We start from the raw sequence: 70,911 nt of genomic DNA on the forward strand, positions 1-70,911 counted from the left end.
AAGCAAATCAAAGTTACAATGAGGTATCACCTCACACCAGTCAGAATGGCCATCATCAAAAAATCTACAAACAATAAATGCTGGAGAGGGTGTGGAGAAAATGGAACCCTCTTGCACTGTTGGTGGGAATGTAAATTGATACAGCACTATGGAGAACAGTATGGACGTTCCTTAAAAAACTAAAAATAGAACTACCATATGACCCAGCAATCCCACTACCGGCCATATACCCTGAGAAAACCATAATTCAAAAGAACACATGTACTCCAATGTTCATTGCATCACTATTTACAATAGCCAGGACATGGAAACAACCTAAATGTCCAAAAATAGATGAATGGATAAAGAAGATGTGGTACATATATACAATGGAGTATTACTCAGCCATAAAAAGGAATGAAATTGGGCCATTTGTAGAGATGTAGATGTACCTAGCTGATTCACTTCATTGTACAGCACAAACTAACACACCATTGTAAAGCAATTTTACTCCAATAGAAGAAAAAAAGAGTTAAAGGGGAACTAAAGGGTAGTTTCTACTTCTCCGAGACATCCACAACTTATCCAGGGAAAGAATGAGAACATTTTCTACATCATTGCCTCTGACCTTACTCGCTCTTCTGGTTTTCCTTCTTTTGATCCTGGATTATATTGTTTTTCTGTGTGTGTGTGTGTGTGTGTGTGTGTGTGTGTGCATGCACGTGTGTGTGTCTACAAATACCCATGCACATCCATGTATATGATGACATGCTTGACTGTATTTACATATGTTATGTATATCTTTTGGTTGTTGATCTACCTACTACCTGTTGATCTATCCATGTTTCTAACTAAAAGGTTATTAGAACACTCAATTCTGCTAATCAGAATTATTATCATATTGGTTAAAAACCTGAGTTCTGTCAGCAGAGAGAACTGGGCTCCAGTCTGCTATGCCATTTACTAACTCTTTGGCATATTTTAACTTATTCAATCTCTCTGAGACTTACTTTCCTAATCTGTGAAATGGGGATAATAATACCTACTTCCCAGGGTCACAGAAATGATTAAATGACATAGGTGAAGTGCTTAGTATAGCACATGGCACATAGAAGTAGCTATCATATACTGAGAATTCATTTTCAATAATAATAATCATAATAATATAGCAGAAGATTCGAAGCCATGAAAAACCATTCATAATATTATAGATTAAAAAGTCAGATTGTCAAAATAGCATTTACAACATGATCTCATTCTTATTAAAATACACACACACACACACACACACACACACACACACACACACACACACAACTGGAAGTTTACACCAGAGTTTACCAATGATAGTGTGGGTAGAACTACAGGTGATTTTTAAAATTATATTTTACTTTGCACATATGCAGTTGATTGTATATTATTTTGCCAATCTGTAATTCCACTAGTTTGTACAATACATAGCAACTCTTATGGAATGATAAAAAGAAACAAGAAAAACATGTCACTATAAAAGAAAGAGAAACAGTGAGTGATTTTTCTGGAAGATCTAGCAAAGCTTCATGACCAGATGCCATGGGATGGATAAGGTACCAGCCTATCTTGGCAGGCTTCAGTTGTCCTATTTTTTTGTTTTGTTGTGTTTTGTTTTTTGTTTGTTTTTTCACTCTCGCAGTCTGTCTTTGACAAATACAAGCACCACTCTCAGGGAAATCCTACCACACAGACTCAAGGCATCAAAGAGCCTGGAGCAGTTTGTCGCTTATCTGGATGTGGGCACAGCTTGCCACTAAATTCTTCTCTTTGCAGCTACTCTTAAGGATCTGTGATAATAGAAAGGAGCAGTGATATAAAACATGAGGAGAGATACAAATAGATGGAGAGATATACCATGTTCCTGGATTGGAAGAATCAACATTGTGAAAATGACTCTACTACCCAAAGCAATCTACAGATTCAATGCAATCCCTATCAAACTACCACTGGCATTTTTCACAGAACTAGAACAAAAAATTTCACAATTTGTATGGAAACACAAAAGACCCCGAATAGCCAAAGCAATCTTGAGAACGAAAAATGGAGCTGGGGGAATCAGGCTCCCTGACTTCAGACTATATTACAAAGCTTCAGTAATCAAGACAGTTTGGTACTGGCACAAAAACAGAAATATAGATCAATGGAACAGGATAGAAAGCCCAGAGATAAACCCACACACATATGGTCACCTTATCTTTGATAAAGGAGGCAAGCATATACAGTGGAGAAAGGACAGCCTCTTCAATAAGTGGTGCTGGGAAAATTGGACAGATACATGTAAAAGTATGAAATTAGAACACTCCCTGACACCATGCACAAAAATAAACTCAAAATGGATTAAAGACCTAAGTGTAAGGCCAGACACTATCAAACTCTTAGAGGAAAACATAGGCAGAACACTCTATGACATACATCACAGCAAGATTCTTTTTGACCCAGCTCCCCGAGAAATGGAAATAAGAACACAAATAAACAAATGGGACCTAATGAAACTTAAAAGCTTGTGCACAGCAAAGGAAACCATAAACAAGACCAAAAGACAACCATCAGAATGGGAGAAAATATTTGCAAATGAAGCAACTGACAAAGGATTAATCTCCAAGATTTACAAGCAGCTCATGCAGCTCAATAACAAAAAAACGAACAACCCAATCCAAAAATGGGCAGAAGACCTAAATAGACATTTCTCCAAAGAAGATATACAGATTGCCAACAGACACATGAAAGAATGCTCAACATCATTAATCATTAGAGAAATGCAAATCAAAACTACAATGAGAGATCATCTCACACCGGTCAGAATGGCCATCATCAAAAAATCTAGAAACAATAAATGCTGGAGAGGATGTGGAGGAAAGGGAACCCTCTTGCACTGTTGGTGGGAATGTAAATTGATACAGCCACTATGGAGAACAGTATGGAGGTTCCTTAAAAAACTACAAATAGAACTACCATACGACCCAGCAATCCCACTACTGGGCATATACCCTGAGAAAACCATAGTTCAAAAAGAGTCATGTACCAAAATGTTCATTGCAGCTCTATTTACAATAGCCAGGACATGGAAGCAACCTAAATGTCCATCGACAGATGAATGGATAAAGAAGATGTGGCACATATATACAATGGAATATTACTCAGCCATAAAAAGAAATGAAATGGAGGTATTTGTAATGAGGTGGATGGAGTTAGAGTCTGTCATACAGAGTGAAGTAAGTCAGAAAGAGAAAAACAAATACAGTATGCTAACACATATATATGGAATATAAGGGAAAAAAAAAAAAAGGTCAAGAAGAACCTAGTGGTAAGACGGGAATAAAGACACAGACCTACTAGAGAATGGACTTGAGGATATGGGGAGGGGGAAGGGTAAACTGTGACAAAGTGAGAGAGTGGCATGGACATATACACACTACCAAACGTAAAATAGATAGCTAGTGGGAAGCAGCCGCGTAGCACAGGGAGATCAGCTCGGTGCTTTGTGACCACCTAGAGGGGTGGGATGGGGAGGGTGGGAGGGAGGGAGATGCAAGAGGGAAGAGATATGGGAACATATTGTATATGTATAACTGATTCACTTTGTTATAAAGCAGAAGCTAACACACCATTGTAAGGCAATTATACTTCAATAAAGCTGTTTAAAAAAAAAAAAAACATGAGGAGATCCTCCAAACCATTGGTGACTGAACCCAGGGTGTTCATCTACAGGTACTTAGTTTTTGTTTTTTGAACCAGCAAATGTACTGCTCTGACAATTTGAAAGAGCTTGTATCCCACAAGAGAGTGGCTGATGAGAGAGGAAACCAGGCTGGGGACTTTGGGCAAAGGTAAGGGTCTAATTCATACAGGAGATCAGTAATTTGAATAATTAATACCTAACTTCCCTGACTCTACACAGCCATTTGAGTTCACACAGATGAATGGCCATGATGTAATTAGGCTCTGGGTGAGGAAGATTAGTATAAACTTAAATCTCTCTTCACTTCCCATAGGTCTGGTACTCCAAACACTAGCTGTCTGGGAGTCTAGAGTGTGTGAGAAAGAAGTAGGATCATTTCATCAGCTGGTAAAAGTGTTCATCTGTGAGGCTGTTCCTCACACATGGTTGATTTAGTATGTTTTACACTTTGGAGACTTTTATGGTAGTTACATATGTGCCCTTGTGCCTGAGACCTGATGGTACATCAACAACTAGCTATGTGGGTTGTGGAAGAAGCTGGGAATTGGTGTGACCGGGACTTGGCAAACTGGTGTAGCTGCAAGTTGGGTTCCTAAAGGCTCTGAGTCTGCAGACCTGAGAAAGGTGGTGGGTGGCAACTGGGTCTACACCTAACATTTGCTGGGCCCAAGTAAGAATATTAAATAAATTCATGTACCATATGTCTAAATAATTAAGAGTTTAGAATCAAACTAATAAACAGTTAAATGAAATAAATTCTAACTCTCTAACACATACAGCTTCATCACAACAAAACAAATATACTTTCATGACAACAAAATTTTTAAAAAACCCATAAAGCTGTGGTTTTTAACATGACTTAAAGCCAGCAAAATAGCAAAGATAACTGAATGTAATTATTACTGCAGTGAATATCAATTTCAATTTCCTTGTTTTTTTTTTCCTTCTGGTGGTTCATCAACATATATAATATATATTACTTGTTTTCCATGACTTTTGAAATGGTACCTTTATAATAATAAAGAAAAAGAAATAATACTTTTGATTATATTCTGTAATATAATCTAAGTAAGTTGAGTACCTAAGTAAAATTTACTTCTGAGTATGTTGTATATGATTTCTCCTCTTACTTTAAAACACATTAAATTAATAATCTCATTTTGAGTCCTCCATTCTATATAGTGATCATCTGATGCATTTTTTAACCTATATTACATGCTGAACATTTTTTCCCTTTTTTGTAGTTGTTTTTTCTTTTTTATCTTTTGTTTTTCTGTTTTTAAATTTATTTTTTCTTTTTTTCTCTTTTTCCATGCTGAACATTTTTGCATTATGTTGTAAAATAATTTTTATGAAACTGAGAAAATTTCCATTGTTTTCTGTAAATATTGAGCTGCCGTTGCCACAAAAAGCATCATTATGCTTGATTAAATATTGGACACATACAATTTTATCCTCTAATTTTAAAAATTCTTTTCCATTATGGTTAATTACAGGATATTGAATATAGTTCCCTGTGCTATAGAGTAGGATCTGGTTGTTTATCCATTCTATACATAATAGTTTGCATCTGCTAATCCCAAACTCCCAATCCAACCCTCCTCCATCCCCCTTTCCCTTGGCAACCACAAGTCCATTCTCTATGTCTGTGAGCCTGTTTATTTTGTAGATAAGTTCATTTGTGTCATATTTTAGATTCCACATATAAGTGATATCCTACGGTATTTGTCTTTCTCTTTCTGATTTACGTTGCTTCATACGATAATCTCTAGGTCCATCCATGTAGCTGCAAATAGCATTCATTCTTTTTTACGGCTGAGTAGTATTTCATTGTATATATGTACCACATATTCTTTATCCATTCATCTGTTGATGGACATTTAGGTTGTTTCCATGTCTTGGCTATTGTAAATAGTGCTGCTATGAACATAGGGGTGCATGTATCTTTTTGAATTATAGTTTTGTCTGGATATATGCCCAGGAGTGGGATTGCTGGATCATATGACAACTCTATTTTTAGTTTTTAAAGGAAACTCCGTACTGTTCTCCTAGTGACTGCATCAATTTACATTCCCACCAACAGTTTAGGAGGGTTCCCTTTTCTCCACACCCTCCCCAGCATTTATTGTATGTATATTTTTGATGATGGCCATTCTGACTGGTGTGAGGTGATACCTCATTGTAGTTTTGATTTGCATTTTTCTAATAATTAGCGATGTTGAGCTTCTTTTCAGGTGCCTATTTGCCATCTGGACACATACTATTTTATAAGAGCATCATACATAATATAAGGACATCATTTGTCTCTGTTGAATACTATTTTTGTTTTGCTGTTTATTCAATCTTTTAAAAAATTAATCATAGTAGTTGCATATGTAATATTTTTTGTATGCAAGTGGTGTTTCATTTTAGTCAAGAACCTAAGTGATTCCAGACACAAACACCTTAATTGGCCAAAACTGATCATGAGGCTTGCTTTAAAATTTTGTCACAGCGGTAACAAAATACTGCTTTTGGACCTAGGATATAAAAACATATAACAGCTATTTCTACAATTTCTTTCTCCATCTAAGATAATTTTGCTGTAAAATTAAATACTAAATTTAATTCTGCCATATTCATGCAATGGAAAATTGTAATCATTAATTTGAATTGGATTGCATCTTGCTAGAAATATATTTACACTGTCGGAAGGACGTGACAGCCATTTTTCAGGCTCACTGTCCAATAAACACAGTAAAGCTCCAGAGGTTTTTCGTTTTCACATTCAATTTCAGCTTTTATAAATGCAGTTTTCTTCATATGCTATCAGACAGGCCAGAATTGCATTTGGCTCCCTGAGTCATAACTTTGTTATGAATAATTCTTTTTGTTGCTGTTATCATTTTAATCAATAATTAAGCCTTTATTTAATGGAGAATATGAAGTTGCAGGGATTTCATCTAATCTTTCCAAAATATGAGTTGGAAATTTTTTTGTTCACTGTTATTTGATTAGTAATGAAATCTTTATTAGGTAAAAAATTTGTAAAATCCTGTCTGTCTTTTTATGTGGGTCATGCTCAGCAGAAATCTGCTCACTTTCATTGTTTCTAGTTTTTAGAAATTTAAGCACTGATTTTTTTTCTTATTGAAGTATAGTCGACTTACAACGTTGTGTTAATTTCTGCTGTACAGCAAAGTGATTCAGTTATACATACATATATGTATGTGTATATATATATATATATATATATATATATATATATATATATATATATATATTCTTTTTTATATTCTATTCCATTATGGTTTATCACAGGATATTGAATATATTTCCCTGTGCTATACAGTAGGATGTGTTGTTCATCCATTCTATATATAATAGTTTGCATCTGCTAACCTCAAACTCCCAATTAGTTCCTCTCCCACCCTCTCTTCCCCTTGGCAACCACAAGTCTGTTCTCTATGTAAGCGGACTGCTTTCTATCAATACTTCCTTTTCCTTCATCATTTTTCTTCACTGAGCTTCACTTTTGTATTTTCTATCTCTATGATGATCTTGTACTCATTTTCAAAATTATTTAAATAAAGCTGAAATGTATATCTAAATTTTGGAAAAATTTACATCTTATTCAAATGTTAATGAAAATTCATCATTTTTGCATTCAATATGCATCTAGTTGCCACTGTATTTGTCCACCTAGTTGCCAATTCATATAATGTTTCCTGAATGTTGCATCTAAACATGCATATATACAAATTTAAGAGTAATATGAATTATTTAGTGTTACAAAGTATCCCTTAGCTTTTACTTGCAACTCTTGCAAATACCAGAACCTGCACCACCGGGAAATGATAACCTTGTTATGCAGGAATCTGTTGCATTCAAGCTAGCTGAGAGGAAGGATTTGACAAGTTAATTGATTTGTCTTTTTCTCTTAAGTGCTTCCTCCTCCTTGCGCTCAGAGGCAATGTCTAGCCCTATGTTAGCGGTAGCACCACTGACAAATCTTCATGGCATTTGGTCTCAGTCCCTTTGTATTTCAAGAACATAGGGTTAGAAATGTAAGGAAGCCATTTCTTGGGACCTGAGCAGTGTGAGTCATGAGAACAAATGTTTAGGGTTTATGGATTGTGCTGTGGTAGCACTGACCGCCAAACCCCAAATGATGGGCACTCTTACATTCCTTAATACACTTATCTGTTGTGTAAAGCTCAAGGCTTGGGCCCCTTTTGCCTGGATTAAGGGCTGTGGTGTCCACTTCAGATGTTGTCTTTGTAATAGCGAGAATCTATGGAGACTGGAAAACCTGGCAGATCAACAACTAGGAGAAAGGAGACCCGCTAGGTGAGATTTGGGAGAGGGGGCAGAGGCAGATCACCATGAGGCTAAATGAGGCTTAAGCTTCCAAGCCCTTTATTTGCACAGACTGCTCCAAGACCCATACCTAATTTTCTGTTCTTTTTCTTAAAGGTGGCCCCCAGTCCATAAAACTTTTAAAATGGAATACAAGGACTCAAGACAGGCAGGGAACTTCAGGACTGGTCCTCCTTCTGGCAGCATCCTGGAGTACTCAACAGGGACTAGAGACATCTGAGCTGGAAGCAAAGCCTGGTGCAACCCAGTCAGGTTTCACAGTAATAAAAGAAACTCCAGCAGCAAGATTCATCCAAATCCCTAAAACAGCGCTGATCAATAGACATATAATGCAAGTCACAAGTGTAACTTTAAATTTTCTAGTGGCTACATTTAAACAAGTAAAAATAATCAGGTGAAAGGAATTCTAATGGTATATTTTATTTAACCCAATGTATCCAAAATATTAATGAAGTTCCTAAGATCTGGTGTGTATTTTACACTGGCAGCACATCTTAATCCAGACCTCCCACATTTCAACTGCTCAGTAGCTGCATGTGGCTATGGCTACCATATTGGGCAGCACAGCTCTAGATAAGCCCTCTGTCTCTACCTTCTAGTCAATGTTGGCTGGGGCACTGTATTAGTTTCTTATTGCTGCTGTAACAAGTCACCCCAAATTGAGTGGCATAAGACAACAATTTATTCTCTTATAGTTCTGGAGATCAGAAGTCCAAAATGGGTCTTACTAGGCTAAGATATTGGTCAGGTTGCCTTCTTTCTGGAGACACTGTTACCTCGCCTTTTCTAGCTTCTAGAGGCTGTCCACGTTCCTTGGCTCATAGCCCCACGTCACTCCAACTTCTGCTTCCATAGTCACATCTCCTTCTCTGGCTCTAACCCTCCTGCATCCCTCTTATAAGGACCCTTGTGATTATGTTGTGCCCACACAGATAACCCAGAATAATCTTCCCATCTCAAGATCCTTCACTTAATGACATCTGCCAAGTCCCCTTTGCCCTGCAAGGTAGCATATTCACATGTTCTGGGGATTAACATGTGGACATCCCTGGGAGGTACTTAGGAGAGGCTGAGACTTCGGGGAAAAGATGCTAGGGCCTCTAGCCAAAGTAGGGTCAAGATAAAAAGGAATGGCTCCATTTTGTCCAGAGAAAGAACGAGAATGAGCTGAAATTCTAAGGGAGGAAAACTAGGGGAAGCTGAAAGTGTTGAATCTTTGGGGGAGCCTGGCTCAGGGTCATCCCAACCAGCAGGCTCTCTACTTTTTTTACCATTTGGGAAACCTGTCACACTTATCAGTCCTAGAATAGAGCTTCTTCTCCAAGGATCATGTCCATTCCACACCACCCCTTCCCTCACTATTGGCTATACACACACACACACACGCACACACACACACTCAGTGCACAAATCAGAGGCAGACTGCTCATAATGTCCTCAGTAGTAGAATGGATCATTTAAACATTAACATATTCATTGAATGAAAAAATAAAGATGTATTTCATTTCTTCATAGGAATACTATTAAAATGGGACAGTGGGCTCCTGACCAAGGACTCAGCATTAAATAAGTCAGAGACATGGTCAAAAATACATCCTAGGAGAAAAGATTATAAAATCTGTAATCACCTAGAACAATAAAATTGTGCTGCTCCAACTTCTATAAAACAGACTTAAATATAGCTGCAGTGATTACACAAGAGCCCAATGAGCTGTAAGTGCATAAAAGTGCCATTGGATCAGACACTTGAACTAGAGCCTAGTTTGATGGCTATAAAGGGTAAATGATAATCTTGCTCAACTTGTTAGAGTTTAGATGGCTCATAAGAGGTGATTTAATGATCTAAGATATCTTACAGATTCCTGTATTTTCTCTTGATATGTTTCCCTGGAACCAGCAGAGGTATTTAAAACTATTTCCATGAGTCAGTATATCCAGTGTTCAATGTGTTATTGGTAATGGCAGCCATCCTAGCCAATCTGGTCCAGAGCATTAAAGAAACAAGGTGCACTGGAAGGGGTGGGGACCTGGCACTTGACACACCCACCCAGGATATGCCCTGGGAATGCAGCCCACAGGTTTGGGTGCTAGGAGGCTCTCCAGTGTGGCAGGCAGAACATGGAATCTGGGGAACAGGGCAATCAATGATAAGCAGTTGTTTTGTAAAATAGGAGACATCAGGGTCATCTGATATGACAAGAGGCGGATACAGGGTAGCAACAGAGCAGCTAATAAATTAACACCCTTGGCCTGCTTGGATGTCACAGTCACCACTTAAAATACTTTTGAGTGACCCCAAAGATCCATGACATGCAGCCATTTGTCATTTTGCCAGGACAAGCATCTTAAATACCTGAGCACGTGTGAGCTAATTGAGTGAATGACTGGTCTTCCATCTCACCATGACGCTGTGGTTCTTTGCTCAGTGTTGGGCATACAGAAATTTTCCTTAGGTAATTAAAAAATAACAATAACCACAATGGTTTTTTCTTTGAAAGAGTAAGTTAGCTGCTGATGCTGGTATTAAACTGAAGAGAAATTTGGTCAGAAAAATGAAATATAACTGAATGTCAAACTCAGCTGTGCTGGGCTGGAAGGGATGAACAGGTCCACTTGTGTTCTATACAAAAAAAAGAAATTAAAGAAGCTGTTTGAGTATAGCACAGAAACTGGTCATCAAAAGAGAGTTAAATTTTAGCAAACGTTGAAAGGGAGGTGAGTAGGTGATGAGAGGCTACTCACGACAAGCAGGTGACCCTTTGATTCTGGAGAACAAGAGTCACTTGTACCACGTTGGGGCTCGAAATGGCTTGGAAGAGTATTGCTCAAGCATGTCATGTCAATTGCATTGCTGCAATTGGAAATCAAGCCTGTAGGCGCCGGTTTTGGGAAAGCATGTTTGCAGGTAGCAGCCATTTCTCCCAACTGAAGTTCAGAGACAGGACTTGGGTGGGGCTTGGGGAGAGCCAAAGCCAGGTAGGGACTTAGTCCTGGGAGGACTAGGATGATAATGAAAAGGGCCTTGTTGGCCCCAGCCAAAGGAACCTAGGACAGAGCAAGAAGTCAAAGATGATCTCAGAGCAAACTTACCTTTATGTTGTGTCCCCGATCATCAGACTAAACATTAATCTTCCTTTTCTAAAGTTAGAATTGGTCCTAGAAATTGTGACAGGGCTGAGTCTACAGATTTGGGAGGAGGATCAAGGGCTCTTAGGTATAAGAGAAGAGGGCTGCAGAGCTAAGAACCTGGAAGGGGGTGAGAAAAATTGCCCGATGAGAAGTATCTGGAGGGTCAGACTGTTGCAGAGCCCACGGTCAAGTCAAGTGCAGTAGCGTCTGGTTGTCCTTCTTTTACAGGAAGTTCTCAATGTGTGCCTCCTGGATAAAGTTAGGATAATTTGTACTGTGTCTGTTTGGGTAAGTTGGGATGTACATTTCCCAGGATCCCCTTCTCTGTATGGTTCCAGGTAGGATTTGGCCAAAAAAGGAACTGGCATGAGATTTGGAAGGTGCAGGGGAAGCAGCAGCCATCACCCTCTGCAGGTTGTTGTGGTCAGAAGCGGTTACAGATAGATGCAGAGGTGCCTGTGGGTTCCAGCTCGTCCCTGTTCTCCTCTGCTCCGGATCTGCCTCTTCTTACCAACTGCTAACCCTGATGACTAACAGTGGCCCCCCACACCAGATGCTTGACAGTGATCCACAAAGGCAGTCAGTCGCTCCCCAAAGGCACAGCTTCCCACTGACCTCCCATGAGACTTGGCTTTGCCATCTATCTCATTTTGGTACTGGATGTGCTTAGCTTCTCAGATTGACCAAACAGTGATCTCTTCTCTGATCCCCAACTTTCCTCCTGGTCCTTCTCTTCACCAGTTTCTCCCACCATTGTGTAAGTCTCCTTCCTATAATAAATTCCTACTCTATGACTTGGAGCATTTCTGCCTCCCTGAATAACCCTGACTGCATTGCTAGTAGCCTGTGGAGACTCCTGGGAAATCGATGCACGGAAGCTTCCACCTGCTTACTTATCGTGAAGAGTCTTTGGTTGCAAGAGATGGAAAGCCATACTGAACTAATTTAAGCAAAAGGGGGACCTTTTTTGGCTTATATCCTCAACCCATGAAAGAAGAGGGGTGACTGGAGCCAGGGGTTCAAAAACTATCAGTCTCTTATCTCTTCTGCTCTTTTCCTGTTAGCTTTATCCTTCCCTCTATGAGGAAAGGCTGATCAGCACAGCTCAGGTCATGTATCCACCACTGGTCCAATTACAGGCCTGAGGAATGAGGCATTATAACTAACCCAGGTGGGATTGCTTGCCCACCTCTGTGACTTGAGGTTGAGTTTATTATCAGGGGAACTGTAGCACAAATGTGGCCACTAGGAGTATTATTGTGAACCAGGAAGGTACCTTCATTTATCTCTATCGCACCCTGCTTAGTAAATTAAATTGGCAATTTCGAACACAAGAAAAGCCCTTTCTAGCTAAGCCATCCAAAGAGATATCCAATGGTTGGAAGACACAAATAAATTGCCTAGGCCCCTCACAGAATCTGATATTACACGAATATTACACTGGAAACCTTAAAAACAACTACCAGGGTACCATTGGGCATCTTTTTTTTTTTTTAATTTTACTTATTTATTTATTCATTCATTTATGGCTGTGTGGGGTCTTCGTTTCTGTGCGAGGGCTTTCTCTAGTTGCGGTGAGCGGGGGCCACTCTTCATCGCGGTGCGCGGGCCTCTCACCATCGTGGCCTCTCTTGTTGCGGAGCACAGGCTCCAGACGCGCGGGCTCAGTGATTGTGGCTCACGGGCCCAGCCGCTCCGCGGCATGTGGGATCCTCCCAGACCAGGGCTCGAACCTGCGTCCGCTGCATTGGCAGGCAGATTCTCAACCACTGCGCCACCAGGGAAGCCCCATTTGGGGATCTTTAGATGGAGATCTAAAATGTGTCTCACTAGAGGCTTATTAAGATAGGCAGAAGACATTCTGGCAATGAAAGAGCTACTACCTTCTTTGTTTTTGGACATTACAAGAAACAAGAAAATGAAAGGATGAGAGGTAAAGGTCTTCATTAGGAAGAAAAGGAAGTGAAAGATGGAGACTATTACATCTTTACTACATTGAGTCTCCCCAGCCACAAACATGGTATCATCTCTCCATTTGTTTAGGAATACTTTTAAGTCTTTCAGTAAAAGCTTTAAATTGTTTTTCATAGAAGTCTGACCATATTTTATAAGACTTATTCCTATATAGCTTATAGATTTTTGTCCTATTATGAATGGTATTTTTAAAATCAAATTTTCTAATTATTTGCTTTTTTTTTTTTGGCAACTTTCTTTTTACTGGAAATTGTAGTCAACTTTTTCATCAGTTCTGAGGATTTGTCTGGAGAGGCTCTTGAATTTTCTAGAAATTTTATCTCCTAATTTTTACACAAAAGTTAATTTTCCTTAGGTGAAATATGCAAATTTAGTAATGTAAACCTAGGATCATAATACCCTGTATTAATTTTCTTTGACTTAACAACTAACATTTATTTAGCTCTTACTGGAAATCATATGGTCTATGGAAGTGTTTTGCAAATCATGTCTCATCGACCAAGAGGAGGTTTTCATATTTCATACTACAATTCTTTCTCAGAGATTCACAAAGGCCCTGACAAGTCCTGCAAAGAAACCTCTCTACCTCAGTTAAATCCTACATTCCAAATTTATTTCATCACGGAACCCTTTTCAGGCAATACCTTTCAGCCTTCTGAGGAACTGCTTTTTACAAAGAGCTCACTTTGGGAAATGATGGTCTCAGGAAACAGTTACTGTGAAAATTGGTTAACTCCAGGATTTTCGCAAAGAATCTACTGTCTCTTTCACTATATTCTGTGGAAACTAAGTTGGGTAGAACAAGGCTCTATTTGGCTTTATCTGTTCATACTCTTCCATTTTTAACAATAACTGTCTATGTGTTAATGTTAGCAATATAAAAAGAAAGAAAAATATGCATATTAGTTTTCATGAGCCTACCCACTATCTCTATTCCTCAAGAAAGGGCCACAGCTGGTCACAGTGGGAGATGATCCTTGAAATTCTGTCAATATCTTTTGACTGATATGGAGATGAGATTTTTTTTCTGGTGCTATTACTCTTCCTGCTAAACCCCAGGTCATCAGCTCTTATGTCATGTTGTTTCCTTACATTGTACAGAACCACACATGTTTATCGAAAGCTGTCCTTTCTGTGTTCTGGATTATGTACAAAGGGCACAATTTATCAGAGTACAACTAAATAACTGGAAATGGAGAAGGCCCACAAGTAGGAACAAATTTTATTAGGCAAAAAGAGTTCTAGTTATGTAAGTTTTCCTTGTATTGCTATTTCTGATCAAACAGAGTGTTTATTAGATCATTTGAAAGGATAATGATGAGTTTCACCCTCGTGTACATCAAAATCATTTGTGGAGCTCTGAAAAAATATAAATAACTGGGCCCTATCTGGGACCTTCTGAATTAGAATCTCCAGGAGGAGCTTGGGCATTTGTATTTTTAAAAGCTCTGCAATTTATTCTCTGGCTTTTATGATGTGGCTTTTTTTTTTTTTTTTTTGTAAAAGGATAATGGAATTATTATTATTATTATTTTCTAAACATCTTTATTGGAGTATAATTGCTTTACAATGGTGTGTTAGTTTCTGCTTTATAACAAAGTGAATCAGTTATACATATACAATATGTTCCCATATCTCTTCCCTCTTGCATCTCCCTCCCTCCCACCCTCCCTATCCCACCCCTCTAGGTGGTCACAAAGCACCAAGCTGATCTCCCTGTGTGATGCAGCTGCTTCCCACTAGCTATCTATTTTACATTTGGTAGTGTATATATGTCCATGCCACTCTCTCACCCTGTCACATCTTACCCCTCCCCCACCCCCATATCCTCAAGTCCATTCTCTAGTAGGTCTGTGTCTTTATTCCCATCTTGCCACTAGGTTCTTCATGACCTTTGTTTTTTAATAAACCACTTTCCCACATGGCCTTGCCTAAATTTTTTTTCTGATTTTGATATAAAAAAATAAGGAATATTTTTAAAGAAAATAAATCAATTTCAAAACCACTTCCCAAACACTAACAAATTTTTTTTCCTTGTTTGTCTCTAGTTTTTGTTTATGTAGAGAAATTCTTTAATTCTAAATTTGTCACTTAGCATTTTGTTAAAAAATGTTTCCATGCTTTCATGTAGTGATAATAATTGTCACTTTAGGAATCATGTAATATTCCAATAAGTTTTTATTCATATCATAATTTAGCTAACCATTTCTTTATTACTAGACATTTAAGCTGTTTCTCTATTTTTAGCCATTCTACAGAAAATGGCAATGAAGAACTTGATGTATATGGATTTTGCTTTTCTTTTGAACCAGTTCCCTTGGAATAATTTTCTTGAAATCTGGTTATTGGGTCAAAGAATATGAACGTTTTTTACAACTCTTGTTAATGATTACTAAATTGCTTTCCAAAAAGTTGAACAAATTCACAAAGCCATGCCTCAACTCCACAGCATAATTGCTGAGGTTTTCAGGGAGGGGCAAGCAATACTAGAGGTCTGTTAGGTGTTCCCCTGACAGGTAGAAGAAACCACTCTATTACCAGTCCTATTACCTTACTTAAGAAGAAAGACAGGGCTTCCCTGGTAGCACAGTGGTTAAGAATCTGCCTGCCAGTGCAGGGGACACGGGTTCGTGCCCTGGTCCAGGAAGATCCCACATGCCGCGGAGCAACTAAGCCCGCGAGCCACAACTACTGAGCCTGCGCTCTAGAGCTTGTGAGCCACAATTACTGAGCCCGAGTGCCACAAGTACTGAAGCCCACGCACCTAGAGCCTGTGCTCCGCGACAAGAGAAGCCACCGCGATGAGAAGCCCGCGCACCACAACGAAGAGTAGCCCCCGCTCGCCGCAACTAGAGAAAGCCTGCACGCAGCAACGAAGACCCAAGGCAGCCAAAAATAAATAAATAAATAATAAATATTAAAAATAAAATGTTTCTCTTTGCCCAGGAAATGGTCAAAGACCGGAAGATAACTGAAAAAAATTAAATTAAATTAAATTAAAAAAAATAAAGAAGAAGAAAGGCAGTCTAATAACAACAGTATTACAGAACTGCTCAGCTATCTCATCTACCAGGCGCCAGCACTTTCCATGCATTCTCTCTAATACTCAAAATAACCCTGGCAAATTAGATCTTACTGCCCCTCATTTTACAGATGAGGAAAGGGTGGGAAGAGAGGTTTGATAACTTGCCCGAGGGTCATACAGCAAGTTAGTACTGAAATGAGGATTTGAACCCTGTGTTCTATCATTGCTATACCACACTGCATTTCACGCCACTGATTTCTGAAGCAGCCACGGAATCTCACCAATTATTGATAGATACCTCCTAAGTCATAAATCAGCTGTAATGGGACTTCCCTGGTGGCACAGTGGTTAAGAATCCGCCTGCCAATGCAGGGGACGTGGGTTCGAGCCCTGGTCCGGGAAGATCCCACATGCCGCAGAGCAACAAAGCCCCTGCACCACAACTACTGAGCCTGCGCTCTAGAGCCCGCGAGCCACAACTACTGAGCCTGTGTGCCACAACTACTGAAGCCCGCACACCGAGAGCCCATGCTTCACAACAAGAGAAGCCACTGCAATGAGAAGCCCGTGCACCGCAAAGAAGAGTAGCCCCTGCTCACCGCAACTAGAGAAAGCCTGTGCGCAGCAACGAAGACCAGTGCAGTCAAAAATAAATAAATAAATAAATTTATTAAATAAATAAATAGGCTGTAAAATGGAATATGATATAACAGGTGGTGGGTTAAACATGTCCCCAGTTCTCTGCCTCTTCTCCCACCCAGAGGTGGAGTCTATTGGTGCTTCCCTTGAACCTCTACTGGCCTGGTGACTTATTTTGACCAATAGAATTCAGCACAAGTGATGCTGCCTAGGTCTGGACCTAGGTCTTAAGACACCTGGCAGATTCAGCCTTCATCCTCTTGGAACCCCAAGCCACTATATAGACATGTTCCACTTCCTTGCTGGAGAGACCACGAGGAGGGAGAGGTAAATGCCTGGCCAGCCCAGCTGTTCCAGCCATCTCACCTCAGGCACCAGACATGTGAGTGACGCCATCTTGGATCCTCCAATCTCAGTTGAGTCACCCCGCCAACAACATCTGGAGTAGAAACAAACCCTCCTGATGAGCTGACAATCAATGGTTGTTGGTTTTTTTTAAGTTATTTATTTAATTTATTTATTTTTGGTTGTGTTGGGTCTTCGTTGCTGCGCGTGGGCTTTCTCTAGTTGTGGCGAGCGGGGGCTACTCTTCATTGCAGTGCGCGGGCTTCTCATTTTGGTGGCTTCTCTCATTGCGGAGCACGGGCTCTAGGCGCGCGGGCTTCAGTAGTTGTGGCACACTGGCTCAGTAGCTGTGGCTCACAGGCTCTAGAGCACAGGCTCAGTAGTTGTGGCGCACGGGCTTAGTTGCTCCGCGGCACGTGGGATCTTCCCGGACCAGGGATCGAACCTGTGTCCCCTGCATTGGCAGGCGGATTCTCAACTGTGCCACCAGGGAAGCCCTCAATGGTTGTTTTAAGCCATTTCAGTTTGGGGGTGAATTGATACGCAACAATAGAACTAAAGCAATACATTTTATTTTGGTGAATGTCAAATGCAGAAGGAGTACCAATGATATAGTCAAGCTTCTTTAACCCTAACACAAGCAGAATGAAACTCGTTGACATTTACCACCTCTCCTCCCACCTCTGTACTGACCTCTGTCACAGCCCTGATCCCGCTGTACACAGCCTTTGTGTACATTCACGTCTGCCTTCCCTACCACACTGGGGGTATTCACCTTGGTAACCACAACACCCTACACAATGCCTGGCACAAAATAGTTGTTAATACATATTTGTTGAATGAACCTTGACTTGCTCTTGATTGATTGATGAAAGAACTTGAAATGCAATAATTGTTTTTATCCTTGGGCTCAGCACTGTGCAAAGTATTTTATGCTGAATATCTCACTTAATTGTCACAACGATCCCATGAAGTAGGTCTTATTATTATCCTCATTTTACAGATGAGGAAACAGAGTCTAGGCAAAGTTCCTTGAGGTCACAAGTGTACCTGTGCTGAGCAAGGCAGTGCTTTAGGCTTTGGCAGCAATTAGATGAATGAAGCCACTTCAGTATGGTGCCCAAAACCCTCAGGCGTCTGGTTGGATGACTGTGTCATGGTAGACAGCACTCGCTCTGTGAAGGCTGCCTCCCAACTACAGGAATGTCATGGAGGGTTGTGCAGGTCAAGTTCTGCACAAGGGTATCCAGCCCAAGGGCAAGTAGGGACTGAAATCTAGGCTGTGCTATTGCACTGCGCTCACCATGGTGCCTGGCACAGAGCTGTCTGTCTGGGGGAAGGGACCCTTGTTACCTAATCTGCACAATGCCACTGGGTAGACTAGTGATAGTCCTGGGTAGAATGTGCTAGTCTATGGGAAACCTGAATGCCTGATCAAACAGAAGACAGAGATGACTAAGAAACTTGCCAGGTTTTAGAATGGATAGAGCAAGGAAATGGTTCCAGAGAAATAGCAGAGGGTATGCGGAGGCTGGGGGCAATTGAAAATTTGAGGGGGGGGTCTGAGCCCCCATAGTGCTATGTGCTCTGCCCCATCCCTTCTAGAGGTGGGTCACCTTGACGAAATGTCTCATCCCCAGGGAAGTTCCTGTCTCTCTGCAGTTACTTGAAACTTCCGGATCTTGCTGTTTCAGACCATCCCAGCTGCAGTGGTGCACAGCAAGGTATGCAAACTAACAAAAATATTTCATAAAGATTATTAACCTTACCAGAGAGGGCTCACTGCAGTTTTTCTTATAGAGTCCAAGCAATTCAAACATTCATACAGCACCCAGCATGTGCGGCCTTACGGATCCCAACGGTTGGCCCCAAAGAGATGCCTCTCGTGGAACAAAATGAGGTAGGTAACAATCTATCTATAGAAGGTTTAATTGCTTCTCTATATGCACGAGCTTGGCTATAGTTGAAGGACCTAAATTGGTTTGGGGTAGAATTTCACCCTGTCTGGAGTAGCTTGCAGAGTTTCTCAGGCTCCACTTCAAAACTGGAAGAAGCTGGGAAGAGTGGAGGGGGCTCTGGGAAACGGCCAACCTGCCAGACACCCACTGAAGAGAACCAGAATTAAGATCTTAAATATGTAGCTGGAAAATTCCCAAGAACTATGTAGTGGTGATGGTGTCAGAGCCTGGGTAGTGCCTATTTGAGGCCCTTTCATCATAGCCACTTGGATGAGGCCTCTGCCTTGTGAAGCCATGGCACCTTGGGTCCAGATGGGAGGAAGGGGACAGCCACCTTTTATCAACTGCTGAATGGCTTCACATTCTCTTGTACCACCTGGCATCCGTGGGTTCAAGAAAGAAGGGCACTGTATCAGTTTCTTAGGGCTGCTGTGACAAAGTACCACCAACTGGATGGCTTAAAACAATAGAAATGTATTGTCTCACAGTATAGGAGTGATTAAGTCCAAAATCAAGATGTTAGCAGGCTCTGTTGCCTCTGAAGCCTGCAGGGAATCCTTCCTTGGCTCTTACTTGCTTCTGGTGGTTTGTGGGCAATCTTTGGCATTCCTTGGCTTATAGATGCATAAATCCAATCTGCTGTCATCACATGATGTTCTCTCTGTTTCGCTGTCTTTGCATGGCCATCTTCTTATAAGGACACCAGTCATATTGCATTAGGGGTCCTATCTACTCCAGTTATGACCTCAGCTCAACTAATTACATCTGCAACAGCCGTATTTCCAAATAAAGTCACATTCAGAGGTACTGGGGGTTAGGACTTCATCATTATCTTTTTTTTGGCGGGGGGCCACAATTCAATCTATAGCAGACACGTTCCTGTATAAAACTGCTCTCTGGATCCCTAGATCCGCCTCTAGTATAGTGAACTGGTTAACCCATGGGTTCCGAGCCAAATTTCTTGGGTTAAAAACTTTGTCTCTGCTGCTGTGTGACTGAGGTTTGTGGAGGTTAGAATAAGGTGCTGTGAACGGTGCTGTGCGTTAAGTGCTCATTAAGTATTAGCCATTAGTGTTGTTACTTCCCAACTCTTTCCATTGACTTCCCTAGAAGGAGATCATTTATTCTTCCCTGCAGACACACATGTCCTGGGGCAGAACCAAATGCTTCTGCAGTTTAAGGGAACAGGGAGTGGGATGGAGAGTAAGAGAGGTTTGTTTCACTTTGTTCGGGGTGTTATATTAATCTAATAAGACAAAAACAATATATTAAAAAAAAAACTTATTTCCACAGAAAATACTATACTTATAAAACTATGTGAGCAATTTCGGGGAGCTCATGGACATCCAGAAGCTTGGGCAACCTAGCTTAAAATCCCTGCCTTAAGCAGGCTTTTGCCCATTATGAGCTCCTGTTGGAGTTTAAGTCTAATAATAGAATCCTATTTTCTTCATGGCCACGTTCTTAGACTCACATTCCATCCTCACCTCCCTTCTCATTCCTCTATCTTCTAATCTCATACTAGGATCACTCTTTGACCTCTGAACTGCCCTGACCTTGTGGCCACCTCCTCAGCCACAGCTGCTGGGCTGATTTCTAGTTGTGATTACAGTTAATCTGTGTTCTCACCTCTCCCCCTTGGACTTGAGTCTTGTACCTTCCCTAGTGTTCCCGTTCTCCCACTCCTCTTTTCTCCCCTCATTCCTTTTATCCTGGCAGGCTTTGCCCTCATCCCCAGGCATAGATATGACTGACATCTCCGCCTTCTTTGCCCCTGCTTTCTGTCCCTCCTTCTCATAACCATACTCACAGCCCCATCTACCTCTTTCTTCCTCTTCCTCCCCTCTGCCTCCGTCCCCCCATTTTTTCCTGCCACCTTTCCAGGTCTCACCCCCCTGGCATCATTTTTTCAGTTTCTTCCTTGTGGACATTTCCTACCTCCACCACCACCAGGGCATTGTCTTCCTTTAAAATATCCACTTTTTACATGGTTTTCAATACATAATTTTATTTCCCATCCACTCCTCTGAGCCCAAGTCCTCTGAGCTGCAGGCTTGCATATCCAGCTTAATTACTATTTGCACTTGGATGTTACGAACACATTACAAACTTAATGGGTCCAAAATGAAACGAATGATTCTCTGCCCCCATCTTCCCCCGTCTCAATAAACTGTACCCCATTTCACACAGTAACTCAGGCCAGAGGAAGCATTGCCCCCTCTTCTTTACCCCCAACAACATGAGCGAGTCTTGTTGCTACTACTTCTAAAATCTGTCTTGAGTCCAAAGCAGTCTCTTCATGTTCACTGCCATGACTCTCGGCTCAGCCAACATCATTTCTCACCTGGATCACTGCACCAGCCTCCCAACTGGTCTCACTGCTTCTATGCTAGTGTTCCTCTAGCCCATTCTTTCCACAGTAGCTACAGCTCCCATATCCAAACAGAAATTATACTGTGTCACTCTCTACTTAACCCTCTTTAATGGCTTCCCATTCATTCACTAAACATATTTTGACTGAGTGCCCTCGATGTGCCATACCCTCAACAATGCCTCCACTCACGAAGTAAAAGAAATATGTAGTATGTAGATAGTGGTAAATGCTGTGAAGAAAAATAAAGAAGGCGTGAAGGACAGGGAATTGTGTGTGTACGTGTGTCTTTACAGTTATTAAACAGGGACTCCAAGGAAGGTTTCACTGAGACTGAGTAGGTGATCTTTGAGCAAAGGACTTGAAAGAGGTGAGGGAGTTGAGCTCTGCAGAATATTCCAGTTGGAGGGAATAGCAAGTGCAAAGGCCCTGGGGTAGAAGTATGCCTGAGAGCTAAACAGAGTAGAAGAAAACCTAAGCTTTACTATGGTTTATAAAGTGGTTCCCTCACACCCCCTGCCCCCCCAAAAAAACCCCTCCTCCCTTTATAGTCTCCAACCTTCTTTTCTAGCACTCTCCCCACCTCACTGTAGTCCATCCACACCCATCTAGTTCAGCAAACGCTGTTTCCTGCAACACAGGCAGTGTTGCTGCCTCTGCTGGAATACTCCCCAACCCTTATTCTCAAGTACAGTTTGCAAGGCCAGCTCCTCATCAAGTAGGTTTCAGTTTAAGTTTCACCTTAGGCCTTTTTGAACCACAGAACCTAAAATAGGTCTCTTGTTATTTCTTTCCTGATTGTTTCCTTCATGTCCCTAATCACACCATGCAATTGGGATTCATACACATATATGAACTTATACTTACAACTCAATAGGTATCTCATCATCATTTAAATTTGCATTTGATAACTAGTTAGGATTAACCATGTTTCCAAGTAATAGTTCTTAGCATGATCTCTTTTCACTTAAAGTCCCTATGTCTCTGGCCAGCTGGAACCCCACCCTGTTCACCTGTTTGGGGGCAATTTATTTTCCCAAGTTTCCTCAGGGAGTCACTGATAGATCATGATGACTATCTCTTGGCAGGAATTATTCCAAAACCCAACCCCCTTTAGAGGAAAGTTTGTTTCACTTTGACATCACCAAGCTGTGAAAATGCGCAAGAATGCCGCATTTGAGTGGTGCCACGTACTCCCGTTACGCGGTTATTATCGTGCAATTATTAATATCACTAAATCATGCGTACAATGTAATGATGAATTACATTGAATATATCTATATAATATAGATCTATATTCTATCTATAATATATAGTATATATAGGCAAGGGAGGCAAGAGGAGCCCTGCGCATCACCTGCCCCTCTGCCTTTTCCAGGGGCCTCTCTATACAGAGCCAGGCAGACGGTCTAACTGGCCCCTCGAGATTTCCCACACCCGAGGCTGGCGAACTCGCGCAGGGCTGGGGGGCCAGAGCTTCGAGGTTCGTAGGTGGGGGAGGAGCGAGGGGCGTTCCGAAGACTCCAGCCAGGCCTCTTTCCCGAGCCCAGCCGAGATTACAGCTCATCTCGCGAGAGCCTGAGCAAGGCCCGGCTGCGGGCGGCGGGGGCGGGATGTTGGGGGAACACTCTAGACCGCGCCCCCTCTGGCGCAGCTGGCAGAGGCGCTGGCGGGAGCGGCCGGCGGCGCGCACGCGCAGGTGAGCCGGGAAGGCGCGGGGGCAAGAGGGCGGGGGGCGGGGCCTTGCGTCGCGCCGCGGGCACGTCTCTGCGCGTCCTCAGTATTTAATGTCTCTGTGCTCCACGGGTGTGGGTGAGCACGTGGGGGAGCGGCCGGAGTGGAACGCTGCGGGGTCGGCCTGGCCGAGGGGCAGAGGCGGGGGGGGGGGCCGAGGGGCCGGGGGGCGGCGGCGGCGCGAGGACTCTACATCCCGACGGTCGCCGAGGAGCTGGTAAGTTGGGGCCGCAGGGAGCGGCTGAACTGGGGACCACCTGCCGGGGCTCCGAGGGCGGCGCCGCTGGGGTGATGGTGAGCCTAGGGTGCAGGTGCAGGGTGCGTCGCGTGCTCCAGAACTCACGGGGTGCGAGGCTCCCGACGCTGAGGGCGTGCAGGGGGGTTCCGGCCCGTCGCCTGCTGTCAAGCAGGCCCTTTCTCTTTCGTCGCCTGCGCGCTCCCTCGTCCTTCTCCGCCGGGCTCTTGCTGACAAATCGCGTGTGCTTGGCTGGGGCCGCGCTCTGCAGCCGCGCGGTGTTCCCCACGCGCGTCACCATCCTCGGGGGCGGGAGGCGAGGGCGCGACGCCCGGGATACCCCTCTGCGGCTTAACTTTCCCCAAGCGCGCACACTCTCCCGAGAGACGGACCTGAGTGTGTTCCACCCAAGGTCGCCCAACCCCACACGCGTTTACTTTTCAAAGGTCGTGTGTACCCAGTCTGAGCCGGGAGAGGCGCCGGCGGGCGGGCTGTGGGCAGGACCAGGTGCTCACAAGGGCGAGGAAGTGTCCCAAGGCCTGCGGGCACTCCTTCTCCCCTCCTGAGGGATTGGAGTTGAATTGGTCACTTCAGGAACCTCGCCCAACTTCTGGGCCCCTTCATCTCGCCCGGGGGTGCTCCCCACCGAGGCCGGCGGTGGCACACCGGAGCTGGTAGCTCTGCCCCTGTGAGTTCAGTGCGGCGAACCAGGGGAAGGGGCTCGGTTTGCAGAACCGGGAGGATGAGCTAGGAGATAGGTCGTGATTGGAACCCTGTTGCGGGCGGAGGGAAACCGTTTGAACCGAGTTGGGGTCCCGATGTAAAAGGCTTGGTGTCTCTCAAGAGGATTAGCTTTTGCAGCCCCTTAAAGGGTGTCGGAGAGGCAGAGGCTGTCCTGTCCCGTGTGCCCGCTGACTTAATGCCCGCGGGCTTGTGGGTCACGTGTCGGGCTCCGCCTGCACCCACCTCCGGTCCTCGGGCCGGAGGGACCACGCTAGTTTCGGGGTTCCGGATCAAAGTGTGTTTGGGCAGGCCTGGGTCTGGACGCCTTGGGGGCGGGCTTTCACCAGTTTTACTATTTTGTGCCCTTGGGTGCGGTTCCTCCCATTTCCCCTCCAAGGAAGGCATGAGAGACGGGTAGGAGCTTTTGGTGGTGGGTGGTGCCGAATCGACCTGGGACTGCTTGGAAGCCCTGGGAGTTTCGCGGTCTCCCTTCTCCGCGGAGATGCAGAGGTTGGCCGGCGCCTTCTTGCCCCTCGGCCTCCGCTAACACAAACCCGGTGCACTTAACTCCAGGTGTGAGAGGAGGCCTCTCAAGTCGGGTAGGGTGTGTGGGCAGGACAATTAAGTTAAACTAGCCATCTTTCCCCTATGAAGTTCAGGCTGCTTGGTGTTTAAATTTATTTCCTGCAGGGAAATCTGGGTTGCTGGACCCTTGGTACAGTCATATCTGTTGGTTGGTTTGCTATCGAAGCCCCCCACCCCCTTTGTCGAAATTATTGATCAAGAAACACCATTCACAAGAAGCTATTAATTCTGGCAACTAGTAACCTTACCTTGCTACCCTGTTACTGTAACTAAGACCTTCCCAAATTAGTTTTTTTTTCTTAAATTCTATTTAGAAGTTTGGGCTCTTAGTAAGCACCACCCACCCTCTTTGCTCTTAAAGGTACAGAGCATCTTTGAAATGCAGAGAGGGCAGCATGATTTGACCATTTATCAGATTCCTCTTTTCTTGAAGTTCAGGTGGTTCACCTGCTGATTATTTAAGACTTTCTCAGCACTGGAAACAAGTGAAGTAACTTTGGGGGAGCTTTTCTGACTTGTGTTGAACCTTTCCTCTTGAACCTCAAAACTAGTTTTGTGGGTTCTGGGTAGTAATTCCTGGGTATATTCTCGGATGAAGAATGGCCCTAGGCTAGAGTAGGTTCTCTGGGTCCTACAGGTATGCAAATCTTTGAAGCCTTTGTGCCTACCTGGATTAAATAGGCCCTATTGTCATATGTATTGTCAGGTGATGGCCCAGAAGTTGCAGGTAACTGATCCCCTCCCAGCCTGTGAGTGAGACTGGTCTACTGTCTAGCTGGAGCCCAGCTGGAGGAATATCATTTCCTCCTCCCAGCTGTTTCTAGGAAGTACACTCAAACTTGGCCACTGCAGGGTGACAGTGAAGGTGTCTGTTGGAAGTGGCTGCTCAGGTGCCAAGGGGATGTGTCTCCAGTATAAGGTTGCTCAGCATCAATATTTTAAAGTAATTTGTTTTGCTCTACCTGGTAACCCAGATTATTCTTGGGCTTTGAACCCAGGCCAGGTTGTAACCATTGTTTGTGGGTGAAGGCTAGTTTTAGGCTTTTCAGTGTTCTCTCATCCTAAAGACAAATTAAGATAATATTTGTGGCGCATGGCACTGTGCCTGGTACATGATGGGTGCTCAAGCATTGATTCCCCCCCCCCCTTCCTAAAGAGTCTCTGAGACTGACTTTAAGTTTCCCTTGAATCTGTTAAGTGAGTTGAATTTTAATAAAAGTACCCTACTCCCCAACCTCTGACCTGGAAACTTGGTTGGAAGGAGGGGGAAAACAAATTGGCTTCCCCACAGTTTGCCAGCCAGCCTCCTGGCTCAAGCCTACAACACCCCATGTGCCTGGTGAGCTGGTGCCTTCCAGCCCGCTCTCCCCAGGCTCCTCCTTCCTAATCTTCCCTGTGAGTCTAGAATGAGTGGGCTTCTCTGCAGTTTGGACTGCTGTGCTCTTGTGGGGAAGTTTTGGGTGTGAGTTAATACCTTCAGCTTGCCTTTCTAGGGAGTTTTCCTCTGCTCTGGGCAGGTGGTGGTGGGTCCTTATGGGGCTCTTATCCCACTGAAATCATTTCATACTGTTTGAGTTGCTAATCTTTGTGGGATGTATTTTAATCCTAAACCTTCATTTCTAGGGCAGGTTGTTTCTTCCACATCCCTTTCTGGTGTAATGTCTCACACAGGTTTCACCTTTGATCATTTAACATCAAGTACCCATTGTGTGTGGCATTTCCGCCGAGCAAACCTGCTGGCCCTCGTACCTAGTTTTAAACTTGGGCCGTGTAAAACAGTGACAGTGTTTCGGGTAGGACAGAGTAGCTGCAGAAGTAGCTGGTGGGGACAAGGAAACTAAAATTTAGGGGACACCTCTTCCTTGATAGTTACTGTGGGAGGTGAGTTACAAGCAAACGCCTCCCTAATCCTTTAATCCTGACACCTCTGAGTGCAGTTGAGGAGGGTGAAGCTAGAGTTCATTCGGGATCGTTTCAATGACTAATAAAAAATACAAATAGAGGGACAGAGAAACCGACAAGTGTGGGTTTGGACTTAAACTAGGTCCTCTGGAGGGCTTTCGTGAGAAGGACAAGGAGTCATCAAGTCCATGGGCTTTTCACCTAATCTTTCTGTTGCTTTCTAAGCAGCTTGTTGCAGTCAAGGAATGTGTGTTATCATTCAGCATTCTGAGGACTGGCTTTCAGTTATAAGGAACTTTCGAGGTGTCCTTTTCCTCCTCCTAAATGGTTCTACTAAGTGGTCTTCGTTCTGTCCAGTTCTTGCCATCTGAATGTTTCTGCAGCTCGGTTTGATAAGTTTGCAGCAGTTGACAGTAAACATTCTGTCCCCATCTGGTAGTACAGCCTGGCTGCCTTCACTTAGCCGGTCCTCACTGAGGCCCATGTACTTAGAACAAAGCAGGGCCCCAGAAGAGTTCTGGAAGTAAAGGTATGCAGTGCTGAGGGCTGATGAGGCTTGTTTCACCCTGGGCTTAGCAAGAGCCCTGGATTGGGGGTTGTGGGTGGGGTGGAGGTTGAGATCTGGGTGCCGCTTTCAGGGTTGAAACCTGGCTGGGGTTCCAGGCAGGTCTGTTGGCCCTCAAGGTCTTAGTTTCTTCAGCTGGTGAAAGAAGGTTGCTCAACATCAAAGGCATTCAGATTGTGCCCCTAAGAGCCCTGGAGTTAGTCAGCCCCTTAGGGCTGCTGGGAGGTAGAGTTTGCCTGCAGGGTTGGGTATGGGAGGCAGGGTGTGTTTGGGCTGGGGATGCCTGGGTAGTACCAGCCAAAGTCTAAGAAAAAAATGACAATCCACTGTTTTAGGTGCATTTGAAGTTCACTTAAATCTAAGGTGCTACTGTACTAAATATTTTTATTTTTTACAATATCTTTATTCTCCTAAATCTGTCTTTAGGGTTGAGGGTCTAGAGCTGCCTTGTCCTATAGGGTAGCTACTAGTTATGTGTAGCTAGTTAAATATAAATTTTTTAAAGCATTAAGTAAAATTAAAAAATTAGTTCCTTGGTGACAGTAGTCACATTTCAAGTGCTCAGTAGCTTCATGTGGCCAGTGGCTGCAGTACTGGACAGTGCAGGTTCTGGAACATTTTCATCATCACAGAAAGCTCTGTTGGACAGCACTGGACTTAGTTCTTTGCCCAACTCTAAAAGCTTCATTGTCTCGCCTTGTAAAGCATCATGTGTTTGGGCTTAGTCTTCCATATTCCACAAACCCAAGAGCTTTGGTAACAAGTTATTTATCAGCTCTCTCCATGGCATGTTCAGAACAAGTTTCGGTCTGCCAGCTTGGAGGGCAGTGATCAATTATGAAACAGTTTGAGAAAGGAGTGTAGTGAGGGGTCTCGGGATGGGAGTGTGAAGTGAAGGGGCCAGATGCTAAGCCTTTGGAAAGCTGTTTTGGCTTGAGAGCCTGTTTATCAGTGTAAAGGTCCTCGCTGGTTCTCCAAGGCATGTGCTCACTGGCCTTGGTCGTTACGTCAGGAGACTTGCTATTTGGTCCTTCACTCACCTGATGACTTCCTGCAGGTCTTATTGTGGGCCCTGTGCTGAACCAGGTTGCAGACACCTTACGGACAAGCGTCATTTTCATTCTGCTCCTCCAATCCATCTCAGTGTTAGGAGGCCTGGCTTTACTGAAGGCCTCGGGGAGAGTTGGTCCCCAGTGGGGATCCCGAAGTGTTGGTGTGGGGCCGGCTCTGGGGAGTGGGCTTTATTTCCAGATGCCCCTCATCTAGTCCTGGGTGTGCTTAGTTTGAACCCTGCTAGACTGGCCTTTGGCATATAATGTGAATTCTTTTTTTGGACCCCAACAGCAGAAGATGCATAACAGACACTTATTGAGCACCTACCGTATACCTGATAACTTAGCAGGGTTTTTGCATGTTATTCCCTTTTTATTATCTCTCAGTCCTATGAGGTTAAGAATTCCTAGTTTGTGGACTTCCCTGGTGGCGCAGTGGTTAAGAATCCGCCTGTCAATGCAGGGGACCGGGTTCGAGCCCTGGTCCGGGAAGATTCCACATGCTGAGGAGCAACTAAGCCGTGCGCCACAACTACTGAGCCTGCGCTCTAGAGCCCGAGAACCACAACTACTAAAGCCCTCGCGCCTAGAGGCCGTGCTCTGCAACCAGAGAAGCCACTGCAATGAGAAGCCCGTGCACCGCAACGAAGAGTAGCCCCCGCTCGCCACAACTAGAGAAAGCCCGCATGCAGCAGTGAAGACCCAGTGCAGCCAAAAATAAATTAATTAATTTAAAAAAAAAAGAATTTCTAGTTTGTGTATGTGGAAACGGAGGTCCTGAGGAAGGTAAGCTGATCCTAGGGCACAGGACTGGGCTGTCTTGGGGCTTAGATCAGGGTTCAGTATCTCTAGCTCCATGCTTAGAGGCTGTTTCTTGTTAACTGCCCCATTACCCCTCCATCCTCATCCAGAAAGTGAAACTGGGTTTTTAAAAGAATAAAATCCCACAAACTGAGTCAAACTGTTAGGTCATTACAGCCTCATTCAGCCCTAGGAGGGAGGTATTTGTATCCCATTTCTTTGGATGTTATCATTTTACAGGAAACAGAAGTTAAGGATCTTTAAGGCAAGTGTTTTATCAGAATTATGCAACCGTCCAGTGCCTTCAAGCTGCACAAGTAGTGACACCTGCACAAGTAGTGATTGTGACCAAGGGCAGACAGCCTCCTAGGCTATGTAACCATGCCTTAGGGCCTGGAAAACTGCTCTGAAGACTCTGGCTTAGTTTGGTCACCTGGTTGAAAAGGCAGCCTTGAAGTCACTCATTCCCGGGCTAATAATAGTGTGGCCTCTCAGACCTCACAGTGTTGTGAGACCATCCCCTGGCCTCAACGGGCCATCGCCTGAGAGTAGCTCGGCTTGCTCCCTGTTGGAGCAGGCAGCAGGATCCTTCAAGCCCAGCCCTCAGCCCTCAGCCCTCAGCACGCTGCCCTCCACACCCCACCCCCCCCCCCCCCCCCCCCCCCCGCCCCCGCCGCCCCTTCCCTCCAGCCTTGGCCAGGAAGACAGATCTCCTGCCCCTCCCCCCTTCCTAACCCTCCTGAGAGATAGGAGTGGCTTGCCCTGAGCTGCACTGGGATGGGCGTGAGCTTGGTCTCTAGTGAGGAGAGATCATGCTGAGACTAACCTCCTTGCTTTGTCCTTTGACTTTGGTGAGGCCCGCCCAGCCAAGCATGTGCTGTCCTGCTATTTTTAGCAGGTGGTATCCTTTAGGAGGGCCAAGTGCATGTGGCTTCAGTGTACGGGGCAGGTCCTGGTGCCAGAGCTGCTGCCTCTCCTAATCAGGGGAGGAAGGAGAATAAAGCCACCCTAGAGACTGTCGTGGGGGATGTGTATGTGTGTGCGGCCACTTATGAGGTCCCTGGGCTGCCTTTTCTATCCGGACCTGTGGCAAGGACCCACCCCTGCCTCCTGGGCCAGGCAGGCATGTGACCGAGGCAGCCCAGTGAGCGGGCACTCCTAGGTCAGGATTGCTGTCCTAGGGAAGGACGACCCAGCAGCCGATTTCTCAGGAAAATCACATTAGTTCTGTCTTCATGGGAAGTCACCCAACCTGAGGACAGGGCACTAAAAACTCTGTAAAACTGTGAATCCACGGCAGCCTTATAACTGGCATCCTCTGACTTAAGCCAAAATAAAACCACGAGAGAAGGCAAACCCATGCCCTTCAGCAGGAATTCTTACTGGGAAGCCACTGAGGCTGAAGAGATACGAAAAAGGGGTTTGACAAACAAGTTTTGTTCCTCGCTGCCCTCCTTTCTTCCCCCTTTCTTGTCCCTTCTTTCCTCTCACTTGGAGCTGCCAGCTCCAGCCCATCTCTCTTGTTTCTGATTAAGAAAGCTTAGAGCCATATAAGGTCCTCTGTTGCCTGTGGTTTATGTTGGCTGGAGAACAAGGTTGTTTTCGCAGAGTCCGATTCAAAGAAGTGGCAAGGACTTCTGTCTGTCTCTGTCCTCCATCCGCAACCGCCCCCCCCCGGAGGGGGGCTGGGCCACCTTACTGAGACAGATTCATTTGAGGGTGTGGAGGCGCTGTGGGTGAGGGCTTAGCTGCGGTCCTCCAAGGCTGACGACCCCAGGGCTTCCTGGCAGATGCATTCGCTGAGAAGTCAGGGGACCTCTGTTGGCTCACACAGTATGTACCCGTCATGCTACCAGCCACAGAGGCACTCTGTCCTGGAGTGGATGCTGCAGTCAACTTCTGTTTATTCAGAAACTACAGTCCCCTGGCTCTTGGGGCAAGTTGGTCCCCCTCTCTGGAGGGAGTTGGGTGAACCTGTTCTTCCAGGTTCTTAACCTTCAGCGTGGCTTCTGCGCAGTGGTGCCGGGGAGCAGTGTCTCTGGCAGCAGCCCTCCAGCCTCGCCTTTGCCTCCCCTTCTTGCTGTCTCTTGAGTCAGCCAGGCTTGTTCCTGCCTTAGGTTGCTGGCACGTCTTCTCCCAGCTGGAACTTTCTCCCCCTCTCCTTTCCGTGTCCTCTCAAGATCTTGGCAGAGCTGCTCCTTGCTGTTCACTCTCCTGCCACCTCTGCAGAGAGACCTTCCCTGACCATTCTGTCTAAAGCTCCCCCTCTCCCAGGCACACTTTATCCAGCCCCTTCGTCAGCCTGGGTTCCTTGTTTAATCTACACCACACGGAAAGTGATTTGCTTTCTCAGCTCTCCCAACTAGTACCGTTCTGGATGCACAGGAGTATGGTTAATTCATTACATGCAGGGGATGCCCGGGGCTCAGCTGTCTGAATCTGTTGAGAGAGGCTGCAGGTTCCGGCGTCTTTGCGGTATTATCTCATCATCTGAAATGTGACTCCCTACCCCTCCCTCCACCTTTGCTTCCGGAGGGCTCCCCCACCTCCCCGCCCCCAACCCCAGTGGAACCTGGCTCGCTGTGGGTATTAAAATCTTTATTAAATGGCTAGCCCTGGGGGGTTCTGCTGCCTGATGCTGGCGAGAGCTCAGCAGGGTGGGGAGATCATACGCCTTGTCTCTGAAAGGGTCTAGCTGTCAGTAAGCCTGTTCTCTTTCTGATTGTTACGGTACATCAGCGGGGCAGTTGGGGGTTTCTGAAGGAAGATTGGTATCAGTTATTATGGGAAAATAAAGCAGTACAAGTTTGTACATAGATGAGTTGGCACTAATACATGTTTGTTATAATGGTTAACAAGAAACATAAAGTTGTATGGTAGTAGAGCATCCGTTGTAGTTAATACTTAAGAATGTATTTTTCTATCAAAGCGTTGCTTGTAGACAGATTTGACTTTTGACTCTGCTAAGGTTTGAAAGAACAGCCCTTTGCCCGGAGTGCTTCCGCACCCTGTCCTATTCTCTTCTAGAGGCAGCCGTCCTCCCTGCCATTTACCTCTACACAGTTGTCTCTTGGTCTCCTGGGGGATTTGTTCCAGGACCCCTGCAGATACCAAAATCTGTGGATGCTCAAATCCCTTACAGTCTCTATCCTTGGGTTCTGCATCCATAGATAGGGAGGACTGACTGTATTTCTAAATAGTATACTACTCCTTTTTTTCCTTCCTTCCTTTTTAAAAATATTATGTTTTGTTTTTCTGCTCTGAAAGATAAGGACTTGGCCCATTCCTACACTTTTTCCCCCCTCATCCTCTCAGTATAGAGGTAACCCAACATTTGGTTACATTACAGTGTTGTGATCTAAATATTGCTATGGCTGCAATCCATATTTCTTCTCTTGTCTCCCCCCTCCCTTCTCTTCTCCTAGTTAATTTCCTTTGTTTCCTTAGCTTGGTTTTCTTTGTATGTCTCACCAGTTCTCTGACTCTCCCCTGGGCCTTGGCCACTGCAGTCGATTGCCGGGAAGCTCCTCTCCGGAAGCTCCTCTCGTGCTTAAACTTACCGCAGACTCAGCAGTTCCGAGTCGCTCCTGGGAAGCGTCCCCAGTCCCCTGGCTCTGCTTCCCCTGCATCCTGGGACTTCCTTCTCCCCTTCTCTTGTGTTGCTTCCTGGATTGGTGCCCCCCTCCTTTCTTGTTTTACTCCCTCGTCTTGGTGAGAAAGTGTGCGAGGGTGGGCAGCCAACCAGAGGCACGCTGATCTGTGCCCAAGGACAAGCGTCTTTGAAGGCAGGGGTCGGAGCTGTGCAGCTGAAGGCGGAGGGTTGGTGGAAAGACGGCAGAGACAACCAGGCCCCCAGGTCCCTTCTGCCACACCAGCAAAAGGCCGGGCTTTACTTCAGGAGTAGTTGAAATGAGAGGGGATCTGGACCTGGGTACCAAGTCGTGGTGAGAATGAAAGTCTGCATGCTGAATGGGACACCCCAGCCCCCTTGGCTCCCACGGCACTGCCATTAAGGCTAACATCCTTTCATCTCTCACCCCAGGACACTAGAACATCCTAATTTGGGGTGTCTGGCAGCCTGATTCCCACCCCCGCCCCCTGGCCCAGCCAGGACACTTGCCTGACTTTTGGGCTGTGGCAGACTTTTGGGCTGGCTTTTGGTCAGTGGCAGAGGGTGGCAGGACCAGGCCCACTGGAGAAGAGGTCATTGGGGGGCTTTGCCCCCAAAGAAATTGAAAGGCTTGAAAGAGGGCAGTGCGTTTGTTGATTCCTGTCTGTGTCCCACCGAGCTTTGTACCCTGTTGGTACCAATAAATATTTGTTGAGTAGAAATTACCTTATGCCTTTATGTGATTTCTGAGTTGGTCATATTGCACTGTCTGCCATTTGGAAAGTCAGTGTCTTACCTCTTTGCTTTTCCCACCCGAGGCGGTGGTGGGAAGGGTCTTTCGCCTCATACCAGCATCTTTTCTGATTCCTTCTGAAGGCACATGCCGTCCTTATTAGCTTTCAGGTGAGCTTGTTGTCAGAGCACACCTTCATACCTTTTGGGCAGTCTTGTGTTCTGTGGTCATGGGTGGGAACTCCATGTGCCTGGGAACAGTTTCCTGGCACCTGCTCTATCACTGTCCTCAGAAACCTGTCAGAATTCACTTGTAAAGCAAGAAGGTTGCCAGGAACCAGGAATAAGGGGCAGGATGGATGTGACATAGTCGTTCACGTTTTTAAAAACCACATCCCTACCCCTAAGGGAAGCAATGGGAAGCCCTTTGTAGGAGATGCTGATTTTCCCATATCATCTGAAGCCTAGTGAGACTGGATGGCTGTGGGTTTGGTCAGAGGAGGAGGAGAGAGGTTGGGCAGTTAACCCTGCGTGGGTCCCTGATTTCTCGAGTTTTCCTAAGTGGAACTTTAATTTTCAATTGAGCTGGAGGAGAAAGAGCTCTTAATTTGAGACCATGTCCAGATGGGATTTTTTGCTTCTGACTCTTCTTACCTGGAGCTCAGGTACTGGACGCCGAGTTTCCGCTTTGGTTGGAGAAGGCTTCAGTGAGCAGGTTCTCCCACCCAGATGTTACTGGGGGAAGCCTCTGGTCTCCCGGAAAGCAGACTGGAAGTGTTCCATGACTTTTGTGGGACAGCTGGTCCACCCAGAATGGGCAGTGTGGTTGGTCTGGCCGCACTGGCTCCCCTGGCCGCTGTGCTGGGCCATCACAATGGAGGGTGTGGGGAACAGTCCCCACTGTGAGCTAATTTGGAGTCTTTAGGGTGCCAACATGAGTCACAGCCCATCCAGGCCCCCTAAGGATGAAGGTAACAACCCTGTGAACATGGGCCGGGCGGGCGAGACCAACCGCCTGAGGCATGGCCCCAGCGCTGTGATTCCTGGGCCCCAGCCATGCCGCTGAGGGTCAGTGGCCCAGCTCACCATCGTCCCCCACCCCCAGGGGCAGGACCAAACTCAGCTCAGCAAGGTAGGCGCTGGCCATTGCAGCATTTATCCAGCTCTTGTGTTTCCTTCAGGTCTTTGGGGACACCGCCTAGCACTGCGCTGTACACTGGGTAGCCACCAGCTGTATGTGGCTATTCAGACTTAAATTAACGTCAAATAAAATTTAAGATTCAGTTCCTCAGTCACACCGGTCACATTTCCAGTGCTCAGGAGCCCCCTGTGACTTAAGTGGCCACCAGTCCTGGACTGCAGTCGCCCCTCGGGGATGGCCCAGGCCTTTGCCTCTTGGCGACCTGCTCTGCTTTGGCTGTGTCACAGCGGCCACAGCCTCTTCCCGTTGTCCTGACAGTAAAGGTCAAACACCTTTTGTCTGGCCCCGCCAGCTATTCAGCTCCAGCTCCCACTCCGGGACTCATCCTGCTCTACTCTGCTGCCCCCTCCATCCCCCAAGGCATCTTGGATTTAGAACCTTAATTTATGCTGTTAACCCACCATTACAACCTAAGGAAATCATGGCCTTCTTTGAGACAGCCTCCTTGTGTTCTCTTTGCCCACTTCTGAAGTCAGGCTCAGCTTGGTGCATCTGTGTGTGAGAGACACACAGAGAGATTTCTCCATCGGGATTGTGAGCTTCTGGTGGCCAGAAGCGTTTTCTTGCAGCGACTTAAACGTATTTGTATGTGCGGAACCTCAGCCTGATGAGGAATTGGGTAAATGCATCCTGTACAAACCCAGAGACACCCTTGTAGTCTTGTAAAGACCTCTGTGTATGTGGCCTTCCTCTGGGGTGGGGAGCAGGTGGGGGACGACAGGGGCCTAGCCAGCAGCCTGCTGTTATTCTCTGAATGCAGTGGCAGCAAGTGCTAGGCTTTAGGTTCTGAGTCATGTAGCTGTTCCCTGTCCTTGGAAGGCCCCCTTCAAGAGGGGAAGCCCCTTAGCAAGAATTTGATGTGCTGGACACTCTAGAGATGGGCTGTCTTGCGCCCCCTGTTGGTGAACACCCAGGGACCGTCTTCAGCAAAAGTGAATATGTAACGCTGGAATAATGGAAGAAATGTTCAGATTTCTTGGAGAGTGTTTAAAAGTCCACTCAGAACACAGAGTAGGGACTTCCCTGGTGGCCCACTGGTAAGATTCTGCGCTCCCAGTGCAGGGGGCCTGGGTTCAATCCCTGGTCAGGGAACTAGATCCTGCATGCATGCCGCAACTAAGAAACCCACATGCCGCAACTAAGAGTCTGCATGCTGCAACTAAGACCCGGATCACAGAGTAGATCTGGCTTCACTGGCCAGGCCCAAGCCCACACTGGACTTGTAAGGCTCTTGGCACCCTAAGCTCTTGTTTTAGGATCGATTTTTTTTTTTCCCCCATCATTAATCACATGCAGCTCTTTTTCCACATAACCACAGCCAAATTGACTTAGTGGAACCAACACTCTTTGTTTTCTTGTTTAGTAAATCTCCCAGAGATTTGCCTTCTTATTTAGCAGAAGGCTCTAGACTGCAGTGACTGCACTGGTCATCATGCTTGGGAGTGAGACCATTACTTCTCCAGAGGTAAGCTGTTCTGAGAAGCTGCCTGCTTCTCTGGGAGAAGGAAGAAATCTTTTTAGAACCTGGACAGACCAGGTGAATGCTGCAGCCTTGTGGGGCTGTGGCACGTGCCTGCCTTGAGCTCTGTGTGACCACTGGGCAGCCAGCCAGCCTGCATCTATTTCCCAGCAAATGGACCTGCTAAAAATAAGCAGGCAGCTATTCAGTGCCACCAGATTCAAAATAGCCAGGTCTCCTCCCCACCAGTGCTAGGGCCGGCTCTGCATTCTTCTGCGAGGTTTTTCCTGCCGGCGCCTGAGTGTCCTGGCCCTGGGGGAGGAGGCCGTCTTCGTTAGTGAGTGAGTGTGAAGGCCGTTAGACCTCCAGTGTTAAATGCCACTTACATCTTCAGAGGTTCAGGTTTAAAAAAGAAAAAAAACCACATGCACACAAAACCAGGGCAAAGAGAGCAGCTCATGAGTCTGTGCCCAGAGAAGGAAGGTAGCAGTGGGCCTCGTGAGGGCTGCAGCTGTGTGTGCGAGTGAAGGCAGCCCCGTCAGGCTTCAGGGAAGGTGGGTGCGTCCTGCACCAGCTGTCCAGGCCCATCAGACCGGGTAAAGCAGGGAAAACGGCGCCATACCGATGCACAAGTCCGTCTGAGTGAATTGGCTCAGGTCGGGCCCTTCGAAGTTGAAGGGCCGAGGAAGTGAGGGACTGTTCTTGACTGGTGAGAAGCGGGGCTCTCCGTGAGGTGCCCCCAGGCCGCCGCGCCCTTGGTGAAACCCACTAGCCTCCTGAACCTGCCACCTTTGGGCGGGGTGTGTGCTGATCCCGGCGGCTCCTGGCTCTGTTCTCGGTGGAGCTGGCTCCTGAGACGACTCACAATCCCCTGGTTGCTAGGGAAAAGTGAACGAGCCCCGCGTTCTCCTTCTGTCTGGGGCTCTCACACCTCTTTTCTCAAGCGCCTGGAGCTCTCCCTGTCCCGGTGGGCGTGGAGAAGAGGGGCCGCTGCTGCTCCTCACGTAGAAGCAGCGGCTCCTGGTGCCTCAGTTCCAGTCCCTGGGGTGAGTGCTGGGCACCGGGATCAGGTGGGACATTCAGGGTTCTGTGGGGTGGGTGACACTGCTTCACGGTGGCAGTATCACCCGCCTTCTCTGAGGCCCTTCTGGCACAACAACGGGGTATTTGTCTGGCTTGGAAATGCAGAAAGTGTTTCCTGAGCTGTCATTAGCTGAGTAGCCTGTTGGGGGGGCGGGGGGGGCTATAGATGGTGGATCTGGGGGCTTGAGCCTCAGTCCCTTGGGGACCGAGCTCGGCTGGCAGGGTTAGTTGGGCAAGTGGCAGCGGTGTCCCTGGGCTACAGAGCAGCAGGCAGGGAGCACGTGTCATGGCCCCAGGCGGCTGGTTCTGTGCGTTCAGTCTGAACTAGGACTGGGAACGGAACAGATGAGGTGGCAGGAGGTGGCCCGGGAGGCCCGGGACACAGTGGGCTGTGGTCTGGGTCGCGGTGTGGATCTCCTGGAGTGCAGAACCAAAGCTAGACTGGTGGTTTGTGTTGGGCCTCTGCCTTATTGTACTGTAGCCAACTTCTGAGATCTTGGGGGTGGGATGGGGACACCTGCTGGAGAGCAGACCCCTGTGATCAGCTTTTAGTTCCAAAGTGGGGGGTGGGTGGGGGCTTCTTCCAGCTATTTTGAGAAGCAGTTTACGTCTTGGTAACAACTCCCCCCTTACACACACACACACACACACACACACACACACACACACCCCAATGTAAGTCTGTGGCCTTGGGTCCTTGGTGTGTAAAGTGAGCAGACTGCCCCCTATGGGTAGTTAAGACATAGGATTCTTTTTCTTCCTCTCCATCCCATTCCATTTAATCTTTTACCTGAGAGCAGAGAATTGCTAGAATACTATGGGAATCACAACTCTAAGCCCTGCTGAAATGGGATTAGAATAATAAGGAATTAGAATATAACTTCACTGACGAGAAGAAAACCTGTGTTCAGACCCCAGCCCCACTTCCTGTTGCACGTGATCTGTTGGGTGGGACTTGATTTCCCGATAACGGGCCGCGGACAGACTGCCTTATCCTGAGTGTGCCCGTCCCCCATAATCTCTTTTCCTTCTCAAATTTCTTTTTATTTATTTATTTATTTATTTAATGTGAAGGACATTGAACAGAAAGCAAATCTCCATAATCTACCACCACCTTTTTGCGGGTGTGTGCAGGTTGTTACAGAACAGTGATTTCCCCAACTTGACTGCACATTGGAATCACCTGGGTTGAAAAAAACCAAACAAACCCAATGCCCAGGTCTCACCCTCAGATTCTGATGTAATTGATCTGGGTGCCACTGTGAGATTTTAAAAGCTTCCCAAGTGATGCTGATGGGCAGCCAAGTTGGAGAATCTCTGTTAAAGAAATTTAAAAATCTCTCTTTCCAAAAGGAAAAAGGGAAGACTATCTCTCTTTGCAGATGAGGAAAAAAAACAAGTTTGGGAAGGTTTGTAGGATACAAGATCAATGTACAAACCTTCCCCTCTTCCACAGCTGAAAGGCTTGGTATGGCTCCTTCCCAGTTTTTCCATGGGATTATGTGGACATAGACATCACATACCCACAGTGGTCTACAGCTTTTATTTTCTGTATCACGGCAATTTTTCCATGTCAGTACGTGAGACTCAGCTTCGTTCTCCAAAACTGGTATGACCATGGAGTCTACAGTAGATTTAGCAGCCATTGCTTCGAGTCTTCTTTCAAATGATACCCCAGTGAGCACTCTTATATAGATCTCTGCCTGTGGTTTTTTTTTTTAAGGAAAGATTCCAGGTGTGGGATTTTTGGGTCATAGGGTAGGGTCATCAAGGTGTTTTGTTTTGTTTTTTTTAAATTGGGGTATAGTTGTTTTACAGTGTTGTGTTAGTTTCTGCTGTACAGCAAAGAGGAGTTAAGTTCCCTGTGCTACGTATAGCAGGTTCTCATTAGTTACCTATTTTGTACATAATAGTGTATATATGTCAATCCCAATCTCCCAGTTCATGCCACCCCACTCCTTTCCCCCCTTGGTGTCCATTCATCTGTTCCCTACACCTGTGTCTCAATTTCTGCCTTGCAAACAGGTTCATCTGTACCGTTTTTCTAGATTCCACATATATGTGTTAATATACGCTATTTGTTTTTCTCTTTCTGACTTACTTCACTCTGTATGACAGTCTCTAGGTCCACCCACGTCTCTACAAATGACCCAATTTTGTTCCTTTTTTATGGCTGAGTAATATTCCATTGTATATATGTACCACATCTTCTTTATCCATTCATCTGTCGATGGGCATTTAGGTTGCTTCCATGACCTGTAATTAGTGCTGCAGTGAACATTGGGGTGCATGTGTCTTTTTGAATTATGGTTTTCTCAGGGTATATGCCCAGTTGTGGGATTGTTGGGTCATATGGTAATTCTGTTTTTCTATTCTACTGTTCTCCATAGTGGCTGTATCAATTTACATTCCCACCAACAGTGCAAGAGGGTTGGTTTCCTTTTCTCCACACCCTCTCCAGCATTTATTGTTTGTAGATTTTTTCATGATGGCCATTTTGACCGGTGTGAGGTGATACCTCATTGTAGTTTTGATTTGCATTCTCTAATAATTAGTGATGTTGAGCATCTTTTCATGTGCGTCTTGGCCACCTGTATATCTTTGGAGAAACGTCTATTTAGGTCTTCTACCCATTTTTTGATTGAGTTATTTGTTGTTTTGATATTGAGCTGCATGAGCTGTTTGTATATTTTGGAGAGTAATCCTTTATCCATTGATTCATTTGCAAATATTTTCTCCCATTCTGAGGGTTGTCTTTTCGTCTTGTTTATGGTTTCCTTTGCTGTGCAAAAGCTTTTAAGTTTCATTAGGTCCCATTTGTTTATTTTTGTTCTTATTTCCATTACTCGAGGAGGTGGGTCAAAAAATAGGGCCATCAAGTTTTAAGAGGGGTACAAGCTTCTCCTTTCCTTGGCCTGTACAATGCCTCGTCTGCACAGACTCATTAAAGTGGGTTCTAGATTTAATGTGGAGTAGAACCTGAGTTCAACCTCTTGGCTGTGTGACCTTGAGTTACTTTAACCTTTAGGATGGTAATACATATTCCAAACCCGGTGGTTGAGGATTAAGCAATGCAAGGGAAAGCATCTAGTGAGGTTCCGTGTTTGAATCTGAAGCTCTAAGGTAGCATCATTGAAGTTTTCTGCCTGAAGGGATTAATACAGTCTTCTGAGCCCTGGCCATTGTTTAACTCTGCTTTGTATTTTCCAATCCCATTGCTTCATCTTCAAATATTAGCAAGAAGGTTTATCTTTACAGATGAAGGAGTTTCTGGAGATGACCCCTCCCACCCCTCCCCGACCCCCTCACTTTGGAGCAGAACACTTTTCCTCGATTCCTTCACAAGCTGTCATGTTGCTTGTGAATCCTTTGCTAGTCTTGTTCAGTGGTCTGGGGTAGGGCTGAGATACTGTATTTATAGCAGGTTCTCAGGTGATGCTCAGTGCTTCTGGTCCATAAACTGCACTTTGAGAAGCAAAGTCTCCAGGACTTTTTTTTTTTTTTTTTTTTTTTTTTTTGCAGTGGTTGAACTTTTGTTGCCTTGCCTGAACATTAGAACCACCTGGGGAACTCTGTGCTCTGGTTTTTCCCGAGAACATTGATACAAGTAAATTAAACATTGACATAAGTAAATAAGAGTTGTTAAAGCATTTACATTCATCTCTGCAACAAAGCACAAACCAAATTGAGTAATTCACCATATCAGTGGAGGATTTTTGGTTTTAAGAAGACTTACAGTTTTTGCAGACAATAAAATTTGCTGTATGGGAGGCAGAGGATACAAGTGTGTATTCTAGAATAAGTTTGTCACATACCTCTAATGAGAGCTAACCCTGCTTTACAAGGATTAGCACGTATCTCAAGTGATCTTATACCAGCCATCCTTTACAAGGTGTGTCCCCATCTTACAGGTGAAAAAAACAGTTCCCTGTCTCCTTTATGTGTCTACCGCCTTCGTCTAGGCTCTTATTTCTGCTTACCTGGATCTAACGGACTAGGTCTTCAGCTTTCTTTCGCTTGCTATATACTCTTTGTCCTGCTCCCAGAATAAGCTAGAAACACAGTTTGGTGTGTGTGCCTTGCAGACCAAAGCTGGTTCTCTGTTGTCTACAGGAAAAAGTCCAGACTCTGCAGCGGGTGCAGGACCCTCATCGAGCCCACTAAATGACTTGACTCTCAAACATGACCCTATCTCCACGCCACTGTGTGTTTTACTGGTCCCTCACCTTGGAGTATCCCCTGTCCTTTTTCTGGGAGGGCTGCGTTGTGTCTTTGTTGCTGCGTGTGGGCTTTCTCTAGTTGCAGTGAGAGGGGGCTACTCTTCGTCGCGGTGCGCAGGCTTCTCATTGCAGTGGCTTCTCTTGTTGCGGAGCACAAGCTCTAGGTGCACCAGCTTCAGTAGTTGCAGCATGTGGGCTCAGTAGTTGTGGCACACGGGCTTAGTTGCTCCGCGGCATGTGGGATCTTCCTGGACCAGGGCTCGAACCTGTGTCCCCTGCATTGGCAGGCAGATTCTTAACCACTGTGCCACCAGGGAAGTCCTCCCCTATCCTTTTAAAACTCTTACTCATCCTCTGTTCTGACTTTACTGCTGCGAAACTACTATTTCATTGACTCATGATTTTGGGCGTGCATGCGAGAGACATGTACACGTGGATTCCATTGGTATTTAAAAATGCTCCAACACCATCTGAATAGATAAGTGTTCTGGGAGTTTAGAGAACTAAAGCACTAAACATAACTAGTCCCTTGGGGGAACATAGGGAGAATTTGGCGTCAAGAAGTGAGGCAGGAAGGGATTTGGTTTCCAGAGAAGGCTCAGCTTGTTCCAAGGGAGTGTGCGTGGATGAGGGAGCAGGAGTGGGGGGAGGCGTGTCTTCCTGCCCACCCACCTCCAAGGATCACCCAGGGTCAGGGAGAGTGGGGGAGCAGAGGCTCTGCCGTCACCTCTTGGCTGTCTTTGCTGTGCAGTCATATCAGGATCCTCTTACCTGGCTCTCATAGCATCCCCTTCTCTCTCCTGTTCTCGCAGGTATAACTGCTTCAGGCCTCCAGGATGGCGATCCAGTTCCGCTCACTTTTCCCCTTGGCACTGCCTGGAGTGCTGGCGCTCCTCGGCTGGTGGTGGTTTTTCTCTCGTAAAAAAGAGCACATCAGAAGCCACAACAAACAGATGGGGACCAGCGCTGTGAAGCTGAGGGCTGGCCCTGCCGCGGAGGAAGCGGTCCCCGTGGAGGACCCGTCTCCCGGAGCAGCGGCCCCGCCCCCCGGTGCCGCCCAGCCGCCTGAGAGGGAGCTCCCCACCGCCAGCAAGCCCCCTGGGGAGCCGCCCGCCCTGCTGCGGGCACACCCGGCCTACCGGCGATCAGAGTCCTCGCGCGGCCTTCCCAGCGCCGCGGACACGAGGTTTCGTCCAGGACCACGCAGAGAGGACAGTGCAAGGATGGAGCTCGCTCTGACGGGTGACGAAGCTAAGTCTGCTCCTCTAGAGTGTCCCCTGCCGTCCCCAAAAGGCGTTCCGTTCCCCCACGAAGCGGCTGAGGTGTGTAATCGAGAGACCGTGATGGGCAGGCCGGCAGGGTGGCGCCGGCAGGGCCCGCCTGCAGCCCCCGCAGAGAAGGTGGGCCCCGGGGAGAAGACCAGGGAGATGGGTGGCGCCGAAGGCACAGGTGACGCGGTGATGGGAGAAAACATGCTGGAAGAAGGTCCCGTGTCCCGGGAGCAGGGCCCCGAGTTGCCGAGCAGCAGAGCCCCCAGCCTGGCTCCCTTGGGAGGAGGGGGAGAGAAGGGGAGGAGCAGCCTGCTGGCGGTGGGCGAGGACCCTGTGGGGCAGTTGCTGAGTAGCTTCGTGGAGTCGGCCCACGCGGAGCTGGCGACGCCCGATGAGACGCCGACGCCCCGGGTCACGGGGAGCGGAGGCTGGGACGGAGACTTCAGCCGCGAGCTGGGCAAGGAAGAGACCTTGGACAAAAACGAGAAGGTTGAGCAGGCTGCCTTCCAGATCATCTCCAAAGTGATCTTGGAGGCCACCGAGGAGGTGCTGACCACCACGATGGGCAGGATTGCGGGTCGGATGTATCAGGCCTCGGCTGCTCAGCCCCAAGGGCCGAAGGAGGAGGAGAGCTGTGCCCGAGCCAACCAGAAAACTGCCCTAGGCCAGCGTGCCGCGGAGCCTGCTCTGGCCACAGCGGAGGCAGCCACGGGCCCGGTGGGCTCCGCCCTCCCCTCCGCAGACCTGCCGGCAGAGGATCTGCCGCCACCAAAGACCTACGTGAGCTGCCTGACCAGCCCTCTGTCCAGCCCCACCAAGGACAGGAAGCCAAAGAACTCCACACACCACATCTCCCTGGCCACCCGCCCTCCACCGGCTGCCCCGCTTGGAGAGTCACTGGATGAGGCAAGCATCCTGGCAGAAGATGCCGCTTGTGTTACCTGCATGTCCAACAACAGCCAGGGTGTCCCCTCAGTGGCCTCCTCTGGGCAGTGCTCAGATTCTGTCAGCACTTTGGGGCTCGAAGACTCTTGTACAGAGACCACCTCCAGCCCCAGGGACAAGGCTACCACCCCGCTGCTGCCAGAAAGTACTGTGCCCTTCAGCAACGGGGTGCTGAAAGGGGAGCTGTCGGACCTGGGGGCTGAGGATGGATGGACCGTGGATGCGGAAGCAGATCATTCGGGAGGTAGGAGGGCCTGGGGTGTCCCTCAGAGGACCAGGGGGTCTCCCTTTATTTGGTCGGGAAAGGCAGCCGGCCTGCAGAAAGTCGGGGTACAGCATAGAGCTGGTGGGTAACTGCAAAGTTAAGCTGCCCTGAACCCCAAAGCCACGGGAGCTGTAACTTGGTTCGTCAGCCAGGGACCCTTCCCAGTCCTTCCGAAGGAACCAGCTCAAAGTTGGGTTCACCCATTAACCTAAGTGTGTCTCTCTCTCCTAAACGCTAACCTCGTAAATAGCTTTTTTCAAAAAAAAGGAGAGGCCTCCTCAGCTTTAATTCCCTTGAGTACCAAGAATGGGTAAGCTTTTTTAATGATTTATTTCCTTTTAATCATGTGCTTGTTCCCATGTCTTCGCCTGCTTTCCTTCTCCAGAAGCTCTTTCGGGGTAAGTGCCCAGAGAATGGCCACAGCCTTGAATCCTTGCGGGAGGCTCGCGCCTTCCTGCGTGTTGCTGTCACCTATTCCTTCGCAGAGAACCTCAGCCATTTCCTTTCTGTGCAGCTGCAGTTCCACCCCCGGGAAAGGGGCACTTTGGTAACGAAGTGTCCACTGGGTTTTTCGAGTGCTGACCCCAGCGTAGACAGTTCAGACCGCTAACTTACAGGTCAGCAGCTCCTGACCCTGGTTTTGCAGCTTCCCTGGGGTATTTTCATTTATCTCACGGAAAGAGGCCATGGATTCCCTCTGTGGGTATCCAGCTTGCTTGTCCTGGAGCCACTCCCTGCCGTTTCAGCTCCAGGAAGGTTGGGACTCTTGGGAAGTTTACTGCTTTCAGCAGCATCTGGTGTGTACCACACACCTGTAAGATGCTATTGTTGATTAAGACACTACTGTTTTGTGTGTACCTCTAAAAGAAAAAAAAATGCTACTGCTCATGAGTGTAGGAAGCCAGAGACCGTAAGATGCACCCAACTTCAGGGATGTTAAAATGTTTTAAAATTACTTTAAAGCATCTTAAAATGGGTGAAAACCTTTTAGGAATAAAGGAGTTTTTCCCTTTGCCTCTTGCCCCTCAGCCTCACCATGCTGACTCCAGTTTGATTGTAGTGGCTACTCAGATGTGTCCAGGCTGCAGGGGAGAGAGTGGTGAGCAGGGGGGCGTGGGCATGGCAGGTGGGAGCATGGTGGAGCCACCCACTGAGCACTAGCTGTGCCCGGCTCCAGGCTCGAGCCTTCCAGCATTCTCCCGCAGTAGCCCTGCCTTGGGCGCGAGGAAGTCAAAGCTTAGAGTGGCCCGGGGACCACCCAGCTGAGTGGAGCCGGCCTTGCCGGAGTCCTGGTGTGGTTGGAGCCGCCTCTAGGTGTCACTGGGGTGACAGGCCCGTCCTGTTCTGTCGGGCAGCGGCTGGGGGCCGTGTACGAGCCGAGCCCCGCGTCAGCCGCCTCCGGTTCTAGCAGGTCGGCTAAGCAGGCTTCTCTCCGAAGGGGTGGTGTTGCCTGCGTGAAGCCCGACTGAGCCCCCGGGGTTGAAGGAGTCACTTTGCGGTGACTCGTCCTTAGCTGGCAGCAACGCCTGCCTCCTCGGCATCCAGGTAGAATGTGGATTGCTCGGCAGAGGATTATGTCCGTCCAGGGTTTGGAGAAACCATGTGGAAAATAACCTAGTTAGTAGACTCTCAGGGGTGATCTCCTTCTGGCAGTTGAGTCTTCCATATTTAAGCCAGAGCCACTTCTCTGAAGCTGGTCTGGCCCCCGTTTTCCTGTGATGGGCCCCTTGGCACACCCGCATGGGAGTAGGGCAGCCCCTGTCGGAGCCAGTCCCGCTCCCCGCTCTCTCCTCTCGGGACCGAGCTTTCGCTCCGGTTTTGAGCGGGGGTCCAAGACCCACCCTGAGCCCAGAAGAGCATTCAGAGGGGCACGAGTCAGGCCTAAGCAGAGGGAAGGGGGGCCTCCTTCAGTCACCTTCTCTGGCAGGGCCCTGTCCGGGATGAGGGCGATGGAGGACTGTCTCTAGCTCTGCTTGGCTGAAGGCCACCGCTTGTGTACACAGGCCTGGGGCCTTGGGGACCAGGGGCCCTTCGTCTGAGGGGCTGCATAGTTGGAAGGGTGCGGACCAGCTGTGACGGGTTGGTCTCCATGGGGGCCTGAACCTCCTTCCAGCTGCTGAGACTGTGGGACCTGCTGGCCCCCCCCACACACACCGCCCCGTGGACCCCCCTTCCTGGGCCAGCGTCGGTCTCTTCCCAGTTCACCACTTGTCTCTGCTCCAGCAGCTGTGCTGGGCGCGGCTGCCAATTAAGCAAGTGGGACTGCAAGTGACAGGCTAAAATTAGGTGTCTCTACACCCCCAGGCCTCCTTTCATTGGGGCTGTTCTGAGCCTTCTAGACTGCGAGTTGACAGTCGCCTGCCAAGTTTGAGGGAGGGGGCATGGGGCGGGGGCCTCCCAGGAATGCGAGTTTGGAAGTTGGATGTTATTAACTGGTCTGGCTGGTGTCTGTGCGTGTTGCTTCCTCCCCTGCAGGTTCGGACGGGAACAGCATGGATTCGGTGGACAGCTGCTGTGGCCTCAGGAAGCCTGACGGTTTCCAAAATGCCCAGGCAGGCTCCCATCCCAAGAAGGTCGACCTCACCGTCTGGGAGATCGAGGTGCCTAAGGTAAGGGCTGCGAGCTCTCGGTGCCCCGAGGCGCAGCGTCATCGGGCTGGGGGCAGGGGTCTGAGGGAGGGGCCGTAAACCGGAAGAAGCCCCCAGGGAGCCAGAGGCTGAAGGGATGGGAGCGCTCCACTTCGCCAGGGTCCAGAGAGCTTCCTGCAGAGTGAAATCCCTCCAGCTGCCTTCAGGAGCGTCCTCTTCAAACTCGCAGGCCTGCTCCCCTCCTCTGGGGCTTTTCTTTTGGTTCTGGGGCTCAGATCTGTTTGGAGATGCCAGCAAGACCAGACTGAGGGCAGGGGCCGGCCAGGAGTCCCCTCACTGTGCCCTGCTCATGCTCTCCAACGCAGAGTGTGTTTTATAATTGAGCACAGCATACATACATCTGTATCTTAGAGGGCTTGAGAAGTATAGCAGTGTAGGAAGAAAATAAAAATCAGCTCTAATTCTACCCCTGAGAGTGACTGGGAAGACTTTTATTTCCTTCTCGTCTTGCACCCTGTGGTTTTTAAACAAAACTAAGATTATGTTGCTTTAATTAATGCTTTTAAATATTTAACAATTTAGTTTTCCTGTGTTATTCTTTGAAAATGTAATTTTAACTGCATTATACATTGTGTGAATGTCAATTTACTTCACCAGTCCCCCAGTTCCAGGGTGCTCAAGTGGTTTCTAGCTTCTTTTCTAACTTACATCTTACTAGCTTGGTCGTGATGTTTGTCTCTGGGGCTCAGAAATAATTGGCCAGCTGCATTCTCCTGAGGCTCTTAGCCTCCCACCGAGGTGGAGACTTGGATTGGTTTGATCTCGGGGTCTAGGGGGCTGCTCTGCCCTGTGGTTCTGGCTCCCTCAGCTGTTTCTTCCCCTGGTGACCCTGATGGCAGTCCTGCCCTCTTCTTCAGTGGTTGCAAAGGGCACACCCAGGCAGCTCTGGGGGAGGAGTGACCACGTCCCTAGCAGCTCCTCGGGGTGGGGTCGTTGGGGAATGTTTCAGGGCTTGTCTTACACTGTGGCTAAGTTTGGCTCCTCTGGCCTGCGGGGCACCTGTGTTCTGGAGTTGGCAGCAGGAGCCCAAGGGTTCTTTCATAGACCTTTATTTTCAAATCGAGCCTCTTCTTCGGACCTGAGCAGACTTGGAGAGGTGGACGACTTGTAAATCAAACGTCGTGCTAGTGAAACATCTATCTTACAGTGTGGATCTGGGAGGAGAAAATAACTGCCTTTGCAGCTTCTGAATATGGGCCCCACTGTCGGGGATGAAATGGAAACTGCCGAGGCCTGGAACCAGACTGCCTAGTTCAGCCGCTTAGTAGCTGTGTGAGCTTGGGCGAGTTACTTAACCTCTCTGGGTTTGTTCCCTCAACTGTACAATGGTGATAAACACATGCTGTTTGTTTCATACATTTACTCTGAGTAAATGTGTAAGTGCTTAGAACCGTGCCTGGCAAGTGAGTGCTGACGTGTTAACAGATATTATGTTCGCGTCTGACCTGGTATAAAACAAAGGCAGGTCTTGGGGATGCAGGGAATTGATTTCTCATTAAGTTCTCATCTTTCTTTCTCTCTGGAAGCACCTAGTTGGTCGGCTGATTGGCAAGCAGGGACGGTATGTGAGTTTTCTGAAGCAGACATCTGGTGCCAAGATCTACATCTCAACCCTGCCATACACCCAGAACATCCAGATATGCCACATAGAAGGTCAGTGGCAGCTGCTGCCCTGTGTTTAGTTTTCTTACCTGAAATGTAAGTAACTTGAAGCATTTGAGTCCCAGTTGCTCCCCTTTCGGAATTTAAGCCTCTGAATGGAAAGCCCTGCTTCTCACCCTAGGTGAAGGGAGTGGGGCTTCCCTTTACCCTCATCTCCACTTCTGGTGCTTGAAGGAGACTTGGGTCCCCCCTGAGTCTGGTCTTCTGGTCAGGAAAGGTGTGGGCACTCGGGCAGGCCAGGGGTCCTGGGTTGATGGTGGATGAAGGCCGGGCCTCGCTGTCTGCTAGGCTCCTGTTACCTTGAGTGTAGTCACAACAATAGAGGTCTCGTTTGAAAGGTCAACAGGCGTCAAGCTTCTTTAGATGCCTTTCATCCTAAGGCGAGGCCGGGCATTTTGGCACATTAAGGATGTACCTGAACTCTAGGAAAAGTCCCGTGCAGTGGGAGGTGTGCCTGAGTTCACTTTTTGCTGTTTGTCTTACCCCTGTGACTGTGTCCTGCTCCCCACACCCCACTCAGGCTCTCAGCAGCATGTGGACAAGGCACTGAGCTTGATTGGGAAGAAATTCAAGGAACTGAACCTCACCAACATCTACGCTCCGCCACTGCCTTCGCTGGCGCTGCCTTCTCTTCCAGTGACTTCCTGGGTGAGCACGCTCCTGGGGACCGGGGCTGCCTGTGCCCCTTTGCCCCAACCTGCCCCAAACAGGAGACTCCCAAGACCGTGGGCCAGGAAGGCCGGGAGCGCACTGGTGCCTGTGCCCTCTCACCTCTGCCCTCCACCAGTCAGTTCTGCTTCTAGCCTGTGTTCTCTGGATCGGGTTCAGGGCCGGAGTGCTGGTAGGAAGCCACAGGCCTCTCGGTCCCTGCTTGGAAGGACCACTCTCCCCTGGCTCTGCCGCCTGGGCACCCTTTGTGTTTTCAGGGCATTCGCCTAGAAAGGATTATAGTCTGTCCAGACTGGGTGTGTGCAGGCTGGCTCGGGACTCCTTAAAGCTGGTGCTGTGTCCTGGGTCACCTCTGAGACCTGGTTGGGACCCACCGTTTTGGGCTCGAACGGGCTCTTGCTGTGTCGTTGTTCCTTCCTCCTAGTTGAGCCAGGTCTAGCGGTGGCCCTGGCGAAGGATCCCCTTCGCCTTCCTGCCTCGTGGGAGGTTCCTGGGTCATAAAGGAGAAGAACCCCTGCCTCCGCCCCCACCCCGGAAGCCCTGGCAGAGGGGGAGCGGGCGCATCGGGGGCCCGCGTGCTGGGGCTGCAGGCTCTCTGGGGCCTGTCACCCTTCTCTGCCGTGTGCCCCCAGCCCTGCTGAGCCCCGTCTCACCGGGAGTGGAGCTGTAGGGTTCTGAAGGCCGAGAACACTGCATTTCACAGGTGGAGTGAATGTGCAGCTCCAAGCAAATGGCCTCTCTGGATTTTGTTTAGGGGAGGGTATCTTCCTCCTTCCAAAGACCCTTGTGCTTTGCGGGAAGAGGTGAATGTCCCTTTCCTTTCCCATGGGTATTTGGGAATGGGCTGAACCCCACTCCATGCTTCACTTCTGAGTCATAGGGTTTTTCCCACGAGGTTCGACCCCAGACCCACTCTTTTTTTAAGTAATTGAGTGGTTGGTGAGGCTTCCTCCCCTTGTGCTCTGTGGCTGGGTGGGACCGGAGAGGTGCCTCTCAGCCAGCAGCACTGAGAGGACGGGGGCGGGAGCAGGGGGGAGGCACAGAACTCCCAGCCAGTGGCTCTTTTTGTGGCCACCTGGCTGGGAGGTGGAGTAGATGCCCTACTGTGTCCAGCGCACCTGGATGTTGCCTTAGTATCAGGGAAGCTAGTGCCTTAGGGACAGTTTGTTTTTTTTTTTTGAGAGACCGATCTTGGCCTCTTCTAGGGTCTTTAACATGGGACCTCGCACCGAGCAAACCTACATTCCGAATCCCAGAGTGGGAATGAGTTGGGGAGGACGTCTGTGGAGAGTCGAGAAGAACAAATGACTCGGACTATGCAGACCTTGACAGTGGACCTGACCTCAGGCCGCTGCTTGCTGGTAGAAAGGCAGAGCAGAGAGATGCTGTCAAACTGGAACTCCTGGGGTCAGCTGCCGGTCCCACCAGTGAGCTAGCTGGCTGAGGGGTCCAAGGGCCGGTCTACCTCTTATTCTTGTTCTCAGTGGCCACCTCATTCCCGTTTGCCTTCCCTGGCTCTTATAGACTCTTGAAGGGGCGAGGGAGGGAAGTTGTGCCCAGGCCAGTGGGAGGCGGGACGTTCCATCCACAGCTGGCTCCTGGGAGCCTCTCTGCCCAGCTGAGCTGAGGCCGCCTCTAGTGGTTACTTGTGGTATTGCAGGGCAAGGGCCCCAGTGGAGCCAAACACTGCACGGCTAAAATAGTTTTCCTTGAACCTCTGTCATCTGGGTGCCATGTTGCTTTGGGTAGTCATGCCTTTTTCAAAGATGTGCCAGTTCAGAGACTTGCCCTGGGGCCTCAGTGCTTATCCCAGACATGAGAAGAGTTGCTGCAGTGCTCACTACCCCTCTCCTCTCTGCAGCTCATGCTCCCAGATGGCATCACTGTGGAGGTGATCGTGGTCAACCAGGTCAATGCTGGGCACCTGTTTGTGCAGCAGCACACACACCCTACCTTCCATGCGCTGCGCAGCCTGGACCAGCAGATGTACCTCTGCTACTCTCAGCCTGGAATCCCCACCTTGCCCACCCCGGTGGAAAGTAAGTGCTGCCCTGGGGGTCAGAGGGGAACCTGGGCTCTGGCCAGGCTTGGGGAGAAGCGTTGGGGGTCTCCTGTTGTTCTGCCCTTGGTCTTGAGCGGGAGGAGGCTGCTCTGGACCCTTCATGGGAACAGCGTCCCTGGGTTCTTGCTGTTGGCATGGAGTGTGCTGGGCTGAGTTTCCTGGCTAGCCCAATATGGCGTTTCCATCGGCTGATGGAGGAAAGGGGTCAGAGCAGAGTGTTGGCACCTGGGTTTGGATCCAGCTCTGCTACTTAACCTGTTGAGTGGGGCTGATGCCCACTTGATCTAGGAATTGCAGTTGGCTACTGTGTGTGTTAACACATGCACAGTACCTGATGCAGATAGATGCAGGTCCCATAGAAGATCCCCAAGTGCAACAAAGTCCTGTGGTGGGTTGGGTCATCTCTAGTCGACAGGTGAGAAAGTCATTGACTTGCCCAGGTGGTCCCTGTGCAGGAGCTTCAAGTCAGTGAAGTCAGTGACTTGCCTAGGTGGTCCCTGCACAGGAGCTGTTACCTTTGTTGCCCTCGTTAGCGGGAATCGAATGTCGAAACATGTCTCTAACCCACCCCATCAGGGACTCCTAACCTGGAGCCCCCAGAGGGCTTTAAGGCGTAAAGAAAACCTTTGAAATTTCGGTAGCACTTTTTTTTGGTTTTTCTTTTAGAGGAATAAGGATTTCACTTTTGTCAGATTCTCTGATGTTGCTTCAACCCAGAAGTAAAGACCAAACCGGAGGCCAGGAGGTGACTGCGCCAGGGGCTGCCTATAAGGGTTAGGACACAGTGTGGCCAGCTGTGTCACAGGCCCCCACCCCTGCTACCCCAGGGTGCGGTTGGTGACACTTGGGGGCACTTGCTCTCTGGCCTGGTTGGCTGCCCCGGGCATTAGTGCTCTCAGTACCTTCCTGAAGCAAAGGCCAGAAGAAGTGGGGTTTAGGCCTGGGAGCCTTCTGATGAGCCCTCCATCTGAGTTGTCGTGGGCCAGAGCAGGTGCTAGCTACCAGCCACTGAGATCTGCACTTGGAGGCTCTCTTTTCTTCTGGGACATTCCCTTAAGAGTATAAGGCAGATTTGCTGGTCCATTCCCTGAAGTTTGGAATTTACTTGGTTTATTCCAATTATCTGTGTCTACCTCTGGCTTCAGTAAGTCTCAGAGTAAACAGATGTGGATGAACACTTTTTGGTCTGCGTAGCTTTTTGGGCGGCACAGACGCAAGGCGGGCCAAGTCCTTCCCTTGGGGGATGCTTGCTGTCGCCCTGCCCTGCGCCAGGCCTTTGCACGTGCTCTCGTCCTGCCCTGCAGTAACGGTCATCTGCGCTGCCCCTGGCATGGACGGTGCCTGGTGGCGAGCCCAAGTGGTAGCCTCCTACGAGGAGACCAATGAAGTCGAGATTCGCTACGTTGACTACGGTGGATACAAGAGAGTGAAAGTAGACGTGCTCCGGCAGATCCGGTGAGTCGGGTGTGGTTTCTGCAGAGCTGGAGCCTGGGACGTGGGTTGATTCTTCCCTGCTGCTGCCTACTCTGTTTTAGCAGAGTATGATATAAACAAACTCCATGCTCGCCTCAGCCAGACGGAGCTAGAAAGGCCCGTCTGGTAGAAGAATTCCCCCACGTGTCATTCGGCAAAAGTGAGGCGGCTTCTCTTTGGGAGCTGGATGCAAGCAGCGCCTCTGAGGCCAGGCCTGCGGCAGGGCGAGCTGGGCGCTGTGGCCTGCTGCCTGTCGTGTGTACCTCTGTGTGGCTTCACCCTGGATTGTGGGGGTCACGGCGCTAAGCAGAAGGTGACCGTCAGCCCAGAGTGAGTCAGCCGTGAAGTCCGTGTTCAGCTTGTGCCCTTCTTGCCTTTCTAGGTCTGACTTTGTGACCCTGCCGTTCCAGGGAGCAGAGGTCCTTCTGGACAGCGTGATGCCCCTATCAGGTAACAGGTGGGGCCTCTGGCTTGGGGGGGTGCAGGCAGGTGTTGAAAGTAGGTCTTTCTCTTTGAGACCCTTGTTCTCACCTACAGGGCTTAAGCAAACACAGATTGCTGCCACTGCTTGATGGAGTAGGTCTGGGCGGAAGCCCGAGAACTTGCATTTCTAACAAGTTCTCCAGTGATGTCAGTGCTGCTGGTCCGTGGACCACCCTTCCAGGTCCACTGTTCTAGACTCTACCCAGGCCTCCAGCTTTGAGAGGCTTCCAACAGAGGCACCTCCCAGAACGTAGTTCATGAGCCGTTCCCAGACCTTAATCCTGCCCCTCCCGTCCTCACTGCCTCTCGCCTTGGGTTTGTCCTTGTACAAGGACGTGACCTGTATAATCTGACAAAGAATGTGGTCTGCGTGCCCTGCCCACTTAGAGTCACTGCCTGAATTGGGCTGTGTGGCCAGCTGCCTGGATCTGAGTTCCACCTACATCGCTCTGGGATCTGGTTGACCTCTGGCCACTGGCCTGTGTCTCCGTGTTCTCGCCTGTAAAGCGTGTTCTTGATTCGGTGTGAGAGTGCATACAACCTGCTCAGTCCACTCGGCCCCCAAATAAGTGGTGGTGGTGGTGGTGATATTTCCGCTGAAGGCAGGGTTTCTGTCCCTTTGGCCCTCCGTCCCCCAGTGGTTGGCATGCAGCAGGCACCCCGAGTGTACCCACTTGGAGCCCCGGGGAGGCTTGGGGCTCTGAACCTGGCGTAGGTGTGGCTACGCCCCATGGAGTTCTTAAGTCCGCCGGAGCGTGTGAAGTCTTCTGCTTGGAAAACACCTGCCAGCTGTGTGAGTGACGAGTACCTCGCCTCAGTGAGAGTCTAAATGCTGCTTTTCCTTCTCCTAAAGATGATGACCACTTCTCACCTGAGGCGGATGCGGCTGTGAGCGAGATGACGGGCAATACAGCACTGCTGGCTCAGGTGTGTGGCTGGGGGGCGCGGGGCAGGCTGGACAGGGTCTGTCTCGGGAGCCTCCGGCCTGGCATCTGCAGTCCCTCCCGGCCTCGCCTAACTCTCTGGGCTTCTTGGGAACCGACTCTTCGGAGCCTGCTTTCCTGTGGCTCACACCACGGCTTGGCCGGCAGTCTTTAAGGAGAAGTGCGTGGCGTAGCTCTTAGACGTGCTGTGGAGGGTTTTGTTTTTGTTTTTTTCAGGTGACGAGTTACAGTCCAGCCGGCCTTCCTCTGATTCAGCTCTGGAGCGTGATTGGAGACGAGGTGAGTTCTGTCCTCCTTCCCCTTTTAACGTCCAGAGACGCGGTTGGTGGCCACAGTTGGGAGTAATGCTAGTGTCATCTTCGTGGGTAGAGGCCGGAGATGCTGCTAAACATCCCACAGGGCACGTGACAGTCCCCAGAACAGAATGTCCGTGAGCCTTCCTGGACCTTGTCCATTTGGGTTTTCCCCTTCATCTCCTGGTCCTAAAGCCTAGATTTCCTCAGCCTATTGGAAAGGCTGTTTGCATGCCGACAGAACCTGTAAGTGAATCCCCTGTTGGCCCAGAAGATGAATCACATTTCCACCCCATGACTCAGGCGCCTGCAGGGGCAGCCTGGGCTGTGAGGGGGGAACCCATGCTGGCTTGGGAAGTGGTCCCTGGTGCCGTGGCCATGCTCTCAAGGGACCTCTCTCTCCTAGGTGGTGTTGATAAACCGGTCGCTGGCGGAGCGAGGGCTTGCTCAGTGGGTGGACAGCTATTACTCGAGCCTCTGACCCCGTCCCCACGCCGCTACTGGAGTCTTTTTTGCACTGTTGAAATTGGGCTTGGTACTCAAGGCAAAGACTTTACATCAGAATTACAAACATTTGTCGTCCCCAGAAATCCTTTCTTTCTGTACTGTAGTCATGTTGAGGTGTTTCGTCTCTGAGACAAGGAAAGAACTGTGGGTTCTTTTCAAAGCCATAGATAGCATGGCGTGTAACAAGCCAGTCTGCTTAACCTGGTTACAAGCTGTTTATTTAAAAAAAAAGTGGAAGGAAAACTGTCTCAACTAGGTTGTCCGGCCCCCCTCCATCCCGTTCCTCCCTTATTCCTATTTCCTCCCCTCCCCAAACCCAAAACCCTCTAGCAGACAGGCCAAGGGAGGTGTTGCTTGTGGGGAAGGGTTTCTTTTACCTTTAGAGTCTCTCTTCAGGGAGCAGGACATGAACTGACTGATGGGCATCGATCACTTGTACAGCTTACAAATGAATTTATGATATTTAACCGTTTTTTATAAATTCCATCTAGGTCTCTAAGAAGGCAGACTTTTTAATGCATCTGTAAATACAAAGCAATCATACCTCCAGCCTCGGTCAGTGGGAGAGGGGGGAACTGTTGTCTTGCCAAGCCCGGTTGTAATTTGTAACCATTTTCTATTTGTGCAAACTCTGTAAATATGTTTAAAAAATGTAATTATTTTGTACAAGATACACTGGAGAACGAAGGGAACCCACGATTTTTCCACATCCCATGTTGTCTGTGAGCAGAAGTTACTTGTGCCAGCTACCGCTGCCCGTCCCAGCTCCCATCGCGTCCTGCGTACCTGACAGCGTGACCGTATGGTATAGGTGTGATCCGGGGATTTTTTTTTTTTTTTTTTTTTTTCTGTACAAATTTGTTTAAAAAAAAAAGAAAAAAAAGCAGCTCATTGAATTACCTTGCAGTGGTCTGTGTTTGATTCTTTTTTAGACTGCATTCAGCATTGTGCAGTTTAAATAACTTAAAACTTATAAACTTATATAAATCTCAAATTGTATACACTATAACTTTGAGTCCTTTTTTTCCATGGTGAAAAAGGGGAGTGAAGGATGGTTGTAAGTGTGATGGGCTGTAGGATCCCAACTAAACTAGGAGACCCATGGCTCTTTGAAGACAGTTTAGCCAGAAATTTCCATCTGGTGTTTTCCCCGCCTTTGCCCCACACGGTGGCAGCCAAGCTTCCTCTGGCTTCCTCCAGTGATGGTCTCAAATAGCCAGGCTTGAGTTTAAAGCACTGGTTTCCCAAATTCTTTGTGCATTCTTAATAGATCTGTGAAGTTATTTAAGGTACTGCAGTGCTAAGAATGATATAAAAAAATACATTTACATGGTGAGAGCAGAGCTAAGTCTTGATCCAGGGGCCCCTCCTCTTAAAGGTAGGCCCAGGCCTCTGTGCCTCTGGGCTTGCCCACCCCTCCAGGGGTCTCTGGAGAGCTGAGCTGGCCCCGGGGTCCTTCACACTGAAGGCATTCTCCTGCAGAGCTGCAGCCACTCTCCTGGGCTGTGGGTACCAAGTGGTTAAAATAAAAGCCTCACTTTCCCTCATCTGTGGGATCAGGTAATGGTACCAACCTCGTAAGGCAATGAAATGAAATGGAAATGTTGGGTTGGCCAAAAAGTTCATGTGGGTTTTTCCTGTAAGGTGTTGCGGGAAAACCCGAATGAACTTTTTGGCCAACCCAATATCTCTGCTTGTACAGAGCTTGGCCCACTGCCCGCTCTCATGTGGTCTTACCCGCCAACAGCCCTAAGTCCCAGCGGCAATTGGGTGTGACTTCGGCCAAGGTGGATGATACTCTGGTCTAAGCTTTTTCCCTACAGTTTGCATCACTGGAGCAGGAAAGGGTGTGTGGGAGCCTTCAAGCTAGTTTGAGGAAGGCTCACAAAGCTGGGTGTGCAGGTTTGGTCTCTATCTTTGCGAGCCATGGAGGGGTTTTGATGGTGGGAACCACATGACTCTGGTGCAGGGAGGAGGATGGGCGAGGTGAAGGAGCAGAGACCAAAGCCAGGGTGGTCCAGCCGAGACAGGCTTCCTCTGGGATGGCTCTTGGTCTGACAAATGAGGGGGTCAGGATCCTTGGATAAGGCCCCACCCAGGACGGGGGAGGGGAGGGGAGGCCGTGGGGATGCGGAGGTGGGCTGTGCTTGGTGTCTCGGGTTTTAACCTTCAGGGTTGGAATACTGGAGGAAAAGTGAGTTGGAAGTTGCTGAAAGGCATGCACTTTTCGGATAAACGCTTCTTAGATTGCTGTGGGCCTTTGATTAATCTCCAGAGTTCTGAAAAAGTTTTGAGTTTGACCATTTTGCCGGTAATCTTGCTGCTTTTACAGAGGAGTGGGTTTACGGTTTTACAGAGGTGCTTATTCCACCCGGCCAGATGGCGACCCTCCGGGCGAGTACATTTTTGATATGTTCTTTGAATTACCTGTGGGCCATCCAGTGGCCAGCTTAAGTGTGAACTTGACCTCTTGGGAGAAGCTGGGGCTGGAGAGGGTGTAAGGGAGAGGTGGATGGCTGAGTCCAGGAGCTAGAGCATCCAGCCTGTTCTCATTGCAGGTGTTTGTGTGGACTGTAGCCCCTCTCTGGTTCTTGGGGCCCTGCTGGGTACGGGAGGAGTGACCAGACCCAGTGGGGTGTCAGCGTGGAGGCTGGGTTCTGGGGTTACTGCTGCACCTTGTACAGCTTAGAGGTGGCACCGAACCACTGCAGGCTGAAGATCGAACAAGGTTTAGCTGGAGAACTTCCTGTCAGACGCCGTGCTCTTTTACAGGTAATGCTTAGTCCTCATGACAACCCAGTGAGGCAGGGCCTGATGCCAGAGGTAGAAGATGGGGACTAGACCAGTTTGCAGATGGAGTGGAGCTGAGACTCAGAGCCAGGTTCTCAACCACGACTGCTCCGCAGCAACATGAGGACGATCGTGCCTCGTTCCGTGTCCCCGAACACACGCCGCAGTGGCTAATTGACCAGCCCACAGGAAAGCTTTGGAACTGAGAATTGGAAAAACACTGGCGGGAGAGATCCATCATTTTGCCTGTTTGAAAAAATTAAAATTTATGTAAACAAATCCAGGAGAAACTTGGCAGCATCTAGGCCAGAGTGAACATTCTTAACTCTATGATGATCAAAAAGGAAGACTAAGACTCCGTGAACAAGTGTCATAAAGGATGTGGACAGAAAATTGAAAACCCAGGCCCGTTTCAGGACCAGTGCCGTCCAGTAGACATAGTTTAAATTTTCTAGGAGCCTCAATAGAAAGGAAAAAGCAGATGAAATTAATAGTTTAACCCAGACATAGTTTAAATTTTCTAGGAGCCTCAATAGAAAGGAAAAAGCAGATGAAATTAATAGTTTAACCCATTTTTTCAACATGTAATGGACATTAGAAATATCGAGATATTTTACAGTGTTTTTATACGAAGTTTGGAATCCCATGTGTGTATTTTACACTCCAGCCTGTGGGTTCAGACTCAACGGTAGCTCAGGTGCTCCACAGCTACAGGTGGCTGGAGACTGCCACTCTGGACAGCTCAGGACTGGACTATTCCGTTGGTCACCATCACACCAGTACTAACAGCCTCATGGATATGTTCTTACTCAAAAAGTGCTAGATTCTTTTGTGCATTTTTTTCTCCAAATGAACTTTAGAATGATTTTTTGGGGGAGGGGATCATGGGAAACGTTCTACCACACTTGAAAATAATGCATATTGTTGGTTTGGTATAAAGTTTTATGTAATCTGTTAAATTCAGCTTGTAAATTATTTAAATCTGTTTTTCTTTTTTGCTATCTCCCTCCACCCGCCCCCCCTTTTTTTTGGCCTGTACTATCTGTCCATTTCTAAGAAAAGTACATTAAAGGATTGTATATTGGTATTATCATGTTTTCCTGTTTTTCCTCAACAGCTGCTTTTTATAAGTTTTGGTTGAAGCTTAGTTTTAAAAAGCTCGTGGGAATTCCCAGGTGGTCCAGTGGTTAAGATTCTGGGCTTTCGCTGCTGTGACCCGGGTTCAGTCCCTGGTCAGGGAACTGAGATCCCACAAGCCACGTGGTGCAGCCAAAAAAAACCCAAAACTTGTGAATGGTATTTTCTCATCAACATAAAATGTCTTCCTGTTTGGTGCTTTTTGTTTTGAACTTATATTCAAAAGCATCTTTTCTCCATCACTTTACAGGAGGTAGGTGGTTTGTAAACAGCACATTGCTAGAATTTTTTCTTTTTTGGTGAAATCTGGAAAGTCAATAGGTGAATTTGTTGATTGTGATCACTGTTGCAATATTATTTGTCATTTAGTTCATTTTCCTATTATGTTTTCTAATTGGCTCTTTTTTTGCTTTCATCATTATTTGTTTGGTCAAAAATTTTCCCTGTAGTAAGTTAGCATTCAATGTCTTGATTCTGTGTTATCAGAGGATTTCAGTTATCCACTTTCTCCCTGAACAAGAAGAAACTCAGCAGAATGTTAGGTTTCTGCCCTTCCTACAAGTGCACGTGTGCACACACACACACACACACACACAAACACACACACACTGTGTCTCCTGGGTTGTTTTGAAATCATCCAGAATTCAGTTCAGGATTACAAACTTCTCACATATGCCTGTATCTCAGGAATCTTTTAATGGTGATACTGAACTTCAATCATGTTATCAAAGTTTTTGGTCCAACTCCCTATTGGGAGCTCTGTTTGCTCCCAAGTTCTTTATTTTGATTCACTTTTGTCTGTTGTATTTCTTTTGAGTTTTTTTGTTTTCTGAACAGGTATGAATCCTTGCATGTATGAATCCTGTCTTTTTGTCCTGACACACCAGTGTTTGTCAGGCTGAGCATCTCTGCTGGAGTGGACATCTTGCCAAAAAATTCACCCTCTCTCCCCCTCTGCACAGTAGGATTGCACATCTTGGCACTCGGGCATCTCAGCAAAAGGTGGGTCGAGGTGGCCTTTGTCCCAGGACAGATGCTTCAGGAGCCAGCGTGTGAGTCACTGGGCCTCTCCCTCTGGCCCAGCATCCACCGAGTTCCCGGTGGAGACTAGTCCATGTGCCTGGGTCCCGGCATGAAGATGGTGTAGGACAGAGCTGCAGCCAACCCAAGACACCTCGTGTGGTGTACGAAGCAGGTCTGGCATGAGTCACGAGGTCTGGGGGTCACATGTGGCCTATCCTAGCTTGTCCTGATCAACAGAACCATTCTGGGTCCCAGACTTTCCTCTGAGGACTCAGAGCTCTGGCCATGGCCTTGGGGCAAGTTCCTTGCCCTCTCTGTCCCCTTAACTGAATTAGTACACAGAGGTACTTGCCAGGTTTGATTTTAGACTGATCTGTAAGGGCCTTCCTGGAGATTCCTCTTAATGAGGCTGACTTATTTTGTATTTTTACAAAGCAGATAATCTAGGAGAGATCTTGGCTGTTTGTTGCTAGCAGTAGGCCCAGCTGACATCTGGTGGCGACAGACGGCGTGTGAGAAGCTGGGGAAGGCGACCACCTCCTACCTCGACCAGGGATGGGTTTCTCATCTCTCCCTGCCCCCCTGACTTGGTGAAGGGCAGGAGCTCTGCCTACTCCCACTGATCTCTTCCTCTCCATTGAGTGCCTGCTGTATGCCAAGCATCCTGCTTAGAGGGCTGCAAGGATGGGGCGCACTCTGGCCCTTTAAGAAGCATCTCTATTTGGGAGGTGGGCTCCGTGAGGTCTGCACAGATGGTGCTTTGCTGTGGAGCTGCCTTCCCTCACTTCCTATGGGATCCTGGCAACCACTGGTTGAGGTGGGCACCCGGGGCTCAGAATCAGCAGAGCTGGACTTGAACCCAAGCCTTCCAGACTTGACTGTGCTTTTCCCTGCATGCAGTGCCTCTGCTTCACTTCATGGAGCCAAAGGAGCCGTGTGGACAAGGACGAGTGAGGCCCACCTTCCTGTGCTGCTGCGGGGGCTCCCGGCAGGAGGCGGCCTCCACCAGGCTCCGCTGAAGGAAGGCGAGGCCGAGGAAGGTGGGGGCAGGGGGAGGAGAAGCAAGGCCCTCCTCCTGCTGAGATGGGGCTTGTCCCATGGGTCTGGCTCACGGCACTTGGACAAGGGGCTGGTAGAAGAGCAGACACAGCTTCACAGCAGGCTGTCTGCAAATGCGTCCTGTGGGCAAGTTCTGTCTCTGTTTTTGGTTTTTTAAAGGGTGATGAACGTACACAGTACACAATTCCAAAGATACGTGAAGATAACAATGCAAGGCTGCCTCCTTTCCTGTCCCCCAGACATACATTTCCTCTCCGGGGAGACTATTATGAGGTTCTCATGTTCCTCTTCAGCCGCGTGCATGATAGTGTGACGTAAACACGGTCACAGCCAGGCCTGTGATTGTAAATAGTTTTACTCTCACACAGCGATGGCCATTGTTTACCTGTTGTCTAGGGCTGCGTTTGTGCTGCAGCCACGAAGTTGAGAACCTGTGATAGAAGCTGCCCTGCAAAGCCCCAAATACCTAGTCCTTTACGGAGAAAGTTGGCTGAGCCACCCCCCCACTGTAAACTCTTGTGCACTTGTCCCCCCAGTTTAAAAATCCAACTCAGTATGTCCTGCCTCTTCCAACCGTGAAGTCTTCAGACGTTGAGAATTACAGAATCTTGAGGTTCCTTGGGATTCTCTGTAGGGGCAGCTCTGTGTCTTGTAGACTGCCCCCTGCTGGAGGCCTTGTTCCTGGCTGGGTGACCAGGCCAGAGCCCTGGGTGGACCAGGAAGGCCCTCATTGGGGCAGCAAAGTGTGGTCCACAAGCCCAGTGCACCGGCAGCACCTGGAGAGACTCTCAGGCCCCCCACTGACCCACATCTTCATCTTAACAAGACTCCCGGTGATTCGTGTGCACATCAGGGTTTGAGAAGCACTGGTCCAGGGGGGTTGGTTGTGTCCAACCCTGGCTGCATATTGGAACTGCTTCTAAAACTACCAATGCCTGGGACCTGTTCTCAGAGATGCAGATTTAACTGAGCTGGGCTGCAGCCTGGGCATTGAGGTAAATATATGTACATGTGTGTATATATATTATTACCTTTGAGGTACAGTGTATACTCTATATTTGTGTATAAAGTGCACAAATCTTGAGTGTAGAATGTATACATTTTTGCATATAATGACACCTTGGGTAACCATGCTCTGGTGAAGAAAGAGGAACATTTCCCGGAGTTTCTCTCATGGAGTTTTCTAGTCAATACTCCCTCCCCAGGTAATCATCATTCTTTTATCACCTCAAGATTAGTTTCACCTATTCTGGAACTTCATATGAATGGAATCATCCAGTAAGTACATGAGCATCTTGTAACATCTTGTAACCTCCAAAAGTAACAGGAGGTTACTTTTTCAGACAGTCTTTCTCAAATCAGGGGCTCATGCCATCTGCTTCAGAGTTTACCTGGAGTGACTGTTAAAAATGAAAAGTGGGGCTTCCCTGGTGGCGCAGTGGTTGAGAATCTGCCTGCCAATGCAGGGGACACGGGTTCGAGCCCTGGTCTGGGAAGATCCCACATGCCGCGGAGCAACTAGGCCCGTGAGCCACAACCACTGAGCCTGCGTGTCTGGAGCCTGTGCTCCGCAACGAGAGGCCGCGACAGTGAGAGGCCCGTGCGCACCGCGATGAAGAGTGGCCCCCGCTTGCCACAACTAGGGAAAGCCCTCACACAGAAACGAAGACCCAACACAGCCATAAATAAATAAATACATAAATGTATTAAAAAAAAAAAAAAAAGCAAAGTGCTGAGTCCTACCAGAAACTCTTAAGAATGGGACTGGGGATCTGCATTTTCAATAAATCCCCCAGCTAAACTCCTGCCCTCTTAAATTTGAGATCTACTACTTCTAGAACTTGGGGCAATTTGATTTTCCTCTTTAACAGTTATGCCCCCTTGCTTCAGATTGTGAAAAGATGGAACACTTATTTCCTTCTTTAACCTGGCTGCCAGGAAGTGTTGAGGACCGTTTTGGGTTAAATTAAATTAGCAATTAAATATTGTGTAACCTGGGTGGCTGTTTTGCTGTCTGCCAGTGTGTCAAGAGTTGTCATGCCTTAGGTTAGAAGAATCTGGGGGACAAACACCAAAGTCTGTACAGTTGAATTTCTGGCTTCAAAAGACTTGTCCTCCAGTCTCAGTTCTGCCTGTGGTTGCTCAGAGGATGAAGAGAAATTATTTAACTTCGATAAAAAGCTTACCTAAAAAAAAAAAAAAAAGTAGAGATAACAAAGGTTAAACGCACTCCCCGCAAGCCAAGAATTTCTTGGATAATCTTCAGGGTCTGCAATTCGCCCAGCACAGATTGCTGCCACTGTGGTCTTAGACCACTAGATGGCGCCATAGCACAAGTTTCTGGAGGTATTGACTCTACCAACCGATTTGTCTTCGAACAGTGGTTCTTCAAGTAAGGTCTCAATCTCAGAATTTATTAGAAATGCAAATTCTCAGGCTCTACCCCAGATCTACTGAATCAGAAAGCGTTTTAACGTGCCATCCAGGTGGTTCTGCTGCACGCTTAAGTTTGAGAATCACTGTCCTAGAATCTACCTTGGGGTAGCTTGGGTAAACGTGAGTGGAAGTGGATAGAGGTCTTGCTGGAGAGGGGTGAGCGGGGTCAGGGGGGAAGGCTGGGGAGGGGGACAGTGAAGGTCGCTGGTGCAGGGACACCCACGTTGTCCATATTTGGACAGGGCTCGTCCAAATAGGGGAGCAGTTAAGGAACAAGAGACTGGGTGGCGATTTTTTATTTTTCTTTTTAGGTTAGGCATGTCAAATGGTGTCAGCTGGATGGAGGGAAAAAGGGGGGGTCACTAGGGAACCCCCACTTTAGATGAAAGGTCCTGGACCAGGAGCAGAAACACAGAGGCTGGCCAGCCTATGTCCCTACTATTTTATCTACCCGTTCTGAAATTTCACCAAAGCAACCACTGTGTTAATGGACTAAAATCTTGCAACCCTCCCAAGATGATCCAGGAAGATGGATGCTCAGAAATAAAAAAGAACCTTGAGACTAGGTGGAAAAATCACTAGTGTATTAAAATCGTATTCTATCTTTTCAATCCTATCTGTGTCCTAAGGGGAGGCCAGTGCCAGAATGAATTCATATCTTTTGTTTTTTTTTTTGACACAGACAAAAATTCCTTTTGCAGGTGGCTCCACCCACAAAGGGGCAATGCATCGTGCAAATAATTTTTTTCAGCTATGACGTGTACAGTTTAGTTTGATTTATTTTTGATGTCAGAAACAAAATGGAAAGTTAGCGCTTTAAAAATCAGTGTGGCTGGCTGAATAAATAAATAATACGCTCTTGGCCAGAATCTGCCAGTGCCTCCTTAATTGCCCATTGATTCTTTAATTCTCTGCACTTTAACATCTACGGAAATTAAGAGGCCACAGAGCGTGGAGATGTCTTTTGTTAAACAAATGAATGAAGCCGGGTTTTAGAGGGTATAGTTCTTCCTCGGCTCTGACCTGGCATTTAAAGGCAGGATGACAAAAGCCAGGTGTCCTGGGTGGTTTCTTCCGGAGCACGGAGGGACCTCACTTGTATTTCCAGCTATGAATATTTATGGTGTGTCCTCGGACCTGAGAACATATAGAACATGAAGCAACTTAGCAACAGGGACACTGTGTGTCCCTCCTGCGGCTTCCTGGGCGTCCGGAGGCGGCATGGCGTGACGTTCCTCTGAAAGGGTCACGGTTTGATGTTTGGATCCTCGCCCACTAACCTGAGTGGACCGGCCACAGGTCCTAGGGAGCCGCCTCCATTTCTCTCAGGGAGGGAAACACTCCCAGAAGATTTCTTTATCCTCATTTCCAGGCTGGATGGGGGCTCCGGCCATTCTCACCACCCTCAGGGGAGACCCCTGGTGTGTCCAGAAAGGCTTCCAGAACGCTGTGGGCCTTCAGAGCCTCCGGACTCACCACCCCCCCTCAACCTTCAACACCAGTCATTCCAAACTTTGGAAAGTCGAGTTCTCTTGCTCTTTGCCTCTGCTAAAGCTGTCTCTGCTTCTGGTTGTCCCTTCTTCCTCTAACACGTTGAGGGTCCCTCTTCTAGGAAGTACTTCTGAATTCTCCCCCCCAGGTGAGAAACGGTACCCCCAACCCATCCCTCACGGCCGCCTGGGCCGTCACAGCACGTGGAGCACCCTTCTACTGAGACATCGCCTCCTAGCATTTGTGAGTCTCTTGAGAGCAGGACATGTCTTCTCTTTCTGTAACTAGTATATGAAACAGGACCCAGAGCATCACAGGCCCGCAAAAATACTTTGTTGACAGAATAAACGATTAAGTGCATTTGCCTTCAAGCAGATACTACAGAAACTCAGTCAAAAGAGGATGAAATGCCGCAAAGGGAATTCCGTGACTATTTCCTTGTTTTTTGGCTGTGACTGGCTAAGAGCTGTGTGATCTCAGGGAAGTTACTTAACCTCTCTGGGCCTCAGTTTGCTCATCTGTGAACTAGGGTCAATAATAATAGTGCCATCTCAAATTGTGGAACTCTAGCCTAAAGTTTCAGACATCTAGGATGCACTTGATAAATATTTTGTTTATTATTTATGCCCTTCAGCTGCTGAATGGGGTAGGTGTGAGGGCAACATTGGCTGAATGCTTCTTTCAAGAAGTCTCTCAAACAGACCATCTTTATCTGCTTCTGTGGGTTCTTCCAGGGTGGGGTCTACCCCCTTCCCCTGGATCCTTTCCTCCACATTGAGGACCCAACTGCTGGTCCCCTCTCCTCTGTCCCCTTGAACCACCATGGGTTGCTTCCTTGGCCATAATTATGGCTCCAGGGGGATGACACCATCAAAACACCTGCTACCCAGGCCCCTGCTGCCAGATGCCCTTTCCTTCCCAGCTGGGCTGGGCAGTGAGGCTGGGACCCCCCCCATCCGGGCACACATCCTCAGCTGGCTGCCTGCAGAAGCCCTCTCCTTTCTCAGTCCCAATTCCCCTTTCCATCAGCATCTCCATTACATTAGAATTCTCCCCCTTCTACTTATCAAATCAGCATCGCACCTGCCTGTCTCTGCCACTGTCAACACCCCTGCTTCTGTGTCTCCTGTAGCCCGGAGCCCGCGGCTCCTCTCTCTCTGGCAATTATGATTCCCACCCCGGCTCATGTGAAAGTCTTTGTTCTTCTCCCTGAACGTTCAAGTTAATTTCTACCGACTGTTTATTCAGCCTTTGTACTGGCGGGCTTGCTACTTAGGAAAGGAAGCCCCGGAGGGAGAGAGCAGGGATGCGGAGTAGCACTTTAGGACAGGAAGGAAAGACACTTCAGAGAGTGAGGGGGTGAGGCAGCAGTTCTGAGGGCCCCCGGGACGTGGGCGTGGGGAGGGGAAAGGAACCCAGGGGGGTGGGGTGGCCGGCCAGTCCTCGGGAGCTGCTTTTTGGGTTAGCGTCTCGGTAGTTGTTTGGGGGGTAAGCCTGTGTGTGTGTACACCTGAATACATATGCATGTGCAGTTACAAACCTGTATATATATATATATGTAGGAGGCTGGAAAAAAATAGCTGTCAGTGGCCACAACTATCCTCTGTTGGTCTTTTGTTCTGTCCAACATTTTGAGAGTTTGGGAGGAGGCTCTGGGCAGGCAGAATGCCCTGCTCTGAAGAGAAGAATCTGAGGTGGTCCAACAGGGCGGGGCATAGAGGAAAGTGGGGAGCCGGGAGGGAGGAGGGCTGGGCGGTGGGGCGGAGGAGAAGCCCCAACCAGGGTGGCCCGAGGAATAAGATGCCCTTGTAAGTTGCTTGCTGTGAGGTGCTGCTGTGAATCCCTGGCATTCACAGAAAATTCAGTTTTTAGGCAGCAGCTTTGTATTCGAGGTTACTTGGGGAGTAGCAGGGGTGTGGTGTGATAGCAGAAGTGATGTGTGTCTCGTTTATAAACTAATACTGGGGTGCAGATAAAGCCACAGCTAGGAGACAGAAGCTGGAAGTCTAGAACTTCAAACAGTTGGGAATTTGGAGAAATCTTGGAGAGAGCTTTGGCTGATGGAATGAGGCGATTGAATCAACCACCCCTTAGGCAGCCTGGGATTTTCTTTATAAACACACATACACACACAAGAATATGTTCATGGGCTTCCCTGGTGGTGCAGTGGTTAAGAATCTGCCTGCCAATGTGGGGGACACGGGTTCGGGCTCTGGTCCGGGAAGATCCCACATGCCGTGGAGCAACTAAGCCCATGTAGTAGTGCCACAACTACTGAGCCTGTGCTCTAGAGCCCGTGAGACACAAATACTGAGCCCGCGTGCCACAACTACTGAAGCCCGCGTGCCTAGAGCTCGCAACAAGGGAAGCCACCGCAATGAGAAGCCCGCGCACCGCAAGGAAGAGTAGCCCCCGCTCACCACAACTAGAGAAAGCCCACGCACAGCAACGAAGACCCAACGCAGCCAAAAATAAATAAATTAAATAAGTTTTAAAAATATATATGTTCACAATATATAAAATGAATAAATGCAAAATTTTATATAACACACGATATGTATAAATTATATACAGTATGTTAAATATATTTATAAACGTGTAAACTCGTAAGATAAAATATAAGATACATAAAAATCAAATATATTTATATCACACAAGTACAATACATAGAAGTATACATTATAGTATATAATCATGTATAAAATTATAACATACATGAAATATAGAACATGTAATCATGTTTTAAACATATATAAATGTACATCTATACATAAAGTATAAGTAAAATCTTGGAAAATAAAGTCACACCTTTTGTTTTTCCCATTCTATCTCTAACTTTTACTTGGAGTGTTTACTCCATTTACATTTTTCAAATTTATTGATGTATAATTGGCATACCATAAGTTGCATGTATTTGAAGCACACAACTTGATAAATTCTGACATATGTACACCACTGGGAACCCCTTTCTAGAGTCAAGATCATGAACGTATTCATCGTCCCCCCAATTTACTCCAGTCCCTTTGAAGTCCCTCCTGTCCCTCCCTGCTGCCCTCCCATCCCCAGGCAATCAGCAATCCGCTTTATGTCACTGTAGATTAGTTTGTGTTTTCTGGAACTTTGTATACATGGAATCGTACAGTATGTGTTCTTTTCTGGCTGGCTTCTTTCTTTTTCTTTTTTAATGGCTGAGTTGGGTCTTCGTTGCTGCGCGCGGGCTTTCTCTAGTTGCGGTGAGCGGGGGCTACTCTTCGTTGCGGTGCGCAGGCTTCTCATTGCGGTGGCTTCTCTTTGTTGCGGAGCACGGGCTCTAGGTGCACGGGCTTCAGTAGTTGTGGCACGTGGGCTCAGTAGTTGTGGCTCGCGGGCTCTAGAACGCAGGCTCAGTAGTTGTGGTGCACGGGTTTAGTTGCTCCACGGCATGTGGGAATCTTCCCGGACCAGGGCTCGAACCCGTGTCCCCTGCATTGGCAGGTGGATTCTTAACCACTGTGCCACCAGGGAAGTCCCTCTGGCTGGCTTCTTTCACTCAGCATCCTTTGTGGAGACACATCCATGTTGGTGCCAATATCAATGGCTCTTTCCTTTTTACTGCTGAGTTCCATTGAATGGATGGACCACACTTTGTAGATTTATCCATGTGTAGAAGGACATTTCAGTTTAATATTCACATGAAAATATCTCTAACCGCCCCCCCACCCATGCCATGCATTGCGGGAATTTCCTCTTGCTTCCCAAGTTTCTCCTAATTTCTCAAGAGCCCCAAGAGCTGCAGGGTTCATTTCTCCGTGGGTTGTTAAGTTCAGGGCCTGCTGCCAGCACAGGGAGACCTGCCTGGGCAGTGCCCTGCCTCACTCCACCCCCATGGGCCCCATCCGAGGGCAGGCTGGGCGTGCGGGGCTGGCTAACACCCATTTCTTGTGTCTGTGGCTCCTCAGGGAGCTGGGTCAGGAGAGGTGCCAGCAGCCGCCCTAGCATGGTACCCAGGCCAGCCCTACTCTACCAGTTCGCTCCATGTAGGGACACATCTGAGATGCTCCACTGTCTGTCAGGGTGTATTCCTGCTGCCCCAGGGACGCACACGTGGTCACACTCGTATATAAGCTCAGACTATGAGTGCTCAGCCCCTGCTGCTCACCTAGAGCCTCAGGGCTGCCCGAAAGTCTCCAGCTATCGTTTCTGGAAGGCTCTGGGCAGCCCCTCAGGTTCCATCCAGCCTCCTAACTGGTCTCTCCCCCACAGCCTCACCGGCCCTCTTGCTGTTCCTCAAGCACACAGGTGTGTTCCTGCCTCAGGGCCTTTGCACTTGCCAATCCCTCTGCTAGGATGCTCTTCCCCAGGATGTGTGCGCCTTCCTTATCTAAAATTTCACCTCCCACCAACCTTTCATGTCCCTTTCCCACTATGTTTTTTCTCTAGGCACCACCATCTAACACATCGTATAGTTTACTTCTCTCTCGTTTATCATTATCTCCTCCACTAGAATATAAGCTCCACGAGGGCAGTAATTTGTCTACTTGACCCATCGGTAGCCCCAGCTCCTAGACTGCCAGGCACATGGCAGGTGCTTAAATATTTAATGCACCTGAATGAATAAATGAACGCCTGGTTCATGTTCGTTCTATTGGAGAAGAGCATCCCAGTCCCTTCAGGATGAATAGCCAGAGGCAATTTCAACCTAAAGAGGGCGTGAAACTTCCGCACTGAGAGCTGGAGACTTAGCTCTCTTTAGCAAGTCCTGGTAGACCCAACAGTGTTGGAACTGTGCCCCACGGGCTGTTGGGATCACACCGACCTCAAGGATCAGCTCCTCCAGGTGTTTGCAAACTGTTTAAAAAAACAGTGTATCCCTGCTCTTTTCCCCTAGAGAGTCTTCCTGGAATTTCATTACACAAAATAGATAAAATTTTATTAGTATAAAACTACGGGCTCGGGCTTCCCTGGTGGTGCAGTGGTTAAGAATCCATCTGCCCTGGATGCAGGGGACACGGGTTCGAGCCCTGGGCTGGGAAGATCCCACATGCCACAGAGCAACAAAGCCCGTGAGCCACAACTACTGAGCCTGCACTCTAGAGCCCACGAGCCACAACTACTGAAGCCCGCATGCCACAACTACTGAAGCCCGTGAGCCTAGAGCCCGTGCCCTGCAACAAGAGAAGCCACCGCAATGAGAAGCCCATGAAGCCCGTGCACCACAATGAAGAGTAGCCCCTGCTCGACACAACTAGAGAAAGCTCGTGTGCAGCAATGAAGACCCGATGCAGCCAAAAATAAATAAATAAATAAATAAATAAATAAATAAATATTTAAATAAAAAGAACTACGGGCTTACATTTAGCACATTTATTTGTTAAAGGAGGATATTGAGATTGAGGAAAATACAAATTTTACTAAATGTAATGTGGTATCCTGGATTGATTGGATCTTAGAACAGAAAAAGGACATTAGTGGGGAAAAAAACCGGTGAAATCCAAATAAAATCTAGGGTTTACTTAATAGTAATATACCCAGGTTGGTTTCTTAGTTTTGACAAATATACCACCGTAATGTATGATGGCAAATATTAGGAGAAACTGAAATTGTATGAGGGTATTCAGGAACTCTTGGGACTACAAGTCTCCTGTGAATATAAAATTAGCGAAAGAAAAAGGTTATTTTAAAAATTTTATTGCATTAGTAAATAAAGTTTAACAAAAAGTACAAATTTGAAATTATGGATGACCATTATCATCTTCTAAAACACAGAAATTATTGCTATGTTTTGCTTTGGTTACACGACATTGAAACAAAACCTTGATTTTCTCAGCTGAGCAGTTGAAAATGGCAACAGATTTTAACAGCTGCTGCCTTGCTGTCTCAGGATGTGCTCCGATGAAACAGGGAAGGCGGGGAGCTCACTCTGAGTTCTGTAGAATAGGAGTGGGGCAGCCTTCACACTGCCCTGGCACCACCAGTCTGCGAGGGGTTAACATTTGTACAAAGCACATTGGAGTGTGCATGCTGTTTCCTACAGTTTTAAAGTAGTTTAAAATCTTTTTGAAAGGTGACATTTGCATCTAAATTTGCAGAACCTGTGAAGCCTCTCTAGGGCTTTGCCAAGCACAGTTTGAAAACCACTGGTCTAATCACACGTTCCCATTTTACAGATGAAGAAACTGAGGCCTGGAGAGGAGAAGGGACTAAGGCCTCACAACAGGTCCAGCGCCAGCCCAGGTTGTCCTGTTTTCAGCCATGAGGTTTATTCCTGTGAATGGATATAACTGGATTATTCTTTCTAACCACTGGAAAGAAAGTCTTCGAATGCTTCAACTTATGTTTTCCTCTTGATGGTCATTTACTTTATTCCATTTTTTAAAGCTC

The 70,911-nt window shown here is 47.9% G+C and overlaps 1 protein-coding gene across 4 annotated transcripts; it reads left to right on the forward strand.

Annotated features, from left to right (window-relative positions):
* Positions 1-23,374: 23,374 nt before the first annotated feature.
* Positions 23,375-55,517, forward strand: AKAP1 (A-kinase anchoring protein 1). Of its 4 annotated transcripts, XM_068530793.1 has the most exons (12): positions 23,407-23,442; positions 28,751-29,073; positions 42,206-43,853; positions 46,350-46,483; positions 48,049-48,175; positions 48,705-48,832; positions 50,715-50,892; positions 52,220-52,370; positions 52,771-52,838; positions 53,725-53,798; positions 54,032-54,094; positions 54,515-55,517. In XM_068530793.1, exons 3-12 carry the CDS (start codon positions 42,230-42,232, stop codon positions 54,587-54,589), a joined length of 2,622 nt encoding a protein of 873 aa, XP_068386894.1. In that variant the 5' UTR covers positions 23,407-23,442; positions 28,751-29,073; positions 42,206-42,229; the 3' UTR covers positions 54,590-55,517. The 4 variants fall into 4 exon arrangements, with proteins under 4 accessions (XP_068386893.1, XP_068386896.1, XP_068386894.1 ...); XM_068530792.1 differs by lacking the exon at positions 28,751-29,073 and having other exon boundaries at positions 23,375-23,442; XM_068530794.1 differs by lacking the exons at positions 23,407-23,442; positions 28,751-29,073 and adding an exon at positions 30,899-30,921.
* The last annotated feature ends 15,394 nt before the right edge of the window (positions 55,518-70,911 follow it).

The sequence above is a fragment of the Eschrichtius robustus genome, chromosome 20 (assembly GCF_028021215.1).
Source record: "Eschrichtius robustus isolate mEscRob2 chromosome 20, mEscRob2.pri, whole genome shotgun sequence".
Lineage (NCBI taxonomy): Eukaryota > Metazoa > Chordata > Mammalia > Artiodactyla > Eschrichtiidae > Eschrichtius > Eschrichtius robustus.

Bases quoted from the DNA above. Each gene is read 5' to 3' on its own strand.
- AKAP1 (XM_068530792.1), top strand. From the start codon at position 42,230: ATGGCGATCCAGTTCCGCTCACTTTTCCCCTTGGCACTGCCTGGAGTG. The intron at 43,854-46,349 runs GTAGGAGGGCCT...CCTCCCCTGCAG, and splicing joins GGAAGCAGATCATTCGGGAG to GTTCGGACGGGAACAGCATG. The intron at 48,176-48,704 runs GTCAGTGGCAGC...CACCCCACTCAG, and splicing joins CCAGATATGCCACATAGAAG to GCTCTCAGCAGCATGTGGAC.